At 35.5% G+C, this 72,089-nt stretch overlaps 3 protein-coding genes across 3 annotated transcripts; all 3 read right to left on the reverse strand.

Annotated features, from left to right (window-relative positions):
• Positions 1–772: 772 nt before the first annotated feature.
• Positions 773–2,139, reverse strand: LOC149263271 (non-specific lipid-transfer protein 4.1-like). Its single transcript, XM_089387527.1, has 2 exons — positions 1,715–2,139; positions 773–1,114 (listed from the first exon to the last, which is right to left on the reverse strand). Exons 1-2 carry the CDS (start codon positions 2,062–2,064, stop codon positions 1,105–1,107), a joined length of 360 nt encoding a protein of 119 aa, XP_089243653.1. The 5' UTR covers positions 2,065–2,139; the 3' UTR covers positions 773–1,104.
• Positions 2,140–19,056: 16,917 nt separating this feature from the next.
• LOC149263272 (non-specific lipid-transfer protein 4.1-like) lies at positions 19,057–20,364 on the reverse strand. The gene is made up of 2 exons (XM_089387531.1): positions 19,931–20,364; positions 19,057–19,402 (listed from the first exon to the last, which is right to left on the reverse strand). The coding sequence occupies exons 1-2, from the start codon at positions 20,278–20,280 to the stop codon at positions 19,393–19,395; spliced, it is 360 nt and encodes a 119-aa protein (XP_089243657.1). The 5' UTR covers positions 20,281–20,364; the 3' UTR covers positions 19,057–19,392.
• Positions 20,365–38,070: 17,706 nt separating this feature from the next.
• LOC149263273 (non-specific lipid-transfer protein 4.1-like) lies at positions 38,071–39,345 on the reverse strand. The gene is made up of 2 exons (XM_089426034.1): positions 38,923–39,345; positions 38,071–38,411 (listed from the first exon to the last, which is right to left on the reverse strand). Exons 1-2 carry the CDS (start codon positions 39,270–39,272, stop codon positions 38,402–38,404), a joined length of 360 nt encoding a protein of 119 aa, XP_089282160.1. The 5' UTR covers positions 39,273–39,345; the 3' UTR covers positions 38,071–38,401.
• Positions 39,346–72,089: the final 32,744 nt, after the last annotated feature.

The following is a 72,089-nucleotide window of genomic DNA, read 5'->3' on the forward strand; positions in this document are numbered from 1 at the left end:
TTTTAAAATTTATTTATATTAAATTTTTAGTAATAAAATTAAAAATAATTAAAATATATTTTCATATAATTTTAAATGTAATGGGAAAAATAAAATATTTAAATCTAATTAAAATCATACTAAATTTTAAATAATTTTTATCAAACTTTAAAAAAATCAACAAATATCTATTTTATGATATTTATTTTATTTCAATTAAAATATTATTAAAATTTTAGTTATATCAATCTTTTAATAAAAAATAAACCGCAATGATAATCAATATTTAAGTGTCAATATTCATAGAATATTTGGAGTATTAAACACAATCATAATCATAGCAATATTCATAGAGTATTTGGAGTATAAAGGAGGTGGTTGTAACAAGCACAATCTCAATTATATGACAAGAGATGTGGTACTGCTTTCATCATGAGAAATGCACATCGTAAAAAAAATCAAAATTTTAGTTATATCAATTTTTTAATAAAAAAATAAACCACAATGATAATCAATATTTAAGTGTCAATATTCCTAGAATATTTGGAGTATAAACCACAATCATAATTATAGCAATATTCATAGAGTATTTAGAGTATAAAGGAGGTGATTGTAACAAGCACAATCTCAATTATATGACAAGAGATGTGGTACTGTTTTCATCCTGAAAAATGCACATCGTAAATAAATCATGTACAACAAGAGATGTGGTACTGTTTTCATCCTGAAAAATGCACATCGTAAATAAATCATGTACAGTGAAAAGTAATGGACTACCAGCTAAAACACAGTCTAAGTCATAAGGTGCACTTCTCCATACAAATGCTTTTATATATTTTTGAAAAGTGTAAAATATCACAAAGAAAGATGGGGTCCATCAAACAGAATTCAATCCCAATCCCTGGTCAAGTTGGATTAATCACTACAAGGGGATGGAACTCTGGACATGAGTGAGCCATGTGCAGATATGTCTATATTCATATTATTCAGTGAACCCAAACATCGACACAACCTAAACCTGTACTGTTATCATACTATCTTAATTATAACACTATTCCATTTATTTAGAGAATTTTATTTCTTTGTCTGCAGTCCTGTGACTCCTGTCCTCCTCCTATGCTTGACTCAGCGGATCCTGTTATCAAAACCACAGATAATTTTCAGGTGAAGATATAAATCATGATATGAAAATGAGAAAACAAATATTTATTTTTATAATGAGTATTTTTATTTAGATCGTAGATTTCGTGAATATTTTCAAATCTAGATTCAAGAATATTCTAGAAATATGTGAAATATATAATTTATTGAAAAATATTCTTATTTCAATAACAGATTTCATGAATATCTACAAACCTAAATTCAAGAATTTTCTAGAAATATGCAATCCAATGAACAGTAATGAATGACAGTAACAAACAGTAAAGATGTTTTCTGTTAAATTCACAATATTCCAGAAATATACAATCTCCCAAATCTAGAGTCAAGGATATTTTAGAAATATACAATCTATTGAGCGGAGCATTTTTATGTCAATTGCAATTGTTTTTTGAAATATCTCCAAATCTAAATTCAAGAATATTTTAGAAATATACCATCCAATGAATACTTAAATATTGTTCATTAAATTCAACAATATTTAAAAAAAATACCATTAGCATTAATAATATTCCAGAAATATACAATCGACATTCAGTAAGTAAATAAAAGATGATAGAAGAGGAAGAATCAATACGCGTTACAGTTCGTGGAAGCGCTGATAGGAAAGCCAACATTTACACCGCAGAGGCCGGGTATCTTGCCCGCCTTGTCAGAATTGTATTTGTAAGAAGCAGCAGCAGATTTAATGCACTTGCACGCGGCTTGCCTGTCTGGAGTAGTCTGGGCAGCGGCGTTGAGAGCCTTAACGCCATTGCAGCACCCCGCCGTTGGGCTAGCGCCGCTCCCCGTAACATAGGAAAGGCAGGGGACCAGATCAGAGATCACCGTGGAGCAGGAGATGGCAGCTTCTGCACTCATGCGCATTGCTGCCGCCTGCAGTGCCAACGCGAACACCACAACTTTCCATATTGTGCTCGTCCTCATCGTCGCCAGGCCTCTCTGCTCAACTCTGCAACACTAACTATCAAAGGAATTGGGACAGTGCAGTTGCAGGGCGCAGGGTAGAGAATATATATAGAAATTTGGTACATGAAAATGGGGAATAGTGGGCTACGTAACATCATGTGGCGCACTCCCCAGGGAATCGGCCACGTGAAGCTGTGATGCAGGGAAAAATAGAAAAAGAGGGGAGAATCTTTCCTTTTTTGCGATTGGACGCAGTAGAAATCCTTGATATACAGAGATGGTGGAGGCCTTTTCCGAATACCATGAAATAATTGGAATGAACTGTACATTGAACATTGAATTGATTGGAATATCGACTCTGTGTCACATAAAGAAGAACCAGATATCGTTCTTTCCACCCGTGAATTAATTTAGTTGTAGGGGTGTTAATAAGTTAAAAGTATTAATAAAATTAGTTATTATATAGTACTAAATGATAAAAAGTTATAGGCCATTTTATCTTTTTGTTAAATTTTTTGCTCTTAAGCTTGAGTCTTTTGTGGGTAACAATGATTCTTATGTTAAGGAATTTGAGTCTTTTGTTCAAGAGTGGAAGGATGTGAGGGTGGACCCAAGGGATCTGTTTGTCAGTTTTGATGTTGTTTCCTTATATACCAAAATCCCCATTCAAGAAGCCATTGATGTCATTAGTCGGATCACTGACCAGGACACTGCCAAATTGGTTGGTCTCCGCCTCACCTCGACTTTCTTTAGTTTTCAAGGTGAATTCTATGAGCGAACATGTGGTGTTGCGATGCGCTCCCCTCTTTCCCCTATTGTTGTTAACTTATTTATGGAAGATTTTGAGAACAAGGACCTAGCCTCAACTCAATTTCGCCCTAAGAAGTGGAAGAGGTTTGTTGATGACACTTGTGTCATCTGGCCCCATGGTCATGAAAAATTGGATATGTTCCTGAACCACCTTAATTTCCAATCTGAATCGATTAAGTTCACAATGGAAGTTGAGGTAGATGAACGCCTTCGTTTCCTTGACATTCTCCTATCTAGATTGGATGATGGTTCTATTTCTCACCAGGTTTTTCGCAAAAAAACTCACACATAACAATATCTTCATGCTAATTCTCATCATTTTCCTGCTAAAAAATTTGGTGTTCTCAACACCCTTGCTACCCGTGCTTTGAGAATCTTTGATGATAACCACCTAGAGCAAGAAAATTCTCATCTCCTTAAAGCTTTTAAAAATAATGGGTACAACAGAATTCAAGGCCTCAAAGCCTTTCATAGAGCCTGTAATAGATCAAGAGTTAACACTGCTTGTGTTGATCCTATCTATAAGGTTCATCTCCCATTCATTCAAGGGACCACAGATAGGATTGCCCATATCCTTAGAAGAAATAATGTCTCGTCCTTGTTCAAGCCTCTTAGGACCATTAGGAATTCTCTTGGTTCTGTTAAAGACCCTGTAGACCCAAAGGACATGAAAGGGGTTTACTTGGTTCCATGTTCCTGTGGTATTCCATATATTGGAGAAACAGGTCAATCTATTAACCAGAGGATCCATAAGCACGCTGTAGACATAAGGCTTAATCGTTTTCGTTCTTCAGCTCTTGCTGAGCATGTGGAGAAATCCAAGCACCATGTGTGTATTGAGGAATCTAGAGTCCTCGCTAGGGTTGATCATTTCCACCATAGGAAACTTAGAGAGGTTATTGAGATTGAAAGACATGCTAGAAATCTCAATAGAGTCGATGGTTGGAAGTTGAGAAAGAGCTGGATTGTGGCCCTCTCCTTATGATCATCCTGCTTTCTCCCCCCTACCCCCTTTTTTCTTTATAGTTTTAGATCACATTATTTATTTAACATAGTGATAAATAAATATAAATAATGATAACAATTCTCAAGCTCCTAACTGCTTGATTTAATAGTAAAATTCCCTCCTCCAATTTTCTTTTTAATAATCTCCTAATTCTTCATTCATATATACTCTTAACATACCTTATTAGTATTTCAATATAAACTATTTATATCTTAATGTTAACCCCTTATAATTTTTTTTAAATTAATCTACAACTATATTTATTACATTAAATAGTTCCCTTCCCCCTTTAACTTCTCTTAACTATATTTGTTATAATATATTAATTACTATTTTATTTATAAGTCCCCTTATAGCTTTTTATTAGTTAGTACTATATAATAGTTAATTTTATTAATACTTTTAACTTATTCTTAACACCCCTAAAACTAATTTATAACTAATTTCTAAATTTTAAAAAATTTATAACTTAGAGAATTAATTAATTTAAAACTAAATTTGGATTTCTAGATAATCCCTCTCTCCCTTCTGTAAAATTTTTAAAATTTCTAGATACTTAACTAACTCTTTTACCTTATTCTTATCTTCCTAAAAAATAATTTATATCTAAATTCAAAATATTAAATATTTTATAATTTAAAACTAATTTATAGATAATTCCTATTCTCTTTCTCTTTTTTAGATTTAAAAAAACAAAAAATAAAAAATTTCTATATTTAACGAATCTCCAACGGCTAGTTTTCAACAAACCTGAGCAATGATGCATCCCTGCTATTTATTCATGAAGATTGTATGATTTTTTCCCACCTTGTCCTGAGGATGAACACATTAGATGGTTTGGATAACATTAGTTGGTTGAAACATCGACCAAATCTTAATGATGTGATTAATCGGAAAGGCATTTCTCTACTATATGAATCACAAAAATCTCAAATCCATGATCTTAATTTATATAATTAATTAAAAATGAAAAATATAATATATATCTTAAAATATATATATATATATATATATATATATATATATATATATATAATAAACAGTTTAATTTTTAAAATAATAAAATTAATCTATAAATTTATAATATAAAGAGAGTTAAAGACAAATACATTTCTATTTTGAGTATTCATTAAGTGCGATTTTTGGGAAAATTTTTTGGTTTATTTTCTGATCTGATTTGTCCATACTTTAACAAGGATTCATTGAAATCATAAGTTTGACACTTGAATTCTTCACAATCCAAATACCCCTAGGTTTTTGAGGGTGCTGAATTTATATATACATTCAAAAAGTTAGTTTAAACAATACAAAACAAGATTTAACCACAATTTTTTTAGTCAGATTCTAACTAGAAATCCAGCTCCTTTTCATTTTAATTTTCCATATTCTTTATATTAACTTCGTTAGTTTATTAGAACGCATTTAAACATAAAAATAATATAGTACATTTAAACTCAGGTATTTTTATTTTTTAAAATAATATAGTACATTTAAACTCAGGTATTTTTATTTTTTATTTAAATGTGGTTGAAGAACTCGGGCGTATTAGGCAGATCAATTGAGCTAACAGGGTACCTTTATACTTAGCTATTGAATCAAAGGAAATTTATTTATTTATTTTTTAATATAGTTATTTGAGTTTGAGTTTAAATTGCATTAAAATTTTAATATAATATAATTGTATTAAAGGTAGTTTAATTATAATATTTTTATTTTATTTTATTTTTTTGGGTTAAAAATTTGATGATAAAAGTTTTAATGAAGTTGTATTTTGTTTTGGGTAAATATTTTGGGGATTTGAATTTTAAATTTTATTATTTATATAATATTTCATAACATGACAATAGTTAATTCAGCTATCTCTCATAAGCATTAAATAGTATATTTTTGTAATTTAAAATGTGTTGAATATATAAATAAAAAATGTTAAGCTCCATTGATTTTACACAAAAGCTACCTTGATTTATGGAGTTGCAGCTTTTCTTAACTTATGGAAACCAACTGCAGTGGTTTCCCTAAGTTAAGAAAATCAACTGCAATTACTAAATTTATAATTGGGAGCTACTAAAGTGGTCCATTACTTTGATCTGATCTCTACCTTGATTTGTGGTTTTTCTAACACATAGCTTTTAGAAGCTTGATGGAAGCTTAGCTATATGTTCATCTGTTTGGTCCCCAAGCTCATATCTCAAACCCCCTTCAGTTCTACACCATCTAGATGAGATAGCAGAGCTCGGAAGTGCCTTCAGAATTTTGTGTTCTTTTCTTTTTGCTTGGACAGAAGCTGGAGTGCTGAAGAAGAAGCTTGTGGACTGTGGCCTGCATCAATACATCACCAATGGCTGGAGGTAACTCGTATCCCTGGGCATTAAGATTTAATGATTCTTTTAAGTTATTCCGCATATAGAAGAATCGTTGTTGAAATTGAAGAATTTCTATCAAAAAAATCTTGTGAGAGAATTAAAATGTGCAGATCACAAAACTAATATTACTAAAAAATAATCCAAAACATTTCACAATCTAATATATATATATATATGTGTGTTTATGTTTAAATTAAAATTAAAATTTTATACTATTTAATATTAAAATTTTAAATAAAAAAGATTAAAAATCATTATAATAAGATTAAAAAGTCACTGGTTCAAATTTTTTTGGGTTACAATCAATCTATAATAAGAGTTGGCCTGATCCATATCAAGTGAAATTCCAAGTTGATTTTGAAAGCTTAAATGCTTCTGGAGTGTGACTACTCAAACCATAAATTAAGGTTGTAGTCATTTCAAAACTCACTATTTTTTTAACAAGATAATATTAATACATTATTATTATGTATACCTGACATGTAAAGTAAAATAAGCTTGTAGTCATTTCAAAACTCAAATAAACTAAAAAATAAAAAAATTAACAGGATAATATTAATACATTCTTATTATGTATACTCTACATGTAAAGTAAAGTATATAACATAATGAAATTCTAATCAAAATGTGAAATTTAACTAAATATATTTAATTGATCTTAATTTCTATAATTAATTAGAAATTAAAAATACAATATATCTTAAAAAATAATTTAATATTATATATTTTGTTTTTATTTTTTAATATATATTTTAATTCCATTAATTAAATCGTTTTTTCAATATTGTAAATTTAAAATAAAATAAACATTTTAATTTTTAAAATATTTAATTTATGAATTTATAATATAAAGGAAGTTGAACACTATCATAAAGCGTTGATGGTAAAGAGTTTTTTATTAAGATATTATGTAGTGAAAAGGTTACTAGTTTGAAATTTTGTGGATAAAAATCTAGTCATGCTAAGGATTGGTGTGGCTTAGACTTGCTGCGTCTTAGGGATTTTTAATAGCTTAAATACTTGTGAAGTATGACTCAAACTTGGTAAATCCCCAAATAATCTTGACAACTTAAATGTCCTTATATCTCTATTACTCAAATTACAAATTAGACATTCCACTCATCTTAATACTCACATTACCCAGGAAAAAAATAAAATTCAACATAAATAAACTTTTCTTTTCTTTTTCTTTTAATTTGCCATATTCTTTATATTAACTTCTCTTCACAGTATATTACATTCTGTTGAGTATGAAAATTATAATATTGACCATTATAAGAATGATATTCGGATACGTCTATTTACAGTTTATTTAATAATAAAAATAACAGGGTAAGGTAACTTCATTACTCTTTAGTACATTCTCTCAGTTACAAATAATAATTATGACAATTATAATAACGTATTCGGATAAGTCTATTTAAAGTGTATTTAAATATAAAAATAACATGGTAAGGTGTTTTATAACATGGTAAGATGTTATGAACGACAGGGAAATTTGTTTATATTTATTCGAGTTTTAATAAATTGTATTAAAATTTTAATATTATATAAGTATATTAAATTTTAATAATAATAAAAAATAGTAAGTTAATTATTATATGTCTAAAAAATTTGAGGTGAAATTTTGATTTGTATTAATTAAATTAGTTTTGGATTGTATATATGGATTCAATATGTTGAAATTTTTTTAAGATATTTTTATTGAGTGGGGGTTATTTATCAAACTTGTGATTTTAATGAATTCTTGTCAGATTTTAGAAAAATCAGACCAGAAAAATCCACTTCCAACAAGTCACACTAAAGAGAATTTTTTATATATGATGATGATTAAAGTCCGCTAAGATTAATGTGGTTTATTGGATTTTAAGAAAACAAATTTGGTGATAAAATTTTCTACGAAATTGTATATTTTTGTTATTTAAAATGTGTTTTTGAATGCATAAATAAATTTAATATCTTAAAAAAAACGCTGAAACACTTGAAATCTACAAATAGCAAAACTAATATTACTCAAAAAAACTCCAAAATATTTCACTATATATAATTCAAAATTTTATTTTATTTTATAAAATTTATTTATATTAAATTTTTAATAATAAAATTAAAAATAATTAAAATATATCTTCACATAATTTTAAATGTAATGAGAGATGAAATATTTAAATCTAATTAAAATCATATTAACTTTTTATATAATTTTTATTAAACTTTAAAAAAATCAACAAATATCTATTTTATTTTATGATATTTATTTTATTTCAATTAAAATATTATTAAAATTTTAGTTATATCAATCTTTTAATAAAAAAATAAACCACAATGATAATCAATATTTAAGTGTCAATATTTATAGAATATTTGGAATATTAAACACAATCATAATTATAGCAATATTCATAGGATATTTGGAGTATAAAAGAGGTGGTTGTAACAAGCACAATCTCAATTATATGACAAGAGATGTGGTACTGTTTTCATCATTAGAAATGCACATCGTAAATAAATCAGGTACAGTGAAAAGGAATGGACCACAAGCTAAAACGCAGTCTATCATAAAGTGCACTTGTCCATACAAATGCTTTTATATATTTTTGAAAGTGTAAAATATCACAAAGAAAGATGGGTCCATCAAACAGAATCCAATCCCAATCCCTGGTCAAGTTGGATTAATCACTGCAAGGGGATGGAACTCTGGACGTGAATAAGCCATGTGCAGATATGTCTATATTCATATTCATCAGTGAACCCAAACATAGATACAACCTAAACCTGTACTGTTATCATACTGTCTTAATTATAACACTATTGCATTTATTTATAGAATTTTATTTCTTTGTCTGCAGTCCTGTGACTCCTGTCCTCCTCCTATGCTTGACTCAACGGATCCTGTTATCAAAACCACAGATAATTTTCAGGTGAAGATATGAAGATATGAAAATGAGAAAGCAAATAATTCTTGTTTTTATTTAGAAAGCAAATTATATAAATTTTAATTAATTTATATAATTAATTAAAAATGAAAAATATAATATATATCTTAAAATATATATATATATAAAATAAACATTTTAATTTTTAAAATAATAAAATTAATTTATAAATTTATAATATAAAGAGAGTTAAAGACAAATACATTTCTATTTTGAATATTCAATAAGTGCAATTTTTGGGAAAATTTTTTGGTTTATTTTCTGATCTGATTTGTCCATACTTTAACAAGGATTCATTGAAATCACAAGTTTGACACTTGAACTCTTCACAATCCAAATACCCCTAGGTTTTTTAGGGTGCTGAATTTATATATGCATTCAAAAAATTAGTTTAAACAATACAAAACAAGATTTGACCACAATTTTTTTTAGTCAGACTCTAACTAAAAATCCAGCTCCTTTTCATTTTAATTTTCCATATTCTTTATATCAACTTCGTTAGTTTATTTAGAACGCATTTAAACATAAAAATAATATAGTACATTTAAACTCAGGTATCAGAGTTCGTGACAGGAGCCCCTGCTAGAAATTGGTATCAGGGCCAGTGACGTCTGGTTCTAAAGGTTGGTACTCAGATCTATACTCTATTAAGAAAGAATGGAGTCATTCAGAAAGTCTCTTTCATTTCGAGAGCTTGAAGAAAAAGATTCTCATGTAGAAGAAAATCCTCTTAAAGAAATGTTTGAAAATAGTTCAAGTAGAACATTAAATTCTGCTGAACTTACTTATGAGTAATCTCAGCCTTCTGCAAGATGGGCTCTACCAGATATAACACCCTCTGAAGTCTATAGTGACTTAGCCCCTTTCCATTTAATTGTTGCCTCCAGAATTAGCATTAAAGAGTCTGTCAGTCAAGTCCAAGACAAATCTGAAAGTATTCAGACTATACCATTTGCTAAATCCTCAAGCTTTACAAGCAAAAGCAAAGAAATTAAAGACAAATTATTTGCATCTCGGTTGCATTTGGGTTGGCATCAATCCTTTAGTTCATAAAGGATTAGAAACATTTGTGCTTGCTACTGTTAGAGATCTAATGCACAACAGATATACAGATTCAATAATCGGTGGGATAGTAGCTCCTTTGTCTGATGGCCCTGTATATTTTGATTGTTTCCCGAACTTCTCCATATATGTGTTTGATGAAACTATTAAAGATATCTTACAGCTTCAAATTCATACCATGGGTTTTGATATGAAGAAAAAGAGGAACAATATAGCCATCCGGACCAAAGCCTGTTTTAGACATACCAACACTCTATGGCCAGCCATCCGACATACTTCCAGTCGAGATTCCAAATCAAGTGTGGTAGTCAAAACAGACCCAAAAAACCAAAAGATTGAGCACCTATTAATCAAATGGGAAGATCTGCAATTCCCTGAACATTGGGTCGTAAATCATTCCAGGCCACAAATTCCCCGAAATATCACTTCTGCCAACATCACTGAAAATGTTTCAAATGCTGTCATATCCTTTCCCCGCAGATCAACTATTGATCGTCGCAGGATTGACGCTGCTTGTAAATCCTCCAAGTACTACAGAGATTCCTCCACTATTAATACCGCTTTTTCATCATCATCCTTTTCTTCTTGTAGACATAATCAGCTTTATGAATTAGCCCAGCTTGTTAATTTTTCCTCTTTAGAAGTCAAGTGTCCAGATTGTACAAATATCATAAATCTGCCTACTCTAGCCGAACACAATGTCCATCTGCACCACAATCCTTGCACTGGTATTGCTCCTCCCTCCACTTCTATCAGCTCATGTCTGAATCCTAAGTGTTCTGATATTCCTTTTCCACATGAGCCTGAGCCTGATTCAGATCATGTTCTTATGATCCATTCAATAGAAGAAGAAGACCCTAGGCTTACTCAGATGATTTGCTTAATGAGACCAGCAAAGCCGAGATATGGGTTAGGGAAACTTAAGCAATCAGAACTGATTCCAGAATGCAGATTCAAACAAATTCCTTCTGACTGTAAAAATCCTGCAGTCATGGAAATGCATATGTTTTTTGCGCTTATGGATGGATGCTTAAAATCCGAAATCAGTTCCAAATGGATGAAAGAAATGCTGAACTGGGATTTGTATACAAATCCTCAAGCAGATGAATTTGACCAAAGTTACTCCCTAGATCAGAAAAGAAAGTTAGCAACAGACTGGAAACATTATATGGAAGTAAATAATGTTTGGATATCTTTCTACTCATGGAAAGATAAAGTTGCTCCTATAAATGTTTTAACTGGTGCTACTTCTAGCAGTATGACTGATAAGCATGGATGGACTGCAATTGATGGATCCACAGTTGAAACTCCTACCACAGCCATCCCCCTGGTTCAAAAAGATGATAATGCCTTAGGAACTGATGATAGAATTCAAAAGGCTAGTGAACAGTTGAATTGGACTAATACTGCTATAAAGGGTCTGGAAATGAATGTGGCTAAAGCAGAAGATGTAAAGAAACAAGTAGATGTTGTACAGTCCTCTTTAAATAGTGTAAAATCTTGTTTGAACAATTTACAGTTTGATTCCAGTATGACTCATTCCTATACTAGAGAGTCATTGAATAAGATTGAAGAAGTAGGAGAAAACTTAGTTGGACATATTGATATAACTAAGGCACTCCTTACTGGCTTAAATGAAAAATTTGAAAAGATGCAAGTCACAAAGATTGAAAAGCTGGTACCAAATTCTTTCTTAGTCAAAAGAAATATAAAGATTGAAAATCCAGTAAGAAATATGCAGAAATTTCCTCTACTGTTCCCCAAAGGGACCACCTCAAAAATGATGAATCAGAACACATCAGTATTGCCTCCTTATTTAAGGAGCCTGAGACAAAAGAAAAAGAATAGAAATCTCAAGAAACACAGATATTTCCAATCTATGAGCCTCTTGAGCATAGATTTTCCAGATATTCTGCTCCTGATATTGAAGGGAAAGGAAAAATGCCTGAAGCCCATACTTTCTTCCCCGATTCCCACAGAGAGTGGAACATAGATAACATGAGTATTGGCCAAATTCGCTAGATGATTGATTTAATGTATACTGAATGCAAACTCATGTGTCTCAAAGGAAAGTCAGAAATAGATGCTTGCAGAACCATCATACAATGTTTCACAGGTACTCTTCTCAGATGGTGAGAAAGTGAATCCTCTCCTAAACTTATTGAAACCATGGAAGCAGAAGTTCTTAAGGATGAAAAAGGAGATGTCATTCATAATCCTGATGGTACTGTCATAAGCAATATGATTAGTGCGCTCACATCAATGATTCTGGAACATTGGTGTGGCAGTGAGACAGAAATTGCTAACAAGCATGAGGTCATCTTGATGAACCTCAAATGCCATAAGATGTCTCAATTTGATGATTTTCACAGATATTGGATGCAACGAATCTATGAGGTAAAAGACTCCAAAAACTTTCTTTGGAAACAGGTATATCTGGCTGCCCTACCCTCTAGATTTGTTGACTATATTAGACTGCAAGAAATTTTCCAGTTGCCTTTTGAGTCCTATACATGGGGAGAAATTTATTCCCATATCACCAAGACACTGGTGAGTCTCTGTACCAGCTCAAAGGTAAACAAATCTTTAGAAAAATTGTCTAGGCTACGAGATAGAAAGTCCATTTGCAGCAAATATGGACTGACAATAGATGACCCATTGGTCAAAAAGAGAAAGTCTAGAAAAAGGGCCAAAAGAGAATTCAAAGAGACTTTCTACAGAAATAGAAAAAATTATCCACAGAATAAAAGGAAGTATTCTACAAAGGATAAAAGCCCAAAATACAAAAAGAAGGGTCATTACAGATATATTCCAAAAACTCATTATTATAACCCTTCTGACATTCATTTGCATACATCCAAGCAAGAAAAATGGAACAAAATATGAGACTGTTTACCATCACATATCAGCAACATCATGTCAAGGTAAAAATCTGTATCCAAGGCCAGATATTTGTCATGACTGCATTATTAGATTCTGGTGCAGATATCAATATTCTTAACATCAGAAATGTTCCAGCAAAATATTGGGTCTCTACTGAAAGAGAAGTCGTAGACCTAGGAAATAAGAAACTCAAATATGAAATTCCTAGAGCTTCACTGTGTTTTGATACCCACTTTGTATACATGAAATTTGCCATAGCAGACATCCCTGTTGATTGCATATTAGGGAATGTCTTTTTAGCCGCAGTTGAACCTCATGGCTCAGCCGGGCTGAAAGGAAGTAAAGCTGGCTATTTCATATCTGCGCCTACATCCAAAGGTAGAAGAAAGAGAATTGAGCTTCCTTATGTTTCAAGCCCGAGGGTCTCTACAATGGTCCAAGCTATGCAGAAATTGGACAGAGCAGAATCTTTACTATCAGATCTTAAAGGTCTGAAAAACACATTGAGAGTAGAAGAACAGCTGAAACTACCTCAAATCAAGAAAAGGATCCAAGAGCTGAAAGAAAAACTAGAAGAAAAATGTTGTTCAGAAGAGCCAAATGCTTTTTGGCACAGATAGCAACATACTATTAAGCTGCCCTATAAAGAAGGATACACAGGAAATCCCTGTAAAAGCAGAGCAATCCCCATGAGCCAAGAATACATAGAATTATGCCAAGAAGAAATTCAGCAATTGCTTAACAGAGGACTGATTAGAGAATCCACTAGCCCCTGGAATTGCTATGGGTTCTATGTAAACAAAAGAGCTGAACAAATTAGAGGTATCCCTAGACTTGTGATAAATTACAAACCTCTAAACTCAGTCTTGGCCGATGATACTTATCCCATTCCACATAAAGGAGATTTGATCAGAAGAATTGCAGGAGCCAAAATATTTTCAAAATTTGACTTAAAAGCAAGATTTTGGCAGGTTGCCATTGATGAGGAAGATAAGTTTAAAACTGCTTTTAGTATTCCTGCAGGGCACTACGAATGGAATGTCATGCCATTTGGTCTGAAAAATGCTCCCTCGAAATTCCAGAAGGTTATGGATGATATTTTTAAGCCATATTTTGATTGGCTACTTGTGTATATTGATGATGTTTTAATTTTTTCCAAAAATATTGATGATCACTTCAAACATGTAAACATTTTCATGAAGTTGGTCAAGAAAAATGGGCTTGTACTTAGCAAAAAGAAAATAGAAGTATTTCAGACTTCTATAAAGTTTTTAGGCCATCAGATTTGTAATGGACAAATCTCTCTGCAACAGCATGCCATTGACTTTGCAGACAAATTTCCAGATGTCTTAAAGGAGAAGACATAGCTGCAAAGGTTTCTTGGCTGCATGAATTATGTAAGTAGCTTTTATCAAGACTGTGCCAGTGATAGGAAAGTGCTTAATAAACGGCTTGGTAAAAATCCTCCTGAATGGTCTGATGTGCATACCAGAGCAGTACAAGAAATCAAAGCAAAGGTAAAATCTTTGCCTATATTATATGTTGCAGATGATCAAGCTTTCAAAATAGTAGAGTCTGATGCCAGTAACGTTGGATGGGGAGGAATTCTGAAGCAAAGGGTTGGAAAAGAAGAACAAGTAGTACAGTTTGCCTCAGGAGTATGGAACCCAGCAGAACAGAATTATTCTGTTATTGAAAGAGAACTAAAAGCTGCATGGAATTGCATAAGCAAATTTGAAGTATATCTAATAAACAAGCCTTTTCTTCTCAGAACAGATGCATCAGCAATGAAGAAAGTCCTATCCAAGGACATCAAGAAAGCTGGAGAAGCAAAGTTTGCCAGATGGCAGGCACTCTTTGGAAACTTTGATTTCTCTGTAGAACACATCAAAGGAGAAGACAACTGTCTTCCAGACTTCCTCAGCAGAGAGTACATTGAACATAAAGAAGCACATGTCATGATGTTTATTACTGAATGGGACCAACACCAAAAACAAGAAATCTTGAGAACCATTCCAGTTGATCAAGACTGGGATACATACAGAGACAACTGGAGACCCACATGGCAATTAAGGAACACAAAAGTCCTTGATGCCAACTTACAACCTCATACTGATCTCCAGCACTATGTACCTGAAAGAAAGGTGTACCCAAAGGGTAGAAAATGGATTCGTGATATGATGTATGACAAGGAAAAAGCAGATGCCGGAACAGCGAGGCGGGCCCTGGAAATGAATTTTCATGACATTGCAGGCATTTGGTACCATGGAGGTCGCAGTACAGGAATCTATGAAAGCTATTATTGTATCTACAGAACCAGAGATTTATGGGACAAGCCAGGACAATCTCAAGTCCAATCATGTGCTCGATGGCCCAGAAATGATCCCAAGGTAATATTCCCTGACACAATTTATGATTTTGCAGGATACAAAAAGCTCTGGTTGGACTTCCTGAATGTTGATGATAGAAATGAAACCCATTATACAAAGCTGAAATTCAGTACGCTAGCAGCATCCCAGAAGAATCTGCAATATGAATGGTCTCAGAACTGGTGGACAGACTATGGAGTCAGCAGAACAGCCATGGATCCAGTATATCATGAAAATTATGAAAGAAAATACTGTTACAAGTGCTTTGAGAATAATATAGGAGAGTGTTTCCATCGTATCTATAGCACAGTCAAAGAAATGACAGTCAAAGAGTGGAACCCTTTTCACATGACAAATTATTCCCTCCAGGAATACATGAGAGAGCACTTAGAATGGTATGTCTTAACCAAGGTCCAGCATCAAATCATACTGGGTAAACCCATGATAGTCCGGAGAATTTATACAAAAGCATGTGATGATCTACTTTATAAAAGAGGCAGATTCCCTGATCTGACTGTATTTTGATTACGTACCAGTCACAAGGGCTTAATTGTGACTAGAGTTCCCGTGGGCTTTACTGTTTAAAAGCTTCCACAGTGTAAATTTTCTCATCTAGTCTTTTCTTGTGGGCTTTTTGTACAAAAGTATCCACTGTGTAGATAGCCATAATGTCTGTCAGATTTTTTTTAGGTACATGAATCTACTTTACAGACTATATCTCATGCGTTACCCGAAAGCAATTATTCAGTTGCTTAATGGACCCGAATATTTGTGCGGACGTCGCTCTGGTAAAGACTGAAAAGCAATGATTCTTTAAGTATTAGGCAGATCAATTGAGCTAACAGGGTACCTTTATACTTAGCTATTGAACAAAAGGAATTTTTTTTTTTATATAGTTATTTGAGTTTGAGTTTAAATTGCATTAAAATTTTAATATAATATAATTGTATTAAATTTCAATAATAAAAACGTAGTTTAATTATAATATTTTTATTTTATTTTATTTTTTGGGTTAAAAATTTGATGATAAAAGTTTTAATGAAGTTGTATTTTGTTTTGGGTAAATATTTTGGGGATTTGAATTTTAAATTTTATTATATATATAATATTTCATAACATGACAATAGTTAATTCAGCTAGCTTTCATAAGCATTAAATAGTATATTTTTGTAATTTAAAATGTGTTGAATATATAAATAAAAAAATCTTGTGAGAGAATTGAAATGTGCAGATCACAAAACTAATATTACTAAAAAATAATCGAAAACATTTCACAATCTAATATATATATATATATATATATATATGTGTGTGTGTGTGTTTAAATTAAAATTAAAATTTTATACTATTTAATATTAAAATTTTAAATAAAAAATATTAAAAATCATTATAATAAGATTAAAAAGTCACTGGTTCAAATTTTTTTGGGTTAAAATCCATCTATAATAAGGGTTGGTGTGATCCATATCAAGTGAAATTCCGAGTTGATTTTGAAAGCTTAAATGCTTCTGGAGTGTGACTACTCAAACCATAAATTAAGGTTGTAGTCATTTCAAAACTCACTATTTTTTTAACAAGATAATATTAATACATTATTATTATGTATACCCTACATGTAAAGTAAAATAAGCTTGTAGTCATTTCAAAACTCACATAAACTAAAAAAAATAAAAAAAATTTAACAGTATAATATTAATACATTATTATTATGTATACACTACATGTAAAGTAAAATAGATAACATAATGAAAATCTAATCAAAATGTGAAATTTAACTAAATATATTTATCTCATCTTAATTTATATAATTAATTAGAAATTAAAAATACAATATATATCTTAAAAAATAATTTAATATTATATATTTTGTTTTTATTTTTTAATATATATTTTAATTCCATTAATTAAATCGTTTTTTCAATATTGTAAATTTAAAATAAAATAAACATTTTAATTTTTCAAATATTTAATTTATGAATTTATAATATAAAGGAAGTTGAACACTATCATAAAGCGTTGATGGTAAAGAGTTTTTTATTAAGATATTATGTAGTGAAAAGGTTACTACTTTGAAATTTTGTGGACAAAAATCGAGTCATGCTAAGGGTTGGTGTGGCTCAGACTTGGTGCATCTTAGGGAATTTTAACAACTTAAATACTTGTGAAGTGTGACTCAAACTTGGTAAATCCCCAAATAATCTTGACAGCTTAAATGCCCTTATATCTCTATTACTCAAATTACAAATTAGACATCTCACTCATCTTAATACTCACATTACCTAAGAAAAAAATAAAATTCAACACAAATAAACTTTTCTTTTCTTTTTCTTTTAATTTACCATATTGTTTATATTAACTTCTCTTCACAGTATATTACATTTTGTTGGGTACGAAAATTATAATATTGACCATTATAATAATGATATTCGGATACGTCTATTTAAAGTTTATTTAAAAATAAAAATAACAGGGTAAGGTAATTTCATTACTCTTTAGTACATTCTCTCAGTTAAAAAAAAAAATAATTATGACAATTATAATAACGTATTCGGATAAGTTTATTTAAAGTGTATTTTTATGTTAATTCGGATAAGTTTATTTAAAGTGTATTTAAACATAAAAATAACATGGTTGGTGTTATGGATTGTATTAAAATTTCAATATTATAATAATAATAAAAAAGAGTAAGTTAATTATTATATGTTTAAAAATTTGAGGTGAAATTTTAATTTGTATTAATTAAATTAGTTTTTATTATATATATGGATTTAGCATTTGAAAATATTTTAAGGTATTTTTATTGAGTGGGGGTTATTTATTAAACTTGTGATTTTAATGAATTCTTGTCAGATTTTAGAGAAATCAGACTAGAAAAATCTAGTTCCAACAAGTCACACTAAAGAGAATTCTTTATATATGATGATGATTAAAGTCCACTAAGATTAATGTGGTTTATTGGATTTTAAGAAAATAAATTTGGTGATAAAATTTTCTATGAAATTGTATATTTTTGTTATTTAAAATGTGTTTTTGAATGCATAAATAAATTTAATATCTTAAAAAAATTCTGAAACACTTGAAATCTACAGATAGCAAAACTAATATTACTCAAAAAAATTCCAAAATATTTCACAATATCTCTATATATATATAAAATTCAAAATTTTATTTTATTTTATAAAATTTATTTATATTAAATTTTTAATAATAAAATTAAAAATAGTTACAATATATTTTCATATAATTTTAAATGTAATGGGAAAAACAAAATATTTAAATCTAATTAAAATCATATTAAATTTTTAAATAATTTTTATTAAACTTTAAAAAAATCAACAAATATCTATTTTATTTTATGATATTTATTTTATTTCAGTTAAAATATTATTGAAATTTTAGTTATATCATTCTTTTAATAAAATATAAACCACAATGATAATGATAATGATAATCAATATTTATATGACAGCAATTTGTTCAAAAAGAAAAGAGATGAAATGGTACTGTTTTCATCATGAGAAATGCACATCCTTAAATAAATCAGCTACAGTGGAAAGTAATGGACCACAATCTAAAACGCGGTCTAAGTCATAAATTGCACTTGTCCATACAAATGCTTTTATATATTTTTGAAAGTATAAAATATCACAAAGAAAGATGGGGTCCATCAAACAGAATCCAATCCCAATCCCTGGTCAAGTTGGATTAATCACTACAAGGGGATGGAACTCTGGACATGAATGAGCCATGTGCAGATATGTCTATATTCATATTCATCACTGAACCCAAACATAGATACAACTTAAACCTGTACTGTACTGTTATCATACTGTCTTAATTATAACACTATTCCATTTATTTAGAGAATTTTATTTCTTTGTCTGCAGTCCTGTGACTCCTGTCCTCCTCCTATGCTTGACTCAGCGGATCCTGTTATCAAAACCACAGATAATTTTCAGGTGAAGATATGAATTATGATAGGAAAATGAGAAAGCAAATATTTATTCGTGTCGTGAGTATTTTTATTTAGATAGTAGATTTCTTCAATATTTTCAAAGCTAGATTCAAGACTATTCTAGAAATATGTGATTTATTGAAAGAATATTCTTATTTCAATAACAGATTTCATGAATATCTACACACCAATGAACAGTAATGAATAACAGTGCAAACAGTAAAGATGTTTTCTGTTAAATTCACAATATTCCAGAAATATACAACCTCCCAATCTATTGAGCCGAACATTTTTATGTCAATTGCAATTTTTTTTGAAATATCTCCCAATCTAAATTCAAGAATATTTTAGAAATATACAATCCAATGAATAATAAAAATATTGTTCATTAAATTCGAAAATATTTTAAAAATATACCATTAACATCAATAATAATATTCCAGAAATATACAATCGACAATCAGTAAGTAAATAAAAGATGATGGAAGAGGAAGAATCAATACGCGTCACAGTTCGTGGAAGCGCTTATAGGAAAGCCAACATTTACACCGCAGAGGCCGGGTATCTTGCCCGCCTTGTCAGAATTGTATTTGTAAGAAGCAGCAGCAGATTTAATGCACTTGCACGCGGCTTGCCTGTCTGGAGTAGTCTGGGCAGCGGCGTTGAGAGCCTTAACGCCATTGCAGCACCCCGCCGTGGGGCTAGCGGCGCTCCCCGTAACATAGGAAAGACAGGGGACCAGATCAGAGATCACCGTGGAGCAGGAGATGGCAGCTTCTGCACTCATGCGCATTGCTGCCGCCTGCAGTGCCAACGCGAACACCAGAACTTTCCATATTGTGCTCGTCCTCATCGTCGCCAGGCCTCTCTGCTCAACTCTGCAACACTAACTATCAAAGGAATTGGGACAGTGCAGTTCCAGGGCGCAGGGTAGAGAATATATATAGAGATTTGGTACATGAAAATGGGGATTAGTGGGCTACGTAACATCATGTGGCGCACTCCCCAGGGAATCGGCCACGTGAAGCTGTGATGCAGGGGAAAATAGAAAAAGAGGGGAGAATCTTTCCTTTTTTTTGGCGATTCGACGCAATAAAACTTGATATACAGAGATGGTGGAGGCCTTTTCCGAATACCATGAAATAATTGGAATGAACTGTACATTGAACATTGAATTTTCCGAATACCATGAAATAATTGGAATGAACTGTACATTGAACATTGAATTGATATTGAATTGATTGGAATATCGGCTCTGTGTCACATAAAGAAGAACCAGATATCGTTCTTTCCACCCGTGAATTAATTTAGTTCTAGGGGTGTTAAGAATAAGTTAAAAGTATTAATAAAATTAGTGATTATATAGTACTAAATAATAAAAAGTGATAGGCCATCTTATCTTTTTGCTAAATTCTTCGCTCTTAAGCTTGAAAAAGTGATAGGTCATCTTATCTTCTTGCTAAATTCTTCGCTCTTAAGCTTGAGTCTCTTGTGGGTAATAATGATTCCTATGTTGCGTCTTTTGTTCAAAAGTGGAAGGATGTGAGGGTGGACCCAAGGGATCTGCTTGTAAGTTTTGACGTTGTTTCCTTATATACCAAAATCCCCATTCAAGAAGCCATTGATGTCATTAGTCAGATCACTGACCAGGACACTGCCAAATTGGTTGGTCTCCGCCTCACGTCGACTTTCTTTAGTTTTCAAGGTGAATTCTATGAGCGAACTTGTGGTGTTGCGATGGGCTCCCCTCTTTCCCCTATTGTTGCTAACTTATTTATGGAAGATTTTGAGAACAAGGACCTAGCCTCAACTCAATTTCGCCCTAAGAAGTGGAAGAGGTTTGTTGATGACACTTGTGTCATCTGGCCCCATGGTCATGAAAAATTGGATATGTTCCTGAACCACCTTAATTCCCAATCTGAATCGATTAAGTTCACAATGGAAGTTGAGGTAGACGAACACCTTCGTTTCCTTGACATTCTCCTATCTAGATTGGATGATGGTTCTATTTCTCACTAGTTTTTCGCAAAAAACTCACACGGAACAATATCTTCATGCTAATTCTCATCATTTTCTTGCTCAAAAATTTGGTGTTCTCAGCATCCTTGCTACCCGTGCTTTGAGAATCTCTGATTATAACCACCTAGAAAAAGAAAAATATCATCTCCTTGAAGTTTTTAAAAATAATGGGTACAACAGAACTCAAGGCCTCAAAGCCTTTCATAGAGCTTGTAACAGATGAAGAGTTAAAACTGCGCGCGTTGATCCTATTTATAAGGTTCATCTCCCATTCATTCAAGGGACCACAGATAGGATTGCCCATATCCTTAGAAGAAATAATGTCTCCTCCTTGTTCAAGCCTCTTAGAACCATTAGGAATTCTCTTGGTTCTGTTAAAGACCCTGTAGACCCAAAGGACATGAAAGGGGATTACTTGGTTCCATGTTCCTGTGGTATTCCATATATGAGAGAAAAAGGTCAATCTATTAACGAGAGGATCCATGAGCACGCTGTAGACATAAGGCTTAATCATTTTCGTTCTTCAGCTCTTGCTGAGCATGTGGAGAAATCCAAGCACCATGTCTGTCATGCCCCTACACCTGCGGTAGTATTCCAACCGCTTGTAGCAAGGTGTGGCACCACCAAACGCTTTCTTTTCACCAATACTAACATTCGTGGACTACGCCTACTTTCACATTAACATACTTAGCTTGTGTTTCGCAACTAAGTAAAAGCAATTATCCTTTATACTTAATGAAGCCCATACTCATTCATTATCATCATGCAATTATACCAAGAACAACAATTGCAACAAGTATAAAGGGGAGGGGCAACTCCCCGTAATGTGAGTCTGCCCGACAATTTTATTAAGAATATCAGATTACAATACAAGTGTGTCTTGGCCGAACCAAGTCTCACACTTAACCGAATAATACAACAGAGAGGCAAACCTGCCTTTACAACATCTTGTGCATCTCTTGCACAAAGGACGATGCTCACCCGAGCCACCAAGAATCCTTGCCAAGTTTTGCACCAAGAACCATACACCAGAATTCACCTAATACATGGCACACCTTGCCAACCATCAACTAAGACACAACCTGCGCAATCTCCAAGACTAATGCGCATGAGATATGCGCATTTCCTTCACCAAAACTGCGCACTCCTCTTGTCTTATGCGAAGATGTTATGAGCGAATGTTCGTTGTTGAAATGAGCCTCCATGCTCACTTATATATACCATATTCAACGTGGGTTTACATGGGGTGTGTAGCCCCATGGCCGACCCCCACAACCACTCTTAACACGCCCATGTGTCTCCATTATAAGTTCGCTGCATACATTTGAACATCGCATATATGTGTGTCGTTCCAACACTTAGTCGCATAAGTGTTTTTCCCCAACGTCGCATAATGTCGCACCTTTCGTTGCATGTACCATCGCACTTCGTCGCACATTCCTCCGCATGCCCGTGCGCCCGCCCGCGCGCCCGCTCTCGTGCACAAGTTGCCGGTGCCCGTCGCGTTCTCCTCACGAAGGCCTTACATCCTCCTCCACCTGAAGTCGTTGTCGTCCTCGACAACATACCATCTTGGTAGCTCTCCACCAAGATCATCATCATCCATGATGTTGACTCCTCCACATAAAGCAAACAGCCTTGCAACATATGTGGAGCCTCTTCCCCATCATGCCTCGACTTAGTGACCAACTGCCACCAAGCTCACCATACCAAGGTATGCACCTCCATGGTATGCACTCCATCAGATGTCATCTCGATCCATGATTACTGACCTCCTGTCTTCATCATGTGTCCTCATCACATATCTCTGTACACTTTCGGACCTCATGCCTGAACTAGTCGAATGGCCAGTCCAACTGCCATGCTCAAACCATGAGAGTGAACATCTTCATGCCACCATCAGTCGTTTCTCAAAACATCCTGCCACATCCTTGACTCATCAAGAATCTATCTCCATAGTCCATGCTCAGGTCCATGGAACTCCATCCACCTCATCTGCAACATGTTGTCCATGATGTTTGGTGTCAATGTGCTACATGAAATCAGCCACATCTATCCAACATCATCATGTGTGTGTGTGTGTCTCCTCCATACGAAGAGATCATCTCCTCAAACCTTGACTCTCGATGTGCCACATCTAGGTCCATGAAGCAATCTCCATCATATCTACAATGTGCCATCCCTCAAGTCATCCATAGAAACAAGTATGCACTTGTCTCATCTATCCATGTGTCAAAGTAGTTGAGTCTCGGCTCAACCCATGCCCAAGTGCAGCCACCAAGGCATCATCATGATCGTTGTAACTCCATCACTTCAAAGTGTCTCATATCGATCCTCCACATCAAGTCACTCTTCCAAGCCATGCCCATACATGTACTTTGAAAGTATGCATCCCATACTGCATCAAAGTCTCCTGACCTCAGCGCCTCAATGCATCAAATCCTCTAAGTCCACCATGTATGAAGTCCCTAAAAGTCACAACAACTCATGTCATCATGAGCTCCTTGAGTCATCTCCAACCAACATCTCCATGTAGTAGGAATGCTCCATAATCTGCTCACAATTCCACCCAAGTCCATGGCCTTGTTGCACAAGAGTGTGCAACCTCTCCATCGGATCATAAGTAACAAGTCTCCATGTCACATCAGCAAATCCATCTGCACAACATCTCTGCCTTGCACTCCTCATTGGATGTCCACGACACCTCTACAAGTGCTCCCACACAATGTCCCTGCATAAGACTGCCATGCTCCATGCCTCCAACCTGATGTCCATGACTAAGTTGCCCATGTAGTCCAACCAAGTAGACTCATCACAACCATCGGTCATCCTCACCCAAGTTTACCATCTTCGGTTTAGTGAACTCGGTCACCCAACCATATCATCATCATCATGAGTCCCTTCCATCATAGCTCCTCCACCTGAAGGTTCCACCAAGGCTATCTCTTGGTCTCGGCCATGAGAAGTCCACCCAAAAGTGTGCCCTCCAATCTGTCCATGAGTCATGCCAGGCACTTAGCCAATCTTCCATGTGGCTAAAGCATGACCCAATCCTCCAAAACGATCATCAAGTTCCACCCTTGTCAAGGGCCTTTGTACCTTCTACCATAAGGTCACAAACAACCCCAACAAGTCTTGCAATGATCATCAATCCTTGCTTCTCCATACAAGGTTCCATCATAGTCATCCATGGTAAGATCCTCCCTAGCATCGGTAAACTGGCTTTGCCCTTCCCTGCATACGGTCCATCTACCAAATGCCCAAATGAAACACAAGTATCAATACTTACTTCATCATCATGAGGCTCTTCCTCATTCATCCATGTCCGCAAACTGCACGATCCTGGTCCAACTTGATCATCCTCAAGTTCATCCTCCATCATGGTCATGTCTGCAACATCTTCAACTATCACGACTTCCTCTTCCTTGTCAGCACAATCTGCAACTTCATCTTGCTCCATTGTCCAACCAAGTTGAAGAAGCTCTTCTTCAATATTCCTTTCCAAGACTTCAAGTTCCTTTCGGATCCGGGGCTTCTCTTCCTTCAACCTCTTCAACCTGTATAAGGTAAGCAAGAGCTTCCCTTCACCTTCTCCCAAACTTGCCATGCCTTGTCGTTCAGCTTGGTCCAAGCACTAAGCTTCACCTCTGCTAAACCTGCTTCCACTGTCACGAGCAACCCTGCTCAAACCGAGTCTTGAAACTACCTTCAAATGCTTCAACACCTGAACCTGTTCAAGCCTTAATGTCACCTGTCATCAACTTCAAACCTTCACGAGCAAACCTTGCTCAACAGCTTCACCGAATCGAAGCTCTGATACCACCTGTCACAAAGGGTGGGTGTGTATCAGCTTCAACGCTTCAACACCAGCTTCTTGCAAGACTTCTCCAATTCTTCAAACCTGCTATGATAAGCTCTTCACCGAGCTCTGATACCAACTGTCACGCCCCTACACCTGCGGTAGTCTTCCAACCGCTTGTAGCAAGGTGCGGCACCACCGAACGCTTTCTTTTCACCAATACTAACATTCGTGGACTACGCCTACTTTCACATTAACATACTTAGCTTGTGTTTCACAACTAAGTAAAAGCAATTATCCTTTATACTTAATGAAGCCCATACTCATTCATTATCATCATGCAATTATACCAAGAACAACAATTGCAACAAGTATAAAGGGGAGGAGCAACTCCCCGTAATGTGAGTTTGCCCGACAATTTTATTAAGAATATCAGATTACAATACAAGTGTGTCTTGGCCGAACCAAGTCTCACACTTAACCGAATATTACAACAGAGAGGCAAACCTGCCTTTACAACATCTTGTGCATCTCTTGCACAAAGGACGGTGCTCACCCGAGCCACCAAGAATCCTTGCCAAGTCTTACACCAAGAACCGTACACCAGAATTCACCCAATACATGGCACACCTTGCCAACCATCAACTAAGACACAACATGCGCAATCTCCAAGACTAATGCGCATGAGATATGCGCATTTCCTTCACCAAAACTGCGCACTCCTCTTGTCTTATGCGAAGATGTTATGAGCGAATGTTCGTTGTTGAAATGAGCCTCCATGCTCACTTATATATACCATATTCAACGTGGGTTTACATGGGGTGTGCAGCCCCATGGATGACCCCCACAACCACTCTTAACATGCCCATGTGTCTCCATTATAAGTCGGCTGCATACATTTGAAGATCGCATATATGTGTGTCGTTCCAACACTTAGTCGCATAAGTGTTTTTCCCCAACGTCGCATATATCGTCGCATAATGTCGCACCTTTCATCGCATGTACCATCGCACTCCGTCGCACATTCCTCTGCGCGCCCGTGCGCCTGCCCGCATGCCCGCTCTCGTGCACGAGTTGCCGGTGCCCGTCGCGTTCTCCTCACGAAGGCCTTACAATGTCTATATTGAGGAATCCAGAGTCCTTGCTAGGGTTGATCATTTCCACCATAGGAAACTTAGAGAGGTTATTGAGATTGAAAGACATGCTAGAAATCTCAATAGAGACGATGGTTGGCCCTCTCCTTATGATCATCCTGCTTTCTCCCCCCTACCCCCTTTTTTCTTTATAGTTTTAGATCACATTATTTATTTAACATAGTGATAAATAAATATAAACAATGATAACAATTCTCAACCTCCTAAGTGCTTGATTTAATGGTAAAATTCCCTCCTCCAGTTTTCTTTTTAATAATCTCATAATTCTTCATTAATATATACTCTTAACATACCTTATTAGTATTTCAATATAAACTAGTTATATCTTAATCTTAACCCCTTATAATTTTTTTTAAATTAATCTACAACTATATTTATTACATTAAATAGTTCCCTTCCCCCCTTTAACTTCTCTTAACTATATTCGTTATAATATATTAATTACTATTTTATTTATAAGCCCCCTTATAGCTTTTTATTAGTTAGTACTATATAATACCTAATTTTATTAATACTTTTAACTTATTCTTAACGCCCCTAAAACTAATTTATAACTAATTTCTAAATTTTAAATAATCTATAACTTAGAGAATTAATTAATTTAAAACTAAATTTGGATTTCTAGATAATCCCTCTCTCCCTTCTGTAGAATTTTTAAAATTTCTGGATGCTTAACTAACTCTTTTACCTTATTCTTATCTTCCTAAAAAATAATTTATATCTAAATTCAAAATATTAAATATTTTATAATTTAAATAATTTAAAACTAATTTATAGATAATTCCTATTCTCTTTCTCTTTTTTAGATTAAAAAAAAAGTTTTAAAATAAAATTTCTATATTTAACGAATCTCCAACGGCTAGTTTTCAACAAACCTAAGCAATGATGCATCCCTGCTATTTATTCATGAAGATTGTATGAAACCTGAGCAATGATGCATCCCTGCTATTTATTCATGAAGATTGTATGATTTTTTCCCACCTTGCCTGAGGATGAACACATTAGTTGGTTTGAATCACATTAGTTGGTTGAAACGTCGACCAAATCTTAATGATGTGATTAATCGGAAAGGCATTTCTTTACTATATGGATCACAAAAATCTCAGATCCATAATCTTAATTTATATAATTAATTAAAAATGAAAAATATAATATATATCTTAAAAACTATATATATATATATATATATATATATATAAAATAAAATAAACATTTTAATTTTTAAAATAATAAAATTAATTTATAAATTTATAATATAAAGAGAGTTAAAGACAAATACATTTCTACCTTGAATATTCATTAAGTGCGATTTTTGGGAAAAAATTTTGGTTTATTTTCTGATCTGATTTGTCCATACTTTAACAAGGATTCATTGAAATCACAAGTTTGACACTTGAACTCTTCACAATCCAAATACCCCTAGGTTTTTTAGGGTGCCGAATTTATATATGCATTCAAAAAATTAGTTTAAACAATACAAAACAAGATTTGACCACAATTTTTTTAGTCAGACTCTAACTAAAAATCCAGCTCCTTTTCATTTTAATTTTCCATATTCTTTATATTAACTTCGTTAGTTTATTTAGAACGCATTTAAACATAAAAATAATATAGTACATTTAAACTCAGGTATCAGAGTTCGTGACAGGAGCCCCTGCTAGAAATTGGTATTAGAGCCAGTAACGTATGGTTCTAAAGGTTGGTACTCAGATCTATACTCTATTAAGAAAGAATGGAGTCATTCAAAAAGTCTGTTTCATTTCGAGAGCTTGAAGAAAAAGATTCTCATGTAGAAGAAAATCCTCTTAAAGAAATGTTTGAAAATAGTTCAAGTAGAACATTAAATTCTGCTGAACTTACTTATGAGGAATCTCAGCCTTCTGCAAGATGGGCTCTACCAGATATAACACCCTCTGAAGTCTATAGTGACTTAGCCCCTTTCCATTTAATTGCTACCTCCAAAATTAGCATTAAAGAGTCTGTCAGTCAAGTCCAAGAGAACTCTGAAAGTATTCAGACTATACCATTGCTAAATCCTCAAGCTTTACAAGCAGAAGCAAAGAAATTAAAGACAAATTATTTGCATCTCGGTTGCATTCGGGTTGGCATCAATCCTTTAGTTCATAAAGGATTAGAAACATTTGTGCTTGCTACTGTTAGAGATCTAACGCACAACAGATATACAGATTCAATAATCGGTGGGATAGTAGCTCCTTTGTCTGATGGCCCTGTATATTTTGATTGTTTCCCGAACTTCTCCATATATGTGTTTGATGAAACTATTAAAGATATCTTACAGCTTCAAATTCATACCATGGGTTTTGATATGAAGAAAAAAAGGAACAATATAGCCATCCAGACCAAAGCCTGTTTTAGACATACCAACACTCTATGGCCAGCCATCTGACATACTTCCAGTCGAGATTCCAAATCAAGTGTGCTAGTCAAAACAGACCCAAAAAACCAAAAGATTGAGCACCTATTAATCAAATGGGAAGATCTGCAATTCCCTGAACATTGGGTCGTAAATCATTCCAGGCCACAAATTCCCCGAAATATCACTTCTGCCAACATCACTGAAAATGTTTCAAATGTTGTCATATCCTTTCCCCGCAGATCAACTATTGATCGTCGCAGGATTGACGCTGCTTATAAATCCTCCAAGTACTACAAAGATCCCTCCACTATTGATACCGCTTTTTCATCATCATCCTTTTCTTCTTGTAGACATAATCAACTTTATGAATTAGCCCAGCTTGTTAATTTTTCCTCTTTAGAAGTCAAGTGTCTAGATTGTACAAATATCATAAATATGCTTACTCTAGCCGAACACAATGTCCATCTGCACCACAATCCTTGCACTGGTATTGCTCCTCCCTCCACTTCTATTAGCTCATGTCCGAATCCTAAGTGTTCTGATATTCCTTTTCCACATGAGCCTGAGCCTGATTCAGATCATGTTCTTATGATCCATTCAATAGAAGAAGAATACCCTAGGCTTACTCAGATGATTTGCTTAATGAGACCAGCAAAGCCGAGATATGGGTTAGGGAAACTTAAGCAATCAGAACTGATTCCAGAATGCAAATTCAAACAAATTCCTTCTGACTGTAAAAAGGCTGTAGTCATGGAAATGCATAAGTTTTTTGTGCTTATGGATGGATGCTTAAAATCCCAAATCAGTTCTAAATGGATGAAAGAAATGCTGAACTGCAATTTGTATACAAATCCTCAAGCAGATGAATTTGACCAAAGTTACTCCCCAGATCAGAAAATAAAGTTAGCAACAGACTGGAAACATTATATGGAAGTAAATAATGTTTGGATATCTTTCTGCTCATGGAAAGATAAAGTTGCTCCTATAAATGTTTTAACTAGTGCTACTTCTAGCAGTATGACTGATAAGCATGGATGGACTGCAATTGATGGATCTACAGTTGAAACTCCTACCACATCCATCCCCCTGGTTCAAAAAGATGATAATGCCTTAGGAATTGATGGTAGAATTCAAAAGTCTAGTGAACAGTTGAATTGGACTAATACTGCTATAAAGGGTCTGGAAATGAATGTGGCTAAAGCAGAAGATGTAAAGAAACAAGTAGATGTTGTACAGTCCTCTTTAAATAGTGTAAATTCTTGTTTGAACAATTTACAGTTTGATTCCAGTATGACTCATTCCTATACTAGAGAGTCATTGAATAAGATTGAAGAAGTAGGAGAAAACTTAGTTGGACATATTGATATAACTAAGGCACTCCTTATTGGCTTAAATGAAAAATTTGAAAAGATGCAAGTCACAAAGATTGAAAAGCCGGTACCAAATTCTTTCTCAGTCAAAAGAAATATAAAGATTGAAAATCCAGTAAGAAATATGCAGAAATTTCCTCTGTTGTTCCCCAAAGATACCACCTCAAAAATGATGAATCAGAACACATCAGTATTGCCTCCTTATTTAAGGAGCCTAAGACAGAAGAAAAAGAACAGAAATCTCAAGAAACACAGATATTTCCAATCTATGAGCCTCTTGAGCATAGATTTTCCAGATATTCTGCTCCTGATATTGAAGGGAAAGGAAAAATGCCTGAAGCCCATACTTTCTTCCCCGATTCCCACAGAAAGTGGAACATAGATAACATGAGTATTGACCAAATTCGCCAGATGATTGATTTAATGTATACTGAATACAAACTCATGTGTCTCAAAGGAAAGTCAGAAATAGATGCTTGCAGAACCATCATACAATGTTTCACAGGTACTCTTCTCAGATGGTGGGAAAGTGAATCCTCTCCTAAACTTATTGAAACCATGGAAGCAGAAGTTCTTAAGGATGAAAAATGAGATGCCATTCATAATCCTGATGGTACTGTCATAAGCAATATGATTGGTGCGCTCACATCAATGATTCTGGAACATTGGTGTGGCAGTGAGACAGAAATTGCTAACAAGAATGAGGTCATCTTGATAAACCTAAAATGCCATAAGATGTCTCAATTTGATGATTTTCACAGAGATTGGATGCAGCGAATCTATGAGGTAAAAGTCTCCAAAAACATGCTTTGGAAACAGGTATATCTGGCTGCCCGACCCTCTAGATTTGTTGACTATATTAGACTGCAAGAAATTTTCCAGTTGCCTTTTGAGTCTTATACATGGGGAGAAATTCATTCCCATATCACCAAGACACTGGTGAGTCTCTGTACCAGCTCAAAGGTAAACAAATCTTTGGAAAAATTGTCTAGACTACGAGATAGAAAGTCCATTTGCAGCAAATATGGACTGACAATAGATGACCCATTGGTCAAAAAGAGAAAGTCTAGAAAAAGGGCCAAAAGAGAATTCAAAGAGACTTTTTACAGAAATAGAAAAAATTATCCACATAACAAAAGGAAGTATTCTACAAAGGATAAAAGCCCAAAATACAAAAAGAAGGGTCATTACAGATATATTCCAAAAACTCATTATTATAACCCTTCTGACATTCATTTGCATACATCCAAGCAAGAAAAATGGAACAAAATTACTTGCTGGTTGTGTGGCCAGAATGGGCATACAGCTTCAAGATGTCCCCAAGGAGAAGAATCAAAGCTTAATAAAGGGAAAAAGACAGCCGTTTATGCTCAAAAAGCTAAACAGGTTAAGAAAGAGCATTCAGGCCCAATCTTTTGCCTGAAATGCAAATCAAAGACCCATGTTACAGAAAGGTGTCCAAACCTTATTATTAAAGATTCAGCCCAACAACACCAATTAGAAGAATCATCTCTTGATTCTTTTAGTACTTCATGAGAGGAAGAATTCCAAGTCAATATGGGCCAATATTTTGATTCTGAATCATCTGGATGTTCTTTTTCTAATTCAGAAGAATGTGCCTGTCATATTTTTTATGAAGATGATTCTAATTTTGTATACAGCTCCAGTGAAGAGGAAGAGAGGACAAAACCTCCCAAAGAGAAAGTCCTAATGGGCTCAACTGAAGAAGAAGCAGAAATGAAGATCCTATCTTATATAAGGACGTTGGAACAAGGAGACATGAAGAACCGCCTGATAGAAGCATTTACAGATCAGCTCAAATCAAAAGCTTCAAAAGAATCATGTAAGAAACCTTTGTTTGTCGATGCATCCTATGAAAGGAACACTAAATCTTTCCAAATGCATCACCAGAAACCAAGGAAAGTAAGATCCCTGACTTTGGGAGAAGTGAGTGGTGAAATTCACCAGCTCAAAACAGAGATTTCTGCAATCAAAGCTCAAATTGCAGAAATTAAGAAAGGCAAGGAGATTAAAGAAGAAAAAGAAGAAGAATCCTGGAACACAGCAGCCTATAGTCAAGAAATTCAAGTTGCTGAAGGAAGGTCAGACCCAAATTTTGGCTTTCAAGATATGAGACTGTTTACCATCACATATCAGCAACATCATGTCAAGGTAAAAATCTGTATCCAAGGCCAGATATTTGTCATGACTGCATTATTAGATTCTGGTGCAGATATCAATATTCTTAACGTCAGAAATGTTCCAGCAAAATATTGGGTCTCCGCTGAAAGAGAATTCGTAGGCCTAGGAAATAAGAAACTCAAATATGAAATTCCTAGAGCTTCACTGTGTTTTGATACCCATTTTGTATACATGAAATTTGCCATAGCAGACATCCCTGTTGATTGCATATTAGGGAATGTCTTTTTAGCCGCAGTTGAACCTCATGGCTCAGCCAGGCTGAAAGGAAGTAGAGCTGGCTATTTCATATCTGTGCCTACATCCAAAGGTAGAAGAAAGAGAATTGAGCTTCCTTATGTTTCAAGCCCGAGAGTCTCTACAATGGTCCAAGCTATGCAGAAATTGGACAGAGCAGAATCTTTACTATCAGATCTTAAAGATCTGAAAAACACATTGAGAGTAGAAGAATAGCTGAAACTACCTCAAATCAAGCAAAGGATCCAAGAGCTGAAAGAAAAACTAGAAGAAAAATGTTGTTCAGAAGAGCCAAATGCTTTTTGGCACAGGTAGCAAAATACTATTAAGCTGCCCTATAAAGAAGGATACACAGGAAAGCCCTGTAAAAGCAGAGCAATCCCCATGAGCCAAGAATACAGAGAATTATGCCAAGAAGAAATTCAGCAATTGCTTAACAGAGGACTGATTAGAGAATCCACTAGCCCCTGGAATTGCTATGGGTTCTATGTAAACAAAAGAGCTGAACAAATTAGAGGTATCCCTAGACTTGTGATAAATTACAAACCTCTAAACTCAGTCTTGGCCGATGATACTTATCCCATTCCACATAAAGGAGATTTGATCAGAAGAATTGCAAGAGCCAAAATATTTTCAAAATTTGACTTAAAAGCAGGATTTTGGCAGGTTTCCATTGATGAGGAAGATAAGTTTAAAACTGCTTTTAGTATTCCTGCAGGGCACTACGAATGGAATGTCATGCCATTTGGTCTCAAAAATGCTCCCTCGAAATTCCAGAAGGTTATGGATGATATTTTTAAGCCATATTTTGATTGGCTACTTGTGTATATTGATGATGTTTTAATTTTTTCCAAAAATATTGATGATCACTTCAAACATGTAAATATTTTCATGAAGTTGGTCAAGAAAAATGGGCTTGTACTTAGCAAAAAGAAAATAGAAGTATTTCAGACTTCTATAAAGTTTTTAGGCCATCAGATTTGTAATGGACAAATCTCTCTGCAACAACATGCCATTGACTTTGCAGACAAATTTCCAGATGTCTTAAAGGAGAAGACACAGCTGCAAAGGTTTCTTGGCTTCCTGAATTGTGTAAGTAGCTTTTATCAAGACTGTGCCAGTGATAGGAAAGTGCTTAATAAACGGCTTGGTAAAAATCCTCCTGAATGGTCTGATGTGCATACCAGAGCAGTACAAGAAATCAAAGCAAAGGTAAAATCTTTGCCTATATTATATGTTGCAGATGATCAAGCTTTCAAAATAGTAGAGTCTAATGCCAGTAACATTGGATGGGGAGGAATTCTGAAGCAAAGGGTTGGAAAAGAAGAACAAGTAGTACAGTTTGCCTTAGGAGTATGGAACCCAACAGAACATAATTATTCTGTTATTGAAAGAGAACTAAAAGCTGCATGGAATTGCATAAGCAAATTTGAAGTATATCTAATAAACAAGCCTTTTCTTCTCAGAACAGATGCATCAGCAATGAAGAAAGTCCTATCCAAGGACATCAAGAAAGTTGGAGAAGCAAAGTTTGCCAGATGGCAGGCACTCTTTGCAAACTTTGATTTCTCTGTAGAACACATCAAAGGAGAAGACACCTGTCTTCCAGACTTCCTCAGCAGAGAGTACATTGAACAGAAAGAAGCACATGTCATGATGATTATTACTAAATGGGACCAGCACCAAAAACAAGAAATCTTGAGAACCATTCCAGATGATCAAGATTGGGATACATACAGAGACAACTGGAGACCCACATGGCAATTAAGGAACACAAATGTCCTTGATGCCAACTTACAACCTCATACTGATCTCCAGCACTATGTACCTGAAAGAAAGGTGTACCCAAAGGGCAGAAAATGGGTTCATGATATGATGTATGACAAGGCAAAAGCAGATGCCGGAACAGCAAGGCGGGCCCTGGAAATGAATTTTCATGACATTGCAGGCATTTGGTACCATGGAGGTCGCAGCACATGAATCTATGAAAGCTATTATTGTATCTACAGAACCAGAGATTTGTGGGACAAGCCAGGACAATCTCAAGTCCAATCATGTGCTTGATGGCCCAGAAATGATCCCAAGGTAATATTCCCTGACACAGTTTATGATTTTGCAGGATACAAAAAGCTCTGGTGGGACTTCCTGAATGTTGATGATAGAAATGAAACCCATTATACGAAGCTGAAATTCAGTACGCTAGCAGCATCCCAGAAGAATCTGCAATGTGAATGGTTTCAGAACTGGTGGACAGACTATGGAGTCAGCAGAACAACCATGGATCCAGTATATCATGAAAATTATGAAAGAAAATACTGTTACAAGTGCTTTGAGAATAATATAGGAGAGTGTTTCCATCGTATCTATAGCACAGTCAGAGAAATGACAGTCAAAGAGTGGGACCCTTTTCACATGACAAATTATTCCCTCCAGGAATACATGAGAGAGCACTTAGAATGGTATGTCTTAACCAAGGTCCAACATCAAATCATACTGGGTAAACCCATGATAGTTCGGAGAATCTATACAAAGGCATGTGATGATCTACTTTATAAAAGAGGCAGATTCGCTAATCTGACTGTATTTTGATTACGTACCAGTCACAAGGGCTTAATTGTGACCAGAGTTCCCATGGGTTTTACTGTTTAAAAGCTTCCACAGTGTAAATTTTCTCATCTAGTCTTTTCTTGTGGGCTTTTTGTACAAAAGTATCCACTGTGTAGATAGCTGTCAAATTTTTTTTAGGTACATGAATCTACTTTACAGACTATATCTCATGCGTTACCTGAAAGCAATTATTCGGTCTGCTTTATGGACCCGAATATTTGTGCGGACGTCACTCTGGTAAAGACTGAAAAGCAATGATTCTTTAAGTATTAGGCAGATCAATTGAGCTAACAGGGTACCTTTATACTTAGCTATTAAACAAAAGAATTTTTTTTTTATATAGTTATTTGAGTTTGAGTTTAAATTGCATTAAAATTTTAATATAATATAATTGTATTAAATTTCAATAATAAAAAAGTAGTTTAATTATAATATTTTTATTTTATTTTATTTTTTTGGGTTAAAAATTTGATGATAAAAGTTTTAATGAAGTTGTATTTTGTTTTGGGTAAATATTTTGGGGATTTGAATTTTAAATTTTATTATTTATATAATATTTCATAACATGACATTAGTTAATTCAGCTATCTTTCATAAGCATTAAATAGTATATTTTTGTAATTTAAAATGTGTTGAATATATAAATAAAAAAATCTTGTGAGAGAATTGAAATGTGCAGATCACAAAACTAATATTACTAAAAAATAATCCAAAACATTTCACAATCTAATATATATATGTGTGTGTGTGTGTGTGTTTTTTAATTAAAATTAAAATTAAAATTTTATACTATTTAATATTAAAATTTTAAATAAAAAATATTAAAAATCATTATAATAAGATTAAAAAGTCATCCATATCAAGTGAAATTCCGAGTTGATTTTGAAAGCTTAAATGCTTCTGGAGTGTGACTACTCAAACCATAAATTAAGCTTGTGGTCATTTCAAAATTCACTATTTTTTTAACAAGATAATATTAATACATTATTATTATGTATACCCTACATGTAAAGTAAAATAAGCTTGTAGTCATTTCAAAACTCACATAAACTAAAAAAATAAAAAAAATTTAACAGGATAATATTAATACATTATTATTATGTATACTCTACATGTAAAGTAAAATAGATAACATAATGAAATTCTAATCAAAATGTGAAATTTAACTAAACATATTTATCTCATCTTAATTTATATAATTAATTAGAAATTAAAAATATAATATATATCTTAAAAAATAATTTAATATTATATATTTTGTTTTTATTTTTTAATATATATTTTAATTCCATTAATTAAATCGTTTTTTCAATATTGTAAATTTAAAATAAAATAAACATTTTAATTTTTCAAATATTTAATTTATGAATTTATAATATAAAGGAAGTTGAACACTATCATAAAGCGTTGATGGTAAAGAGTTTTTTATTAAGATATTATGTAGTGAAAAGGTTACTAGTTTGAAATTTTGTGGATAAAAATCTAGTCATGCTAAGGGTTGGTGTGGCTCAAACTTGGTGCATTCAACACAAATAAACTTTTCTTTTCTTTTTCTTTTAATTTGCCATATTCTTTATATTAACTTCTCTTCACAGTGTATTACATTCTGTTGAGTACAAAAATTATAATATTGACCATATTCGCATAGTCTATTTAAAATTTATTTAAAAATAAAAATAACAGGGTAAGGTAACTTCATTACTCTTTAGTACATTCTCTCAGTTACAAATAATAATTAGGACAATTATAATAACGTATTCTGATAAGTCTATTTAAAGTGTATTTAAACATAAAAATAACATGCTAAGGTGTTTTATAACATGGTAAGGTGTTAGGAACGAAATGGAATTTTTTTTATATTTATTTGAGTCTTAATAAATTGTATAATTTATTAAAATTTTAATATTATATAAGTATATTAAATTTTAATAATATTTAAAATAGTAAGTTAATTATTATATGTTTAAAAATTTAAGGTGAAATTTTGATTTGTATTAATTAAATTAGTTTTTGATTGTATATATGGATTCAATATGTTGAAAATTTTTTAAGATATTTTTATTGAGTGGGGTTATCAAACTTGTGATTTTAATGAATTCTTGTCGGATTTTAGAAAAACCAGACCAGAAAAATCCACTTCCAACAAGTCACACTAAAGAGAATTCTTTATATATGATGATGATTAAAGTCCACTAAGATTAATGTGGTTTATTGGATTTTAAGAAAATAAATTTGGTGATAAAATTTTCTACGAAATTGTATATTTTTGTTATTTAAAATGTGTTTTTAATACATAAATAAATTTAATATCTTAAAAAAACGCTGAAACATTTGAAATCTACAAATAACAAAACTAATATTACTCAAAAAATTCCAAAATATTTCACTATATATATTTTATTTTATTTTATAAAATTTATTTATATTAAATTTTTAATAATAAAATTAAAAATAATTAAAATATATTTTCATATAATTTTAAATGTAATAGGAGAAATGAAATATTTAAATCTAATTAAAATCATATTAAATTTTTAAATAATTTTTATTAAACTTTAAAAAAATCAACAAATATCTATTTTATTTTATGATATTTATTTTATTTCAGTTAAAATATTATTAAAATTTTAGTTATATCAATTTTTTAATAAAAAATAAACCACAATGATAATCAATATTTAAGTGTTAATATTCATAGAATATTTGGAGTATTAAACACAATCATAATTATAGCAATATTCATAGAATATTTGGAGTATAAAGGAGGTGATTGTAACAAGCACAATCTCAATTAGATGACAAGAGATATGGTACTATTTTCATCATGAGAAATGCACATCTTAAATAAATCAGGTACAGTGAAAAGTAATGGACCACAGTCTAAGTCATAAAGTGCACTTGTCCATACAAATGCTTTTATATATTTTTGAAAGTGTAAAATATCACAAAGAAAGATGGGGTCCATGAAACAGAATCCAATCCCAATCCCTGGTCAAGTTGGATTAATCACTACAAGGGGATGGAACTCTGGACATGAATGAGCCATGTGCAGATATGTCTATATTCATATTCATCAGTGAACCCAAACATAGATACAACTTAAAACTGTACTGTTATCATACTGTCTTAATTATAACACTATTCCATTTATTTATAGAATTTTATTTCTTTGTCTGCAGTCCTGTGACTCCTGTCCTCCTCCTATGCTTGACTCAGCGGATCCTGTTATCAAAACCACAGATAATTTCAGGTGAAGGTATGAAGATATGAATCATGATATGAAAATGAGAAAGCAAATATTTATTCTTGTTTTTATTTAGATGGTAGAGTTCGTGAATATTTTCAAATCTAGATTCAAGAATATTCTAGAAATATGTGAAATATGTAATTTATTGAAAAAATATTCTAATTTCAATAACAGATTTCATGAATATCTACAAACCTAAATTCAAGAATTTTCTAGAAATATGCAATCCAATGAACAGTAATGAATGACAGTAACAAACAGTAAAGATGTTTTCTGTTAAATTCACAATATTCCAGAAATATACAATCTCCCAAATCTAGAGTCAAGAATATTTTAGAAATATACAATCCAATGAATAATAAAAATATTGTTCATTAAATTCAACAATACTTTAAAAATATACCATTAACATCAATAATATTCCAGAAATATACAATCGACCTTCAGTAAGTAAATAAAAGATGATGGAAGAGGAAGAATCAATACGCGTCACAGTTCGTGGAAGCGCTGATAGGAAAGCCAACATTTATACCGCAGAGGCCGGGTATCTTGCCCGCCTTGTCAGAATTGTATTTGTAAGAAGCAGCAGCAGATTTAATGCACTTGCACGCGGCTTGCCTGTCTGGAGTAGTCTGGGCAGCGGCGTTGAGAGCCTTAACGCCATTGCAGCACCCCGCCGTGGGGCTAGCGCCGCTCCCCGTAACATAGGAAAGGCAGGGGACCAGATCAGAGATCACCGTGGAGCAGGAGATGGCAGCTTCTGCACTCATGCGCATTGCTGCCGCCTGCAGTGCCAACGCGAATACCACAACTTTCCATATTGTGCTCGTCCTCATCGTCGCCAGGCCTCTCTGCTCAACTCTGCAACACTAACTATCAAAGGAATTGGGACAGTGCAGTTGCAGGGCGCAGGGTAGAGAATATATATAGAGCTTTGGTACATGAAAATGGGGATGAGTGGGCTACGTAACATCATGTGGCGTACTCCCCAGGGAATCGGCCACGTGAAGCTGTGAGGCAGGGAAAAATAGAAAAAGAGGGGAGAATCTTTCCTTCTTTTTGCGATTGGACGCAATAGAAATCCTTGATATACAGAGATGGTGGAGGCCTTTTCCGAATACCTTGAAATAATGGGGATGAACTGTACATTGTACATTGAATTGATTGGAATATCGGCTCTGTGTTACATAAAGAAGAACCAGATATCGTTCTTTCCACCCGTGAATTAATTCGTACTCCATATTTCCTTTTCGTAGGGTCACGGGTGGCACACCATAGGTTGTTTGTTTGCTAGCCTGTCTAAATGTTGTAGATGGCCATTATCAAGCCCAAAAACAGAAATGGCATCTCCCCTGCAAATTTAGGTGCCTTCAACGAACAAGTAATGCCTGCAAATTTAGGTGTCTTCAACTAACAAGTAAAGCAGATTAGGGAAATTAAAGTGGGTTAATGTGGAATAGAGCAATTCATTAAAGAGGGTTGTAGGGTTGTTGGGTTAATAATAGAACACCATAACTTGTTTCGTTGATAGGATGTCCATAGGACCATTATTAAAATTAATATAGAAATGACATTTCGTAGGCAAATTTAGGTGTCCTGAATTAGCAAGGGAATTCAGTTTAAAAAGAGAAAAGGTTGGTTGTTAGTGATTGAATATGGAGAAAATGAATTTACCATTCTTTTCATGTTCATAAGAGAGTCGCATTCAGCATCTAATGTGTCTATTAATATAAAAGTATATAATCACGAGTTAAAAATTGAAATTCAAAGTTACATTTAATATGCTTTTTTATATAGGTATATGATTGTTCAACATTTAATATGCTTTTTGATATAGGTATATGGTTATTCAATATTTAATATGCATTTGATATAGGTATATGATTATTTAATTTTATATTTGTTAAAAAGGTAAAAAAATAAAATTGAAAATTGAAATATTTAAGAAATTATAAATTAAAATAAATTTATATTATTGTATGTAGTGGTATATTACAGTTTAGTTTGGAGAATATGTTGTAGTGTTTATAAATGAGTGTAAACTTTTTAATGCGGCTCAATAAAAGTTTAGGATAAGGGAGATGTTATGTCGTGTAAACATTTAAATATTGGATCGATTAAAAAAGCAGTAAATGATAGTAGAAATAATAAATTGATTATATCCCACTTGTTATATTATAATTTTGTTTTTATTAATAAAATTATAAACAATTTATCCTAATTCCGGATCTATCAAGTGCCAAGAGGGATTAAATCGCTTTGGATCTACTAAGACCTGTGAGGTATCAAATCTCTTTTCTCTCTAAAAAATGTTTGCATCTATTAAATCAACAGTTAAATGGATAGTACATAACTTAAACTTGTAAGTACAAAAAATTCTTTGACAATTTATATCTTAATTAGTTAATATAGATCCTTAAATAGTTGGTTGAAATCCTCTCTTGAAATATTTTTAAAATATATAAAGTTTAAACATCTAACCCACATATTTTTTTACTTCTAATTACTTTAGAGGAAATTATATCAAATCATATGGACAACAAAATAATCATGCATATCATATTCATTTTTGGTTTTTATTATAGTCGACATTACTTTTCTATTTTGAGAATATTTTATTTTTATTTTAAGAGGGACATGTGTCAACTCAATGTTGAGCACAACATACTTACACATTGAGGTACTATTGGGTTGTATAATGAGCCTCTTGGCTCAATTAATTATAAATATAAATATAATTATTAATTTTTATTTTATTTTATTTTTTAAATTTAATTTAAATTTTATTTTATTTTAACCAAGTCAAAATGTTAAATAGGACATGACAACATCTCTATAAGCTTTTTCCAACTTATAGATGAAATAGTCTTTTTTACATTTACAATTTCAAGCAAGATTGTGATTTTTTGTTATTTAAAATATATTTTTAAATGCATATATGGATTCAATACCCTGAAAACCTCGGGCAATTGAATTCTATAGATTAAACAATTTAAACTCAAGTTTTTACAAATAAGATTTTAGTTAAAATTAACAAAAAAAACCTAAAGAAATAAATTTAATCTATAGTTAGATTATGCCCATCTCTACCATTTATGTTTTTATTTTATTTTTTGTTTTAATTTTTTTTTGACCTACCGAAAATGTCACTCACCATTACAAAATAATGTCCCTCACCTGCACTAGGTCCTTCTCATCATCATCCCTCTTATAATGGTTGTAAATAAGTGAAAACTTTTAAATGTTACCTAGATATGAGAAATGTTGTCAAGTCAAATTCAAATTCAAATTCTCATGAGTCAAGTAAACATGCTTTCATAATTGATTTTACAACGTGCTTTATAGTATATATGTGGGTTGACTTGGTACCAACAACATATTTATTTCTTTCCTTTGAATAAATAAATAATAATATATATTTGAACCTATAAATTAAAATAATTATTCATATTAGTAATCTTTTTACTGTAGAACTTCATATTTAAATTTAATTAATTAACATATAATTATTTAATATTTAAAATATTTTTTTTCTAAATTATATATATATATATACACACACATACACATGAGTAGTTTTTAAGTGCAATTTTTTGGAAAGTTTTCATGTTTATTTTCTGATGTAATTTGTCTAGAATCTCATAGAGATTCATTGAAATCACAAGTTTGATAGGTGGAATCTTCACAATATAAGTGCCCCAGAGGTTTATGAGGGTGTTGAATCCATGTTTACAGTAAAAAAACCACTTTAAACAATACAAATCAAGATTTGACCACAATTTTTTAATTTTTAATTTAATTTATTTATTTTTTCGGTACTCCAAAAAGTGCACTTAAAGACTACTCATATATATATATATATATATATAGTTGTAACAACCCTAGGTTAAATTTCCATGTAAATAAATAATGTATGGTCATTTGCCAAGTATTCCAAGCTGAATGAGGGAAAAAACATTACATTGGGATCCACGTGTGGTTAATTATTTATTGGCTATGGAAATTGGCATTGACAAGTGGAGAAATTCACACTGTAGATCACCTGATAATACAATATACTAAAGCAAAATACTGGATCTACTTCTACAAACAAACTTGCGGAAGCTTAATCGATTTGAGCAAGATCAAATAGAACACATATAACAGAGAATGAGAAATCAATCACACATGAACACAGAAGAATACTATGGGGAAAACCTCAGTTAAAAACCCCGATATATGTATTATCATACAAGTGGAAATATCTCTGGATTACATAAAGCTTGATCTCACAAGCTATCCAGCTCTCAGTACAATCCCTCAATACTGCTCATAGACTGAATAGACACAACATATGCCTTCCCTCAGTCTTCCAAGCCTCCACCTGTGTGAATTCACCTCTCACACAACTCACCAAACTCAGAAATAGCTGCGCAATCCTCAAGGAATGAATTCCTTCTGCATGCAAGAGATATCCTCAATGGAATATTCCTGCAACTGATAGTACATTGTCCCATCATCTGATCTCAACTGGGTCTCTAACTGAACTGACATGCATGAGTTATTTATGAGAGAATATTCAGTTATCTAAAGTACAGTAGTTGCATGCATGCATGCATTAACTAAATGAACTCATAATCAGTTCCACAAACTATTGGAACTAATCTAACTGGACTTAACTCAGTTAACTAAGCTAACTAATTACAACTCAAAGTACAACTCATCCTAATCACTTTACTTAAGGGATAACTTCCTCAATCAAAGGGAAAACTGTTGCATGTCTTCACATAGACTTCATGTTTGATTTTCTCCAACAAATTAACTCAAGATGAATTAATTAATTATTTTTCAAACAGCTGCTAAGATCAAATTCAAATTTTAATTCTCAATTTTAGTTCAGGGACTAACTAAAATTGGAATATATCCCGAAATGCTATTTATAGCAATGTCATTTTTAGCACTTCTATATTTAGCGTTTCTTGTTGCTATTTTCAACACTCCCTCTCAACAAGAAAGGGATTATTTGTCAACCCAATCCTGTCTCCGTGGAACTCAAATTTGCATTTTGACAATGCCTTAGTCAAAATATCTGCATCTTGCTCCTCGGTCGAAACATACATCAACAACATGATCCTCTTCACCACACAACCTCGAAGATGATGATACCGGATATCGATGTGCTTGGACCTATCATGAAATACTGGATTCTCAGAGAGTTTGATACAACTCTGATTATCGCAATAGATCACAGTTGGATCCATCCTTTGACCAAACAATCCAACTAGAATTTTCCGCATCCAAATGGCCTCACATGTTGCCTGACTAGCAACCATGTATTCAGCCTCTTCTGAGCTAAGTGCAACTGACCTATGTTTCCTGTTGTACCAAGAAACTGCAGCTGAACCAAGGTTGAAAATTCCTCCTGAAGTGCTCTCCTGATCTGATGGACTCCCTGCCCAATCTGCATCTATGAAGCCGTGAAGCTTCACTCCCTTTGTCCGTCTGTACCATAATCCATACTGAGATGTGCCTTTGAGGTATCTCAGCACATGCTTCACTGCCTTCCAAAACAGCTTGGTAGGCTGAACCATAGCTTGACTCAGCTGGTTCATCACAAAGCACAAATCCGGTCATGTGTTCACTAAATACATCAATGAACCCACAAGCTACCAATAAACAGTAGCAGCTACTACCTCACCTGAAGTAGCATCCTCCTTCCTCCAGTTAGCTGCTAGAGGAGTCTGCATGGGATTGCACTTCTCCATGTGGAATCGCCTGAGTATCTCATTGGCACACTTGCCTTGAGACACAAACACTTCCCCATCCTTCTGCCACACTTCCATGCCTAGAAAGTAGTGCACGAGATCCATGTCTTTCATCTCGAACTCTCTTACAAGGTCCTCCTTGCAAGACTTGATCAACTAATCATCACCTGTCAATATCAGATCATCAACATAAAGAAAAATGATCAATGGCTTACCTTCTACCATGATGTGGTAGAGGTTTGCATTCGCTTCACTCTTTGTGTAGCCCAACCCGGTGAAATAGCCGTAGATCCTGGTGTACCAAACACGAGGTGCTTGCTTCAGCCCGTACAAAGCTCTCTTGAGTTGGCACACATGCGACTCACGATCGAAGGTCTCAAATCCTTACAACTACTCTATGTACACCTCTTCCTCAATCTTGCCATTGAGGAACACAGTCTTCACATCCATCTGATGGATCTTCCAACCCATCTGTGCTAATAGTGCCAATATCGATTTGATAGATGAGTACCTTGCTACAGGAGAAAAAGTCTCATCATAGTCGATCCCCTCAACCTGTGAGAAACCACACGCAACAAACCTTGCCTTATGTTTCTCCACACCGCCATTAGTTGCTTTCTTTACCTTGTAAAGCCATCAGGAACTCACCACTGACTTGTCCTCCGGTCTTGGGAAAACATCCCAAACACTGTTCCGAACTATGGAGTCATACTCCTCCACCATAGCATCAACCCAGACTGGTTGCTGCACTACTTCATCGAAGGAATATGGTTCGGTCTCTACACAATCTCCAACCAGGGCCATGTAACTAGTGTACCACTCGAGTGATCTCCTCCGTCTGTGCTGAGAGGATGGTTGTCCCACATTTTCTCTCTCATCCATCACCAATCTGTCAGCTTCCCTTGAGCGTTTCTGGCCATCTTTGGAAGACTCTGCATGAGTGGATGTCTCTACTCCTGGATCCTCTACATGTGGTTGCTCCGCATCAGTCTGAGGCTTCTCCTCCTTTGGAACCAAAATTTCCTCCTCTGCATGCAACTTGAGCTCCCTCTCAAGGGATACTCACATGGCTTTCTGCTCGTCGAACTTCAGATCTTTCTGTACCACTGTCCTCTGACTGGTAGGTAAGAACACCCAATAGTTGTGGGGTGTATCAGTGTACCCCACAAGTATCCCCAACTCAGCTGTTGGATCTAGCTTCTTCTAGGCATCTTTGGTCACATGGAAATAAACTGATGATCCAAAGATCCTGAAGTGACTCACATATGATCTCTTCCTGGAAAAAGCCTCCACTGGTGTCTTCATCCCTAGTATACGATGCAGACTTCTGTTTTGCAAGTATACTGTTGTATTGCATGCCTCATCCCACAAATGAAGTGGTAGGCTTTGGTCATGCAGCATCGCCCGAGCTGCTCCCACAATCGATCTGTTCTTCCTTTTGGCCACCCCATTCTATTTTGGGTTATGGGGTTCCGTCAACTCTCATTTAATTCCTTCTGTTGCACAGTAGTCCTTAAATTGTTGGGAGACATACTCTCCACCATTATCGCTTCGTAAGGCCCTTATTTTCTTTCCAGATTCTTTCTCAACCAAGGCTTTGAACTCACAAAACCTTGAGAAGGTTTGATCCTTCTTCTGCATGAAGTAGATCCAACATCTATGAGAAAAATCATCAATAAAAATAACATAGTACCTTTGTTTAGCGATGGAGGCTATAGAGAATGGTCCACACACATCTATATGAATTCACTCCAGGATTGCTCCAGCTCTACTGTCTCGATCTTGAAAGGAAGATTTTGCATACTTACCCAAGGTACAACCTTTGCATGTGTCCACTTACTCCAGTTTTCCCTTGGGAAGTCTAGTAGAAATGCGCTGCATGATCTTCAAGGCCCCATGGTGCAAGTGGCCCAATCTTCTATGCCATAGCTCACCAATATCTTGGCTCTGTACCAACTCTACTTTGGAACTCAATGCAGCACAATCGTCTACCTCCAGCTTGTAGATATTCTTTACTCAAATCCAAATCCTGTTGGTCTGTCCAGTGCCAATATTCCTCAGGAATGCCTTTCCTTTACTAAATACTACATCATAGCCTTTGTCTTCCAGCATAGTGATGGACACAAGGTTCTTCTTCAGACCAGGCACATAATTTACATCAGTCAGGGTGAGAGGAGCTCCATGCTCCCTCTGAAACACAACCGTACCTTCACCTGAAACATGATACTTTCTATCATCGCCCATATCTATGCGCATCTGGAGGTCCTTCTCCTCCAAGGTACTGAATAGAATCTTGGCATCAGTCATGTGGAATGAAGCTCCACTGTCGAGGTACCAAACACAACCCACCATCAATGAAACCATGCATGCGATAAGGGTGAAATCCAATTCGAACTGTGAGGCCAATGCCTCACCATCTGATCCCTTCAAGGATCCCTTCTTGGATTTCTTTTGTGGACAATTTGTTGCATAATGGCCACCTCATGACAATGAAAGCATCTCACTTTCGATTTGTCAATCTTCTTCCCACCATGGGAAGAACTCGATTTGGAATGGGAAGCCTTCCCCTTCCTTTCCTAAGCTTACTCGCTAAGGCTAGATTTTCTTCATCATCTTGCTTTGACGAAGGTCCATCTCTGGTGCTTCTCCTTATCTCCTCTTGCATTAGATCCAACCACAGTCGTTCCCAATCTGGCAGTTTCTCTCTTCCATTCACCGAGTCTTGGTAGCTATGCCAGCTCTTAGGAAGAACGAGGAGAGCAAGACTTACCATGTCATCATCGATTGGCATGATTCTTACACTTCCAAGCTCATCCTTGCAGGTGGTGAGCTTGTTCAGATATGTAGAGATCGTGTCGCCCTTTTCACACTTGATTTTCCGAAGCTTGTCTTTTAGCGTCAGCTTCCTCTGATCGCTGTTGTTCTGATATAGATCCTTCAATTTATTCCAAATTGAAAACAATATCTCCTTCCCATGGAGACTCGAGAAAATGTGGTCTCGAACTCCCTCCAGAAGAATCCTCCTCTCTCTAGCCACACATTTCTTCCATTCCGCCAATTCTTGGGCATTAGCAGCTGCTATCTTGGGGACTTCTTGATCAATGAATTCCTTCAAACTGTTGTCCTCTAATACCGCTTCAGTGAGATCCTTCCAGGCTATATAATTCGAGCTGCCATCCAGGGCATACTCGAGTCTCAAACCATTGAACACCATTGGTGAAATTTGAGATGTGATAAGAATTCGATTTCTATAATCAGGAACTTCAAACTTCAAACTTTTCCCTTTTTTGTATACTGTTCTCCACTTTGATCACCTTTTCTCTAATACTATGTATAAATTCACATTGTAGATCACCTGATAATGCAATATACTAAAGAAAAATACTTGATCTACTTATACAAACAAACTTGCGGAAGCTTAATCGATTTGAGCAAGATCAAATAGAATACATATAATAGAGAATGAGAAATCAATCACACATGAACACAGAAGAATACTCTGGGTAAATCCTCACCTAAAAACCCTGATATCTGTATTATCATACAAGTGGAAATATATTCGGATTACACAAAGCTTTAGCTCACAAGCTATCCAGCTCTCAGTTCAATCCCTCAATACTGCTCATAGACTGAATAGACACAACATATGCCTTCCCTCAGTCCTCCAAGCCTCCTATTTCCTTGCGTAGTTTCTCCTGGGTCCTCAAGCTGCCACCTATGTGAATTCACCTCTCACGCAACTCACCAAACTTAGAAATAACTGCGCAATCCTCAAGGAATGAATTCCTTCTGCATGCAGGAGATATCCTCAATGGAATATTCCTGCAACTAATAGTACACTGCCCCATCATATGATCTCAACTAGGTCTCTAACTGAACTAACATGCATGTGTTATTTATAAGAGAATATTCAGTTATCTGAAGTACAATAGTTACATGCATGCATGCATTAACTAACTGAACTCACAATCAGTTCCACAAATTGTTGGAACTAATCTAACTGGACTTAATTCAGTTAACTTAGCTAACTAATTACAACTCAAAGTACAACTCATCCTGATAAGTTTAATTAAGGGATAACTTCTCCAATCAAAGGGAAAACTGTTGCATGTCTTCACATAGACTTCATGTTTGATTTTCTCCAACTAATTAACTCAAGATGAATTAATTAATTATTTTTCAAACAACTACTAATATCAAATTCGAATTTTAATTCTCAATTTTATTTCAGGGACTAACTAAAATTGGAATGTATCCTGAAATGCTATTGATAGCAATGCTATTTTTAGCACTTCTATATTTAGCATTTCTTGTTGCTATTTTCAACAACAAGAGGAAAAAGGAAATAAGCTAGCAAGGACATGTGGCAAAGTGAAAAAATAAGGGCAAATGAAAGAAATTCCACTTCATGTGGGGAAGAGGAAGAGACAAGAAAGGAGAAAAATAGTAAAAAAATATGCATGCAAGGAAAAATGAAGGAAAAATAAAAGAAAAAGAAAATAAATTGGAGAGACAACATTCTATCATTCACTTTATAAAAAAAGAGAGGAAAATAATCTACAACACTAGAGCACCATAGAGAGAGAACTTCGGGACACAAGGAAGACAAGCAAGGAAAGCAAGTAGCGGAAGAGGAGTTCAAGTGGCAGCTAAGAGGAAGAATTGAACAATAGTGAGAAAGGACAAAAAAGAACGGAGGAAAGAGTAGCCAGTAGGAGGATTCTTACATGTAACAGTGTGCATGTTTGATTATCTTGCTAGGATATGAATGCATGATTCATGCATTGGTTTGTTAGTCATTTTTGTTATCATTGGCATATGATTTTCCTAGATTGAGAGTCATGTACATTCTTGCCTTATGCCATTTCCTAGATAGCTATGATGTAGTTGGTTCCTTGTTTGGTTGAGCTTTGGATTGTCGATATATTTTGGATCTTGGTTGAGGTGGTCTCAGGAAAATCTGTTATGATCTTAACCTGCAAAATGATACCCAAATACAGAATATGTGAAGAAAAGATACCCAGAACATAGAATAGCAATGATTTTATTATTCAGAGAGTAATGTTCACTTGCCTCTTCGAGGGGGAAACCTCCAATAGAACAGAGCTTGATTACAAAATAAGACACGATGCTCCTCGCAGGGAGTCTCTATCCTTTATATATGACTCATACATGCAATACCACAGACCAATACCGTGGGTTTTATTAATACCATCTATCTAATACTATGGCCCATTTGCAACTAACTGTGGTCCCGTCATTAATTGCGGATTAACCACTTACAATTATTAATATGGGCTTTATTGACTCTTGACTATGACGTGATCCCATTACATAAATAAGGGGGTTAGGGTGGGACCCTAACATGCCCTCCCCCTTAAGACTAGCCTTGTCCTCAAGGCTGAAGCTGCGGAAACTGCTGAAGAATAGTGGTTGGTTCCCAAGTTGCATCTTCCATAAAGGTGTCTTTCCATTTGACGAGGACTTCCTTAATCATGCGGCCGCGCAGTTGCTTGTCTCGTGTGTCTAGGACCTGTTCGGGTTGAAGCCAGATGGACCCTTCTTCGTCCAATTCAGGTAGACTGGTCTGAATTCTGCAATTGTTCCCAATCACTTTCTTGAGGCATGAGACATGGAAAACTGGATGGATTTTTGCAGTAGGTGGCAAGGCCAACTTGTAAGCCACTTCTCCAATGCGCTGAAGTACTTGATATGGTTCGTAGAATTTGGGAGATAGTTTCTGACACCCCTTGTCTTTGAGTGATGTTTGCTTATATGGTTGTAGCCGTAAAAAGACCTGATCCCCTTCTTGAAATTGGCGCTCTGAGCGATGCTGGTCTACCTGTTGCTTCATGCGGTTCTGAGCTTGATGAAGATTCTCTCGAAGATGGGCGAGCATGGTTGCGCGTTGTTGTAGGAGTTGATCCACTGCTTGTACTTTTGAGCACCCCTTGAGATACGAAGTAGGTGAAGGCGGGAGTTGACCATATACTGCTTCATAGGGAGTCATTTTGGTGGTGGCATGATAGTTGGTGTTATACCACCATTCAGCCAGAGGTAACCACTGTACCCAAAGGTGTTGCTTTTTTGAAGTGAAACACCTAAGGTAGGTTTCTAGACATTTGTTGACGGCTTCGGTTTGACCATCTGTTTGCGGATGATAGGAAGTATTGAGTTTTAGTTGAGTGCCTTGTATCCTGAAGAGTTCCTGCCAAAAATTACTGGTGAATATCGGGTCGCGGTCGGACACAATAGAAGTGGGCATGCCATGCAATTTGAAGATCTGATCCATGAAAGATTGAGTGACCAAAGTTGGTGTAAACGGGTGGGGTAGGGCGCAGAAATGAGCATACTTCGACAGTCGGTCCACAACCACCATGATGACTGACTTGTTCCCTAACTTTGGAAGACCTGTAATGAAATCCATAGAAACCTCCGTCCAAATTGATGCCGGAATGGGCAATGGTTGTAATGTGCCTGATGTGTTGATGGTTTCCCCTTTGTGGCGTTGACAGACATCGCATTCTGCTACGAAAGTAAGGATGTCCTTTTTCATGCCTGTCCAAAAAAATGATCTTCTGGTGCGAGCATACGTCTTCTGAAAGCTCGAATGTCCTGCAATGGGAGATGAGTGCAATTCTGCCAAAATGCGAATTTTGAGGGTGGATGTTGGTGATATTATGACTCTGTCCTTGTAGCGAAGAATATCATCCTGCCACGAGTAGCCCTTGGTGGAATTTGGATCTACCTGCAATTGAGAAATGAGTTGGGAGAGCCCGGGGTGTGAAAACCATTCCCTGTGAGCCTCTTCAATCCATTCTGGAATGGGGAGGGAAATTGCTAGCAGAGTACTTTCCTCCTCAAATTGGCGAGATAATGCATCTGCTACACTATTGTCTTTCCCTTTCTTGTAAATGATCTCATAATCATATCCCAGCATTTTGGCTAGCCATTTATTTTGTTGTGGGGAGGATAGGCGTTGCTCCAAAAAATATTTAAGACTGTGATGATCTGTGCGGATTTGGAAACTTCGCCCCAATAAGTAAGGTCGCCAGGTCTCGACTGCATGTAAGATGGCCATCATTTCCTTCTCGTAGGTAGATTGGCCCAGATTCCTCCCACTTAGTTGTTGGCTTGTGAAGGCCAAAGGTCGCCCTTCCTGCATTAAGACCGCCCCAATACCTGTACCCGAAGCATCACATTCAATGACAAAAGATTTGGTGAAGTCAGGTAGTGCTAAGACTGGAGTGGAACACATGGCATTTTTTAGAGCTGTAAAGGCCTGTTGTGCTTCCTCATTCCAGAAGAATGAATTTTTCTTTAGGAGTTGGGTGAGGGGCTTCGCTATGCGACCATAGTTGCGGAAAAATTTACGATAATAGCCTGTGAGACCCAAAAATCCTCTCAATCTCTTCAAGGTCTTAGGTTGAGGCCATTCCTGCATTGCCTGGATCTTTTTAGGGTCCACCTTGACACCTTCACGCCCCACAATGTGGCCCAAATACTCTACTTCTGCCATGCCAAATGAACACTTGGACATCTTGACAAATAATTTATGCTTGCGGAGCAGTTGCAAGAGTAGATCTACATGCTGAAGATGTGCGGCCCAAGTGCAACTATAGATGAGGATGTCATCGAAGAAGACAAGGACAAATTTCCTGAGATATGGTTTGAGAATGTGGTTCATAAGGCTCTGAAAAGTAGAGGGGGCATTACAAAGACCAAATGGCATGACCAGGAATTCATAATGGCCTTCATGAGTTCTGAAAGCAGTCTTGGGAATGTCGACTTCCTTCATGCGAATTTGGTGGTAACCTGAGTGAAGATCCAGCTTAGTGAAGAATTGAGGCCCATTGAGTTCATCCAGCAAATCGTCAACCACCGGGATGGGAAATTTATCTTTGCCTGTCAACTTATTGAGGGCCCTGAAGTTGGGACACATCCGCCACTACCCATCTTTCTTGAGCACCATGACCACTGGGGATGAATAAGGACTAATGCTGGGACGAATGACACCTGCTTCCAAAAGTTCCTTGATTATTTTTTCTATTTCATTCTTTTGGGTGAACGAATATCTGTATGGGCGCACATTTGGGGGTTGGACCCCTGGAACCAAGGTGATGCTATGATCATGTTCCCCTCGCGAGGGTGGAAGCTCATGAGGCTTGTCAAAGACCGGCAGATGGTAATTTAAAATCTGTTGCATCTCAGGATGAATTGGCAGAGGCTTGGTTTCAACTACCTGGATGGCATTAAATTGAGCTACAACTCCATGATTGCCCTTTTTTAACAATTTTTCCATCCTATGCGAGCTGATGATAGAGGGGGCTCCCGCCTGGAGTCCACGGAGGGTATGTGTGTAGTTGTTCTGCTTAAAACTCATATATAACTCCTGGAAATCCATTGTGATTGGCCCAAGAGTGCGGAGCCATTCAGCGCTGAGGACAATGTCGCAACCCCCCATGTGTATGGCAAACATGTGGGTTTTCAACTGATAATCCCCCATTTGAAGTTTGACATTTTCACAGCAGCCTTCACATTTCATTGTGCCTCCATCGACAATTTGAACTTGGAAGTTAGAAACTGCTCGTACAAAACAATGCGCTGCTTCTGCAACTTTTTGATGGATGAAATTATGTGTACTTCCACTATCAATCAAGACTACTACTGGGCGATGTTTAAGAAAACCTCTGATTTTGAGAGTTTGAGGGGAAGAAATCCCTGCCAACGCATCCAGCGAAATAACTGGTTCGTCATAGACATTGTCCTTTTGGTTGTCATCTTCTAGCGCCTCATGTTCCTTAAGTGGTGGATCTTCCTCTGTTGAGCTGTAGTCAGTGGCATATTTGAAAAAATTTGGGATCCTTGCATTTATGACCTGGGGATTATTTTTCATCACAGTAGTAACATAGTCCTTGCTTTCTTCTGTCGGCCATTTCCGCAGGTGACACCTTTTGGACCTTAAGTGTTTGAGTCGTGTTGTGAGCCTGTGGGGGGCGACCTTTAGCGGAGAAATTTGGGTGACTGTATTGGGCTGCTAATGCACGTTCCATGTTACGAGCTACCTTGCAAGCCTCCGTTCATGTGGGAGGGTGGTGCAGTAGGACTTGAGCTTTGATGGCTTCTTTAAGACCGCTGATAAAACATTCCGTGTAGAACACATCTGAGAGACCCCAAGTGCGGAAGGCTAAGGCTTCAAAAGCTGTAATATATTCATCCATTGTACCAGTCTGTCGGAGCTTAGTAAGACGACCCAAAAAAGATGATTCCTGGTCAAAGCGGTCTTGAAGAGCTTTGGTGAATTTGGTCCAAGTCCTAAAAGGTCCAGTGCAACGTTGATGCCATTCCCACCATTGCCACCTTTCATTGTCCAAGTACATGCTCCCCAACATAAGCTGAGTCTCATCATCTAATATGTGATTGAGTTTGAAATACTGCTCCATTTGTGCTATCCATGCCGACGAGTGAGAACCGTCAAATTTATGCATATCCAACTTGGGAGGTTGCTGACTGGGTTGTTGGTGGGTGTGCCAGACGTGAGGAGAGTGGCTAGACTCACCCTCATTGTGTCCATTGCCATTATACGCCTCCTCGTGGGCTTGCTCCTTACCCTTCGGGATTATTTTCTCGACCATGCTACATAGTCCGCTAAGCTGAATGTGGAGGGTTTGCACTGATTCTTCAAGTTTGTCCATCCTTTCATTGGCCATCACTTGAGCTCTAGTTTCTACCATACACCAACTTGATTTTTTTAAAATTGGGACCGCCTAAAAAAAAATTTCACTAAGAAGTGAATGGTACCACCATGCTCAGCTCGTCGTCCTGATTTTGATGGGCTAGATCACCAATAAGCGCCCCGAAAGATCTCAGACTCCTAATGGAGTTTTACTCCTTCCTTATCAATACTGTAGTCGCCAAATCCTCAAAATGTCAATGCGGCTAAAAGTCCTGCGAAAATTATACCCCAGTATAGGAACCCTTCACAACGACTCCGATCTGGTGGATCTGAGAGATCTGAATGGCGGATCTGATAGCTCTGGGTGGCGGAACAGACTGCTTCTGCAGATCTGATGGATCTAATAGATCGGAATGGATGATCTGCGAACTCGAGACTGCGGGAGTGATGTCTGCTGCTGCTGCACCCCTTTGCATAAGAAGATCTGGAAGAGATGATGTGTGATCCCCCGATAGAAAAGGGAACTATGGTCTTGAGGAGTGTCAGGTGCTACAGATCGCAATATACATAAGGGTCTGGCAGTAGTACTCGGCCCAATGTTTCAAGGCTCTAACTAAGGAGGATCGACTGTACCCTTAGCCATACAACCTGACTACCCTATCGTACGGGCGAGTAATCTCTCCGAGTGCTGTTCTCGGTGTACTGTAGCCGCAAGACGGCCGACGGTTTATCTATGGCGAGGTTTCAAGGGAGCCTAGGGGGCTTCCGATATACCCAGAGGGTACGTGGAAGACAGTCCGTGCGCGGTTCTGTCTAATGCGCTACTACTCGAAGGGGTACCCACAAGGGTTACAAGGGAGTCCAACAGACGTGACCACCTCTTGTATTTCCTGCGTGCATGCCTCCCCAAATCCGTAGGTTTATGCGCTCAACGACAGATCCCGTGGTTTAAAGACGCCGGAACACGTCTCTAGCCAAAAAAAAAAAATTGCTAAGAATTGGAGATCCCATCGGCCCTGGAAGTGCTCCGATACCACTTGTTATGCTCTTAACCTGCAAAATGATACCCAAATACAGAATATGCGAAGAAAAGATACCCAAAACACAGAATAGCAATGATTTTATTATTCAGAGAGTAATGTTCACTTGCCTCTTCGAGGGGGCGACCTCCAATAGAGCAGAGCTCGATTACAAAATAAGACACGATGCTCCTCGCAGGGAGTCTCTATCCTTTATATATGACTCATACATGCAATACCACAGACCAATACTGTGGGTTTATTAATACCATCTATCTAATACTACAGCCCATTTGCAACTAACTGTGGTCCCGTCATTAATTGCGGATTAACCACTTACAATTATTAATATGGGCTTTATTGACTCTTGACTATGACGTGATCCCATTACATAAATAAAGGGGTTAGGGTGGGACCCTAACAAAATCCTAAGGGTTGAGGGTGGAGATGGTTTTCTCTGGGAAGCTCTTGACAAGTGGGTGGAGACATGGAAATTCCTCTAGGTATGGTGAAGAATTTTTCAGGCACCTAAGCTTGTGTTGGTTTTGGTGATTTCTAGACCCGGTATTGGGTGAAATCATTGTGGTATGAGGGCGGAGGTGGTTTACTCTAGATTCCCTATATGGTTATGTTTTGTTTTATCCCATGTAATCCCCAATTCAGGCTTGAAATATGGCATAGGGGTGAGTGGGTTGGAAGAAATATTTGGTTTAGTCTCAATCTATGGTCAGGTGGTATGTGGAAGTCCCTGACTTGGTTGGCACTATGCATATGTTATTATGTGTTATTCCTTAATGAGATAAAAAAACAGAAGTTTTGGTTCGATATGTGATTATGTGACAGGTTGGTCATGACTTCATTATGGTTAAATGTTGGTTACATCCATAATTTATTTCTTATGATAATATGTCCTCTTGTTATTGGTCTTTGTCATGGTTTAACAAGCTATTGAATAGTTTATATGGATGCATGAACTAATATGTGTTTTATGCAACTAGTATGAGAGGTCAATAAGCCTTCTTGATGAATGATTCAAAACGTGTTGGACAAGTTTGATTAAGAACATTACCTGGAATAGAGTATATAAACACATTGACATTGTTGATAGAGTTATAAATAATTATGGGTATTTGGCCTGTAGTCTAGCTCCCTAAAATTATGGAATAGGGTTCATGGTCGCACCCTTAGAGTTAGGAAATCTCGGCTCTGGCCGCATTGAGGATGGGTTATCCCTACGATTGGAGGCCTCTGGGTGCTTTGACAGACATGCGTGCATGTGACTAGGTTGTAATATAGGATAAGGGGTAGTCACAACTTAGGAAAATGGTCCAAGAAAATTTGGACTAATAGTGGTGTGATAATATGCCTCTGGGTGGTTGTAGTAAGTTTGACAAGTGGACCCCTGGTAACTCTCATGCATAGTAACTCTCAGCTCATGTTTACCTTGGTAAGTATGTAAAAGTGGGTAAATGTGGGGTGGGGTGTTACAGAGTGGTATAAGAGGAAGTTCACAACACTGTACCTTAAGGTAAATGTAGTTTTTTATGCAGATCTATGTGTTTATCATGCATGCATGTTAGTTACCTATATGTTTATCATGCATGCGTGTCAGTTATTTTATTGTTATGGCTATTATGTTGATGTACATGATGTTGTTATAGTTTTGTGTTATTATCTTGATTCGTGTATGAACTAATATGTTCTTGATATTATTATGTATCAGGTTGATCTGGATTGATCTGTGGAGATGTGATTGCCTCACAAAAAGTAAATTGAGGTAATGCTTTTGATTATGCCTTTTATTTGGTTTATCTAATAGTGGTATGTTGCAGGCCAAGAGATGAAGAGCGGAAAGGTTGATTACAATTCAAATGACTCCCTATACATGCTAGAATATAAATTAGTGGGATGGGAGAAATCAGTTGGGCAACAGGGAGAGGGAGACTCTCCTAATCTAGAAGACACATTAAAGATTCTGAAGGCATAGATCAAAAGCTGTAAAGTTGATAATGAGTGGTTTCTTGAAGCCCAAGAAAGGCCTGTAAAAGCTCAAGAAAATCTATTTGAGGTCAATATAATTATTCTTCAAAGCCTTTCAAATTTATAGAAGCATGGACAACTGGGCGATAGACAAGAAGAAAATACTTATGGTGCAGACAGAAGATGGTCTCAGAAAAGGTATAGGATGGAGGAGGACGATATAATAAAGAGTGGCAAACTCTTGGATACACTTGAGAAGAGGGATAGTATGCATGGATTTTATTCTAGCTCTACTTATTGGAGACCTCATCTCTATCACTGCAAACATCATCATAAGAGGAGCAGGAAGGAATATTTTCCAAAGGAATTCAAGAAAGCCAAGCCTCCTACTTTTGACAGTGAGATGAAAAAATTAGAAGATGCATAAGCATGGCTACTTAGAATGAGGAAAATTTTCAGACTTCGTGATTACTCAGAGAATATGAAAGAAAAGATAACTACTTTCAGTCTCAAATGAAAAATAGATATTTGGTGGGAAGATGTCAAGCATGTCAGGGGAATCAGGGAAGAGAAGCTAACTTGGGAAGAATTTGAAAGACTTTTTAGAAAGAAGTACTTGTTTGAGAGGTATTAGGATTGAAAGGCCAAGGAATTCTATGAGCTCAAGATGGGTTCTATGTTAGATGAAGAATATACAACCATATTTCTAGAGATATCGGGATATGTTCCATATATCAAGGTTGAGAAAGCAAAAATCCAAAGTTTCATCAGTGGATTTCCATTATCATTCAAAGACCAAATTGAGTTTGGTGAGCCTTAGTCATTAGAGGAAGCCATCAGAAAGTTGAAGCATTGCTATGAGAAATCAAAGCGCAAGCCTAAGTTCAAGCATGACTGGAAGGGTAATGAGAAGACTAAAGGAAAATGGCTCAAGAAACGAGGAATATCTCAGGATGCATGAGAGAAGGAAAATATGGCTCCTCACTAGAAGTCCAATGTAGTTGAGAAAGGACATGGATCTTAGCCTATGGAGCAACATAATAAAGGCAATGAAAGAGAACTATTGAAGTGTTGGACTTGTGGTGGAGACCATCGCGAAATATATTGTCCATCATATCAGGGTGGCAGGCCTCAAAGTTATAGTGCTCAGGAGGTGTAGACAGTTGGGGATGTATGTCAAAGCATTCCCCGAATCTATGCAGTAGTTTATAACAGGCAGGCACCAGGCATCCATCATCCAGATGGAAGGTAAGCTTTGTGATCGAGTTGTTTCTATTTTGATTTATCTAGGATCAAATTATAGCTATATTAGTTCTGAATTGGTGGATCAGTGCCATTTGGATAAGGAAGTGTATGCATAATCTTGGTTGGTGTAGTTGGTTACGTGGACCAAGAGAAGAGTTCATCATTGGGCGAAGTCTTGTGAATTTGAGCTTAATGGCATGCCTACAATAGCAAACCTGAATTTGCTTCCTTTGGATGAATATAGCATGCTTTTGGGCATGGATTGGCTATTTATTCGTAGGACCAAGGTAGATTTCTATGAAAAGGCCATTAAGTGTCTAGATGAGGATAGAGAAAAGAGAGTCTTGCAAGGAAAGAAGAATCCTACATCAATGAGGATGGTTACAACCATGCAATCTAAGCACAATTGCAGGAAAGGATGTTTATTGCTTGTAGTTCATGTTTCTAGTCATATAGGGTTGGATGATGAGGATGGTGATGTCCTCAGGAGGTATCCGATCTTGCAGTAGTTTCAAGATGTGTTTCCTGTAGAGATTCCAGAGCTACCTCCACATAGGGAAGTGGATTTCTCTATTGAGTTGATGCCAGGAGTAGCACCATCATCTAAGACATCATACAAAATGAGCACTCTCAAGTTGGTGGAATTGAAGTTGCAACTTAAAGAGATGCTTGATAAGGGATACATAAGGCCAAGTGTGTATCCTTGGTGTGCACTAGTGTTGTTTGTAAGGAAGAAGGATGGTACTCTGATGTTGTACATTAACTACAAACAGTTGAACAAGGTGACTATCAAGAACATGTATCCATTGTCTCAGATTAATGATTTGTTTTATTAGCTGAAGGGAGCTGCAATATTTTTAAAGATTGATTTGAGATCAGGATATCATCAAGTGTGCATCAAAGAAGAAGACATCTATAAGAATTCATTTCGTACAAGGTATGTGCACTATGAGTTTGGGTTGGTTCCTTTTGGTCTTACCAATGCTCCGATCACCTTAATGTGTCACAGGATGACAGTTGCTTGAAGAGATGTGAAGTTTGATGAAGAGAAGACCATGAGATGTTCCATTGAGAGGGAGCTTCAGTTGCATGTAGATGAGGAGATTTTGGCTTCAAAGGAAGAACATGAGTATGTTGTGGAGTAGCCACAAGTAGAGGAGCAGAGAGTGGAATCACCCACTTGTGCATAGACATCCAGAGATGGAAGGAAGCACACCAAAATAAGTTGACATATTATTGCATGATGTTAGATAGAATGTGGGAGCACACAAATCACAATGCGGGAAGAGGAGGTCACCAAATCAGTACACTGGGTACATGGATTTGATGAGTGAGCTAGTTGAGACAAAACCATCCTCATTCAAGGAAGAAATGCAGAAGCCAGTATGGGTTGATGTCATGGTAGAGGAATATGATTCAATAGTCAAAAACAGTGTTTGGGAAGTTGTCCCAAGGCCAGAGAACAAGTCAGTGGTAGGTTCGAGGTGGATCTACAAGGTGAAGCAAGTAGTAGACGGAAGCATCGTGAAACACAAGGCAAAATTTGTGGCAAAGGGGTTCTCTCAGGTGGAGGGAGTTGATTGTGAGGATACCTTTGCTCTAGGTTCAAGTTACTCTTCTATCAGGTCAATTCTAACACTTGCAACACAGATGGGATGGAAGATCCATCAAATGGATGTGAAGATAGCATTCCTCATTGGAGTGATTGAGGAGGTGGTGTACACTGATCGGACAAAAGGATTTGAGACCTTATACAGATATTTGCATGTGTGCAGACTCAAGCGAGCGTTGTATGGAATTAAACAAGCACCCTGTGCTTGCTACACCAGGATTGACAGCTATTTCACCAGGTTGAGCTTCACCATAATTAAAGCAGATGCAAACCTTTACCATAATGTTGTTGAAGGTAAATTATAGATTCTAGTATTATATGTTGATGATTTAATTCTAATCGGTGATGAGAATTTGATCAAGTCTTGCAACGAAGATCAAGAGAATTTGAGATGAATGACATGGGACTCATGCATTATTTCCTTAGTTTGGAAGTATGGAAAGGAGATGGGGAATTGTTTGTCTCTTAGGAAAAGTATGCCAACTAGATACTAAAGAAGTTTTGCATGGAGAGTAGAAAACCCATGGACACTCCTCTAGTAGGTAGTTGGAGGAAAGAAGATGCCACTTTAGATGAGGAGGTGAAGACCACTATTTATAGGCAGCTTGTGGGTCACCTATGTATTTGGTGAACATACAACCATATATGTGTTATGCAGTTAACTAGCTTAGTCAAACAATGGTTAAGCCTACCAAACTATATTGGAAGGCGGCTAAACATGTGTTGATATGCCTTAGAGGCACTACTCAATATGGTCATTGGTACAAATGGACAAAGGGAGTGAAGCTTCAAGGCTTCATAGATGCAGATTTAGCAAGTACTCCATCAGATCATAAGAGCACTTCAGGAGGAGTCTTCAATATTGGGTCAGCAACAATTTCTTGGTACAACAGGAAGCATAGATTAGTTACACTCGGTTCAGCAGCAACAGAGTACATGGTTGTTAGTCAAGTATCTTGTGAAGCTATCTAGATGAGGAATATTCTTGTTGGCTTATTTGGTCAAATGATGGATCCCACTGTGATTTACTTTGACAATTATAGTTGTATCAAGCTCTCTGAAAAGACTAGTTTTTCTTGATCGATCCAAGCATATTGACATCTAGTATCACCATCTATGAAATTGTGTGCAGAGATGGATTATGTTGTTGGACTACATTACTATAGAGGAATAGGATGAAGATATTTTGACAAAGGCATTGCCAAGAGGAAAATTTGAGTTCCATTAAGACAAGATTGGGGTATCTGATAATCCCTTTCTTGTTGAGAGGGAGGGTTGAAAATGGAAACAAGAAAATCCTGATTTAATTTTCCTTGAATTAAATTAGGATAAAATTGTAATTCCACATCACAAGACAACAAGAAAGAGTTAACTAAGTTAATTTCACTTAGTTGTCTCAGTTAATTAGATTTGAGGGTCTAAGTTGAGTCATGTATAGTGGTTCCTAAATTTTAAGAGCCTCGGTTGAGTTTAATTTGAGTTGTAATAATTTAATTCAGTTAAATTGAGTTAATGTTAGTTAAACTAGTTCCAATTGTTGGAGGAACTAGTAGGAGATCTAGCAGTGGGGTGAAGCTTCAATGTTCAACCAGTTAACTGATAAATCAACCATAATTAACTCATGCATACTTGAAATTCGAGTTACCTAGTTTAGATTGGAGTTCAAGGGAGGTGTACTATCAGTTGTATAATTTTTTGACTTGTATTGGTGTTGCATGCAATCAGAGAAGGGCCTACAAGGATTGCACAATTCTAATTGGGAATTTCCCTAATTAATAGGGGTTAATTCCCAAGGAAACAACACAAGGAAATAGGAGATTAGCAAGCAGCATGATTGGCTAAGTATTGGCCAGAGTCAACTTGTGAGACAGTGAGATATATTATACTTGTGCAAAGATTATTCAAGCTTGAAAAATGTTGTATTCCTTCTTTATTTTATGATCTAATAAAATACTAATAGGAAGGTATTTTGAGCAGCAAGATTTCCTCTTAGATAAATCTATGAGCATATGTGATTGAATCTTATCTCATGTTTATGTTATGATTTCTTGATCGATTGGTTGTTTCCGTTGATGAGTAGAGTGGATTCAAGTCTTTTGTTTTAGAATATTACATAAGAAGTTTGAATCTACAAGGAATTTATACATGGTATCATAGCAGGAATCACAATAGAAAAGAAGAGAGTTCAAAGTTTCTACGGGAGGTGTAAATTGCAATATCAATGTCGCATGTTTTCTCCAGGACTAAGAAGATGACTTCCACTGGACTTAGGCTCGAGTATGCTCTAGAAGGAACCACAAATTTTGTGGCATGGAAGATCTGTATGGAGGCAGTATTAGATGATAATGGGCTACTAGATTACATCAAGAAAGATGTAGTTAAACCCCCAACAACTGATGCCTAGGATCTCGCTTAGTGGAAGAAGGATGTAGCTAAAGTGAGGAAGACCATATTAGAGGGAGTTCGAGATCATATTGTCTCGAATCTCCACAGGAAAGGAACTCCACTCATGATGTGGACAAAATTGGTCGACTTGTTTGAGAACAACAATGACCACAGGAAGTTGGCATTGAAGGAAAAGATTTGTAGCATAAAGATGCAGAAGGTTGAATCGATTCCGTAGTACTTGAGAAAATTCACACAGTGTCATGATGAAATTTGTGGGGTGGGTATAATTCTCCAGAACAAGATATGGTAGCTCTAACTTTGTTGGGTTTTCCCAAGAGTTGGCACAATTATCAGGATTTTTTGAATGGTAGAGACAAACTACCAAGCTAGGAGTGGTTATGGTCTTATCTTGTGCAGGAAGAGATAAAGTGGAGCAACAGAGATGGAACCTCATCCAAGGTTAAGGATGAGAAGAACTATGCCTTGGCTAGAAAGGAAAATAAAGGGAAAGGGAAGAAATCCCAATCCAAAGGATATTCTGGTCAAGCGGAAAATAATAAATACTTATATAAGATTAAACGTTTTCACTTTCAAGAGTTGGGTCACTATGCCACGAAGTGTCTGCACAAGAAGGCCAGCAAGAATCCCTCAAGAGGAGCGGCAGGTGAAGCTCTAGCTTCATAATTTGAGTTGGTTTTCACACTCATTTCATGCATGGTGACATCAGTGATGAGTAGTGTGTGGTATCTGGATAGTGGAGCCTCATTCCATATGATGGGAAACAAATAATTTTTTAGTGACTTGGAGGAGAAGGACCTTTAGACGCACATCGAGATGGGAGATGATGGAAGGTATAACATGACCAGTATCGGTATAGTTACTTTTCATAGGGAGCTTGGTTCTCCTCACACATTAAAAGGTGCCATGTATGTTCTGGGTCTAAAGAATAATTTAGTTTCAATTGCTATGTTGGAAGACCATGGCTATGATGTGATATTTAGCAAAGGAAAGGATTTCCTTAGACATATCACCACGGGACAAGTGAATCCAATCAGGGTTCGGGTGAAGAACCTCTACAAATTGGATGTAGAATATTGTGTTGCTTTGAGCACGAAAACAAAGAAGGTGCAGAGCTGAGACATCGGTTAATTATGGCATAGGAGACTTGGCCATTTTCACACTGGAGCTTTGAAGATCATGTAGCATATTTCTACAGGACTTCCCAAGGATGCACTAGAGTAGCGAGATACACATCAAGGGTGTACACTGGGGAAGTACAACAAAGCCACCTATCATGATAAGGGAAGTAGATCGTAAGCATTCCTTGAAAGAGTTCACTTAGATGTGTGTGGATCATTATCGACAACCTCCCGTCCAAGCTCAGGTATTATGTTATATTTGTAGATGATTTCTCATGTAAGTGTTGGATTTTCTTCATACAAAAGAAAGACCATAAATTCGCCAAATTTTGTGAATTTAAAGCACTTGTTGAGAAAGATAATCGCAGGAAAGTGAAGGCTCTCAAGAGAGATAACATTGGTGAATATGTGTCGAATGAGTTCAATAAATTCTATGTAACAGAAGGTATTCGAAGAGATTTAATAGAACCCCATAACCCACATCAAAATGGGGTAGCTGAGAGGAAGAATAGAAGTATTGTGGGAGTTTCATGGGTGATGTTGCATGATTAGGACATACCATTGCACTTGTGGGTTGAAGCATGCAAAAAAATTGTATATGTGCAAAACAGAAGTCCTCATCAGATTCTCGGGATGAGTACACCAAAAGAAGTTTTTTTCAAGGAAGAAACTAGATGTTTCACACTTCAGGATATTTGGTTCATCAATTTATTGTCATGTTTCAAAGGATGCAAGGAAAAATCTAGAGCCGACAACTGAGTTGGGAATATTTTTGGGGTACACTAATACACCTCACAACTATCGGGTGTACCTTCCATCTCATAGGATGATAGTTGTTCGTAGAGATGTGAAGTTCGATGAAGAGAAGGCCATGATATGTTCCCTTGAGAGGGAGATTCAGTTGCATGCAGATGAGGAGATTTTGGCTTCAAAGGAAGAACCCGAGTATGTTGTCGAGCAGCCACAAGAAGAGGAGCAGAGAGTGGAAGAACCCACTCATGTAGAGACATCTAGAGATGGAAGGAATGCACTGAGGAAGCTAGCATATTATTGCATGATGCTAGATAGAATGTGGGAGCACCTGCATCACAACGAAGGGAGAGGAGGTCACTAGATTGGTACACTAGGTACATGGCTTTGATGAGTGAGCTAGTTAAGACAAAACCATCCTCATTCAAGGAAGAAGTGCAGAAGCAAGTATGGGTTGATGTCATGGTAGAGGAATATGGTTCCATAGTTAAAAGTAGTGTTTGGGAAGTTGTCCCAAGACCAGAGAACAAGTCAATGGTAGGTTCGATGTGGATCTACAAGGTGAAGCAAGTAGCAGACGAAAGCATCGAGAAACATAAGGCAAAATTTGTGGCAAAGGGGTTTCTCGGGTGGAGGGAATTGATTGTGAGGAGACCTTTGCTCTAGGTTCAAGATACTCTTCTATCATATCAATTCTAACACTTGCAGCACAGATGGGATGGAAGATCCACCAAATGGATGTGAAGACAACATTCCTCAATGGAGTGATTGAGGAGGTGGTTTACATTGATCGGACAAAAGGATTTGAGACCTTCTACAGAGATTCACATGTGTGCAGACTCAAGCGAGCATTGTATGGATTTAAACAAGCACCCTGTGCTTGCTACACCAAGATTGACAACTATTTCACTAGGTTGAGCTTCACCAAAAGTAAAGCAGATGCAAACATTTACCATAATGTTTTTGAAGATAAATTATTGATTATAGTATTTTATGTCAATGATTTAATTCTAATCGGTGATGATAAGTTGATCAAGTCTTTCAAGGAAGATCTTGCAAGAGAATTCCATATGAAGGACATGGGACTCATACATTATTTCCTCAGTTTGGAAGTATGGCAAGGAGATGGAGAATTGTTTGTCTCTTAGGGAAAGTATGCCAATGAGATACTGAAGAAGTTTTTCATGGAGAGTAGCAAACCCATGGACACTCCTCTAGTAGGAAGTTGGAAGAAATAAGATTCCACTTCAGGTGAGGAGGTGGAGGCCACTATTTACAAGCAGCTTATGGGTCACTTATGCATTTGGTGAACACATGACCAGACATGTGTTATGCAATTAACTATATTAGTCAAGAAATGGTTAAGCCTACCAAGCTCTATTGGAAGGCGACCAAACATGTGTTGAGATATCTCAGAGAAACTACTCAATATGGTCTTTGGTACAAACGGACAGAGGGAGTGAAGCTTCAAGGCTTCACAGATGCAGATTGGGCAGGTATTCCATTAGATTAGAAGAGAACTTCTGAGTCTTCAACATTGGGTCAGCAACAGTTTCTTGGTACAACAAGAATCATAGATCAGTCGCACTCAATTCAACAAGAGAAGAGTACATGGTTGCTAGTCAAGTAGCTTGTGAAGCTATCTAGATGAGGAAGATTCTTGTTGCCTTAGTTGGTCAAATGATGGATCCCACTGTGATTTAGTTTGACAATTAGAGTTGTATTAAGCTCACTGAAAATCTAGTTTTTCATGATCAATCCAAGCATACTGACATCTGGTATCACCATCTATGAGATTGTGCACAGAGGCCGATCATGTTGTTCGAATAAATTACCGCAGAGGAACAGGATGCAGATGTTTTGACAAAGGCATTGTCAAGAGGAAAATTCTAGCTTCGTTAAGACAGGATTGGGGTATCTGATGATCCCTTTCTTGTTGAGAGGGAGTATTGAAAATGACAACAAGAATTAATTTCCCTTGAATTAAATTAGGAGAAAATTGCAATTCCACATCATAAGACAACAAGAAAGAGTTAACTAAGTCAATTTCACTTAGTTGTCTTAGTTAATTCGATTTGAGGGCCTAACTTAATTCATGTAGAGTGGTTCCTATATTTTAGGAGCCCAGTTTAAGTTTAATTTGAGTTGTAATAATTTAATTAAGTTAAACAGAGTTAATGTTAGTTAAACTAGCTCCAATTGTTGGAGGAACTAGTAGGAGGTCTAGCAGTGGGGTGCAACTTCAATGTTCAACCAGTTAACTAATAAATCAACCACAATTAATTCATGCATGCTCTAAATTTGAGTTACCCAGTTGAGATTGGAGTTCAAGGGCAATTTATTATCAGTTGTATAATTTTTTGAGTTGTACAGGTGGTGTATGCAGTCAGAGAAGGGCCTACAGGGATTGAAGAATTCTAATTGGGAATTTCCCTAATTAATAGGAGGCTAATTCCCAAGGAAACAATGCGAGGAAATAGGAGCTTGGAAGGCAGTAGAATTGGCTAAGTATTTGCTAGAGTTATCTTGTGAGGTAGTGAGATAGATTATACATGTGTAAATATTGTTCAAGCTTGAACAAGCATTGTATTTATTCTCTATTTTCTAATCTAATGCAATATAGATGGGAAGGGATTTTGAGCAATAAGTTTTCCCCTTAGATAAATCTCCGAGCATATGTGATTGAATCTTATCTCATGTTAATGTTATGATTTCTCAATCGATTAATTGTTTCCACTCATGAGTAGAGTAGATTCAAATATTTTGTTTTAGCATATTACATAAGTAGTTTGAATCTACAAGGAATTTCTACAAGACATAAAATTGGTATATGTTGACCACTTAAAGCCTACTTTTAATATATTATATCTCATTTTTTACATTAAAATTCATGTTTGAGTTTTTGTTATTCATTTCATTATATTTGATTTCCACGTTTTCCAAATTCACAATACTAATAAATTTGGTGCATTTTGTTTGATGCATTTTTCCTTTCATTATTTTTGGATCATTTTAAATATACACAAAAGTTTAATGTTGGAAATAAAGATTCATTTCAATTTTCTTAAATTTTTGAAAAAAAATAATAATATGTTAATCTTTATAAGATGTATATTCTCGAATTTTTCCCGTATTGAATTTTACATTGTCAAATTTTTTCCATATCGAATGAATTTGAATTCATATTCGAATTCGAATTTGGTAACTATGATATGGACAACTAATTAAATATGCATTTCATTTTTTCTGTTTTTTTATTATAACCAATATTGTTTTCTATTTAGAGAATATTTTTTTTTTATTTTAAAAAGGACAGACATACTTACACATCACCTTTATATTGGGTTGTAGAATAAGCCTCTCTGTTGAATAATTAATCAAAAATAACTAGAGTTATTTTACCAAGAGGAATTAAACTCATTGGAATTGAATAGTTTTCTTTCATTTCATTCCCATTAGTGTTTGAAAGAGATATGCAAGAATATCAAGCTTATATGATATGCGAGAATAATAAGCTCATCTGATGTTTTATGTTTGTTGTTGTCCGTAAAATTATGGCCTCTATTCTTTTATTCTTTAATCCCAAGAGATTGCTTCTTTGCCCAAACCCATGCATTTACCTAATTTAGGAATTAAATATTCGGTGAGATTTATGGAGAGTACATAAGGTTTTTTAATTTAAAAAAGTTTTTAATAAGTTTAATATTAAAATTATTATTAATGTTAAAGTTTAACAATTTTAATATTGATATTAATAATTTTATGAATATTAATAATATTAACATTATTAATTGCAGTAAAAATTATAATATAAATAATATTAATATTAATACTAATATTAATATAGTCTTGATGGTTAGCTTAATTGGTCGAGTATGCATCGCATAAGTACCTCGATATGAGAGGTCACGGGGACAATTCTCCTCGAAACCCTTTGGGGTTAGGCTCCAATATGAGCCGATAGGACTTATCCCTCCGAGGATATACCCGAGACCATTTCCGTGGATGTGCCGTTACCGATTTATGGAGCCTGTGAACCATATTGAAAAGAATATATATACTAATATTAATATTAGTAAATGATATTAAATTATGCTTATTGGCTTCTGTTTTTAATATCAATAATATTAATATTAATAAATAATATTAAATTATGTTAATTGGCTTCATTTATAGAAGTTTATTGGCATACAAATGATGGAAAATGAAGTCGTTGGTGTATATTAACCACATTTACTAATTGGTTAAACAATAAATAATTTTATTGGAGATATAGGTGGACAAATATTTATCATGAGGATGTTTATATGGGGATTGTAAAGGCCTATATTATGAGTGGTATTGTCTTCATTCTACATCTTTCAAAGGCACATACAAATTTTAGGTCAAAGGTAATATAAGATGAGGAAAAAATAACCAAGGGAAATTCAAACCCTTATTTAAAATCCACTTTAAATAGAGAGATTATTAAGTATTAGGTTATTAGTGATTCTTATATGGTAATTAATTAGATGACAAGAAGGCTCTGATTAAAAAACATCCTCTCCTTCCACTAACACAAAAATTAAAGAAAATATCTAATTAATTTTTTTTTCAGAAAATATCTAATTAATTTTTTCATTCAACTATATTCAAATACATAGATAACCCCCCCACCTTGATTGGGGTGTGAGCTGTCACAATATCCCTCTCGGGATTTACGACATGAGTGATAAGATGGGAAAATTAGTTGAAGGTCGGCCACCTCTCGTCCCAAGCATGTGTGGTAGCTGGCGAAGACGACAATTGGGATTATGGTGTTTAATACAACAGAGGGTGTTGCAAAGGTAAATCACCAAGTGGTCAGAATGTTGGCCTCCTTGGGTTGGCATCGTCGGGTACTAGACGGACTTACCACCCTCTGGCCTATGGCATTGGTATATGGGTATGTCTCTTTCTCTAAGCCTTTGCCTCGGAGTCTGTGGCATGTTCAAATGGAATAAAGTAGGGATGGATGCCATGTTGTTAGTAATAGGAATGATGGGTGATCTAGAAATGACTGTTTGGTTCTGTGGAAAGTGTATGTTGTTGTTAATTTCTGGGTGTTTGATGGACATCTTTTTTTTGGAAATGGGAAAGTTGGGTGGTTCAGGGATTGTAATTTGGAAACCCGGATGGTTATGGGCATCTTTGTTTGTTATCTATGTGTTGTTTCTTTTCCTATTTCTGTCTTCTTTGGCATACTTTTCTCTAAAATGGGTATGCGTGTTCGTGGTTGGTCTCCCTGCAAATTCGATACCGACTAGTGTGCGAAGAGGGAGGGTTATGTAAGGGTTGGGTGATTTTTTACTTTTCTATGAAGGCTTTCACTTTGCATTTGATTTATGATGATTCAGTGGTGAAATATATAATCTTGAAGCTCGGGGAGTCGATTTCTGTTGTTCGGTTCATGAAAAGACTTAAATTATTTAGTCCTACTATATGTTGTGGTTCTTTTGTGACTGTAGTGATATGTTGCAGCATCCCTCCATGTTGGAAGCCTCCAATGTTTCCTCTTAGTTTTTGGACTTGGATCTCTCCTAAAAATTAATGTCTCTTGCATGTCTTTAATGTAATTGTCTTGGCTCTACGTGATCACAGTGTGTTTTGTGTCTGTGGGTCAAACTTTTGGAATCGACACTCATCATCTCCTTATTGTGGGTTTGTCCAGTGTTTAGTTAAATTTATAACATGCAAGATGGTGCGTTCAACCCCTGGTGCCTGCTTGTCAAGAAATGGCGGTTGGAGGAAGAAAGAAATGAAACGTGGCAAAGGCTCCCCCTATATTATGCCTCCAAAATAAGGGGCAGAAGGTTGCATGTACAGGTCATACAAGAATTCATACAAGCTTATACATTTGGTACTCCAGTCCAGGTGCGTCAGTTGATCGCGTCTTGGGAGTCAAAGCTTAACCAACACGCCGAGACTGAAATGTAGGTGACAGATTGTTGTCTCTTAGCTCCAGATCCGGGGCATACTTGTGGTCGTACCACCCAGTACAAGAAGATAGTTATTTTGTATTGGCTCATGAAGAATTTGATGGCTAAAGCCATTATCATTGTGTCAACAAATGCAGCTAAGTCATACCCTGGCCTCCATGATATCCAGGAGGAATTGTAACTAATCCAATTCTAGATCCAGCAACAAAATAATCCCCTGGGTTGTATTGAGAAGCAACTCTCGTGTCTCTATGAATCAGAGTTACCCAGTTCCAGTGCTAAGGACCCTGTTATGGTAGAGTCCTCTAAATATGAATAGTGTTTAGAATGTTTGATGATTTCTTTTATCTATATATATGCTGTAAATGTCGAATAATAGGTATTGTTTTAGTTATTTTTTTGTGGATGCACCTTGGTACTTAGATACTCAGACCTATAAGGCCAAGTTTGATAGACTTAAACTTATATTTTGGATGGCTTATAATGCGTTTTGGTGGCCAACATATATAGTTTCCCAATGGGCAGGTTGAGGCCATCGAACGAATTTTTATGATTGTAACCTACTTTAATTATGAACGAAAAAAGAGGTCCTACGAAACTTATATATCTATATCTCTATATATATATATATATATATATATATATATATATATATATATATATAACCCAACAAAATTTGAGAGATATTGATATATATAGATAACGCAACAAAATTAGAGATACTCTCACAAAGGAATGACAAATGACTTTGACTACACAAACTTTATCACTTAATAAATTTAAAAAAGAAAAGAAAAAAGATTATAAACAAATTTTAATTAGTTTTAGCATCTAAACTCCTTTCAATTTGTAATTTGTTAGTACATAGACTTAAAATTTCCTTTTTAAGTTATTTGGTAAATAATAACTTAATCTCATAAATAATGTAATTTTTTGAATTTATAGTAAAATATTTTGAAAAAATTTATATTTGAACTATTTTTTAAACTATCCCTAAAACATTTAAATACTATAATTTTATTTATATAAAAAATACTTAAAAATTATTTAATATTTTTTGTAATTTTATTTATTTAATATTTTACCATGGGTCCAGGATCCAGCCACTTTACAGTGAAGAAGAAAGTTCCTCCCAAAAAATGCTTCACATGATAGCTTACATATTTTATAATTTATTTAAAACAAAACTTAAATCGTAACATAAGGCACCACAAACACTACCATGGCCATTGGGAGTAATATATTTTTATTATATTAGTGTAGATTCATCTAACACTTGATCTATCATGCTCCGAGAGGGATCAAATCCCTCAAGGTGAAAAACTTTTTTTTGGAGTGCATAATTTGAGGAAAGGTTTGAGCCTCGAGGGATTTGATCCCTCTCAGCGCACAGTAGATCTAGTGTTAGATGGATCTACGCTGGTTCAAGTTGAGGGCAACAATGTCACATTTTTAGATTATCATTATTATGTATATGTGTGAGATTAAATTCAAAATTCACATAATTTTTTATTTTCTTGGTATGACCATATCATTCTCTTCTTTAATTTAGTCTGTGTTGCTTGTCTTTAATGGTTTGTACATCTTTGTTTTGATGCTTTGAGTGGTTTGTGTGTTTGGATTTGGATGATAATATTTTTGAATGTTACAGTTGTTGTTTTATATTTTTATATGTGTATGTAGTTGTCTATTAGTAATTAGTTGGTGATGAGGAAGGGAGACAATCTTCTCAATAATTTGCAAGATGATTGATATTGCACATCTATTTCATTTAATTTTAGGTATCACAACTTCTCACAACTAATTAATTCTCAATTGTGTCCCTCCAAGTATTACTAAATATATCTTGAAGATTAGTTTTAATAATTTATTGCGTCAATATTACTCTTGCAATAATTTTTTTCTTTGCTAATGTTTGAAATAATTTATGTCCTTCAAGAATATTTTGATGATTTTTTATCTATATTTTATTCAACAAAGTTAAGAAATAATGCATTTTTGAATTATTTTTTAATGAGTGGCTAAAATTATAAAATCTTTACAATATTTGTTTCTCCAAACAATTATCACATCTCCTTCAAGAATATTTTGATTTGTTTTGAATGTTTACAAATATATCTTTTCCTCTTAAAAATATTATGAA

The sequence above is a fragment of the Pinus tabuliformis genome, chromosome 6 (genome assembly GCF_031772625.1).
Source record: "Pinus tabuliformis cultivar Carrire ecotype Pingquan chromosome 6, CPIR1, whole genome shotgun sequence".
Taxonomy (NCBI): domain Eukaryota; kingdom Viridiplantae; phylum Streptophyta; class Pinopsida; order Pinales; family Pinaceae; genus Pinus; species Pinus tabuliformis.

Coding starts and splice junctions, on each gene's coding strand:
- LOC149263271 (XM_089387527.1), bottom strand. CDS start 2,064: ATGAGGACGAGCACAATATGGAAAGTTGTGGTGTTCGCGTTGGCACTG.
- LOC149263272 (XM_089387531.1), bottom strand. CDS start 20,280: ATGAGGACGAGCACAATATGGAAAGTTCTGGTGTTCGCGTTGGCACTG.
- LOC149263273 (XM_089426034.1), bottom strand. CDS start 39,272: ATGAGGACGAGCACAATATGGAAAGTTGTGGTATTCGCGTTGGCACTG.